At 38.9% G+C, this 72,089-nt stretch overlaps 1 protein-coding gene and 1 non-coding gene across 3 annotated transcripts; both read left to right on the top strand.

Moving 5' to 3' along the window:
• The first annotated feature begins 36,121 nt into the window (after positions 1–36,121).
• Positions 36,122–50,857, top strand: TMCO5A (transmembrane and coiled-coil domains 5A). 2 transcript variants are annotated; one of them, XM_036844774.1, is made up of 12 exons: positions 36,122–36,156; positions 37,115–37,264; positions 37,681–37,804; positions 38,195–38,245; positions 38,971–39,042; positions 42,135–42,191; positions 42,645–42,704; positions 43,133–43,197; positions 44,449–44,506; positions 44,767–44,797; positions 46,369–46,381; positions 50,659–50,857. In XM_036844774.1, the coding sequence occupies exons 1-12, from the start codon at positions 36,122–36,124 to the stop codon at positions 50,855–50,857; spliced, it is 915 nt and encodes a 304-aa protein (XP_036700669.1). The 2 variants fall into 2 exon arrangements, with proteins under 2 accessions (XP_036700669.1, XP_036700670.1); XM_036844775.1 differs by lacking the exon at positions 44,767–44,797 and having other exon boundaries at positions 46,341–46,381.
• On the top strand, positions 47,252–47,359 carry LOC118891572. Its single transcript, XR_005019127.1, has one exon. It is a non-coding gene; the product is annotated as a small nucleolar RNA U13 (small nucleolar RNA).
• Positions 50,858–72,089: the final 21,232 nt, after the last annotated feature.

Here is a 72,089-nt window from a genome sequence, read left to right as displayed (position 1 = left end):
AAAAATCTCAACCAACCTAACCTACCACCTAAAAGAATTAGAAAAGGAAGAACAAAAAAGAAAAAAACTCAAAATAAGCAGAAGGAAGGAAATAATAAAGATCACAGAGGAAATAAATAAAATAGATACAAAAAACATTAGAAAAGATTAACAAAATCAAGAACCAGTTTTTTTAAAAGATTTTAAAAATCGACAAATCTCTAGCCAGGATCACCAAGAAGAAAAGAGAGAGGACCCAAATAAACAAAAGAAGCCATGAAAGAGGAAAAATAATAACCAATATTGCAGAAATACAAAAAATCAGAAGAAAATACTATGAACAGTTAAATCCCAACAAACTGGACAACCTAGAAGAAATGGACAAGTTTCTATAAACATACAGCCTGCCAAAATTAAGTCAAGAAGAAACAGATAATTTGAACAGACCAATCACTAGAAGTGATATAGAATCGGTAATTTTGGGGAAAAAAAAAAAAACTCCCTGCAAACAAAAGTCCAGGATCATATGGCTTTACTAGGGAATTCTACCAAAAATACAAAGAACTTATACCTATCCTTCTCAAACTATTCCAAAAGACTGAAGAGTAGGGAACACTTCCAAAGTCATTCTATGAAGTCACCATCACCCTGATACCAAAACCAGACAAAGACACAACCAAAAAAAGAAAATTACAGGTCAATATCTCTGATAAATATAGATCCAAAAATCCTCAACAAAATATTGGCAAACCGAATCCAATAATACATAAAAAGGATCTTACACCTTGATCAAGTTGGATTTATTCCAGGGTCATAAGGATGGTTCAAATATGCAAATCAATCAATGTGATGTACCACATTAACAAAAGAAAAGACAAAAACCACATGATCATCTCAATAGATGCACAAAAAGCATTTGATAAAATTCATCCAGTCATGATAAAAACTCTCACCAAAGTGGGTATAGAGGAAACATACCTCAACATAAAAAAGGCCATTTATGACAAACCCAAAGCCAACATAATACTCATCTGTGAAAAGCTGAACGCCTTCTAACTAAATTCTGGAACAAAACAAGGATGCCCACTCTCACCACTTCTATTCAACATAGTATTATTGGAAGTCCTAGTCACAGCAATCAGACAAGAAAAAGTAAGAAAAGCTATCCAAATTGGAGGGGAAGAGGTAAAATTGTCATTATTTGCAGATGACATGATACCTTATATAGAAAACCCTAAAGACTCCACACAAAAACTATTAGAACTAATAAGTGAATTCAGCAAGTAGCAGGCTACAAGATTAACATACAGAAATCTGTTGCATTTCTTTACACTGACAATAAAATATGAGAAAGTAAAAACCAAAAAATCCTGTTTAAAATCACATCAAAAAATAAAATAAAATACCTAGGAATAAACCTAAGGAAGTGAAAGAACTATATGCTGAAAACTATAAAACATTGATAAAGAAAGCTGGAGATGATTCAAAGGAATGGAAAGATAGCCCCATGCTCTTGGATTGGAAGAATTAATATTGTTAAAATGGCCACATTACCCAAAGCAATCTACAGATTTAATGCAATCCCTATCAAAATACCCATGATATTTTTCACAGAACTTGAACAAATAATCCTAAAATTTATATGGAAAGACCCAGAATTGCCAAAGTAATCCTGAGGAGAAAGAACAAAGCTAGAGGCATAACCCTCCCAGACGTCAGACAACACCACAAAACTACAGGAATCAAAACAGCATGGTACTGACACAAAGACAGATATATGGATCGATGGAACATAACAGAGAGCCGAGAAATAAACCCACACACCTATGGTCAATTAACCTACGACAAAGGAGCAAGAATATACAATGGAGAAAAGACAGTCTCTTCAGCAAGTGGTGCTGGGAAAGCTGGACAGCCTCACGTAAATCAAGGAATTTAGAACACTCCATCACATCATACACAAAAATAAGCTCAAAATGGTTTAAAGACCTAAATATAAGATATGACACCATAAAACTCCTAGAAGAGAACACAAGTAGAACATTCTCAGACATAAATTATAGTAGTATTTTCTTACATCAGTCTCCCAACGCAAAAGAAATAAAAGCAAAATAAACAAATGGGACCTAATCAAACTTAAAAGATTTTTTGGCAAAGGACATCATAAACAAGACAAAAAGACAACCTACAGAATGGGAGAAAATATTTGCAAATGATGCAACCAACAAGGGGTTAATTTCCAAAATATACAAACAGCTCATACAACTCAATATCAAAAAAAAAAAAACCCCAATTGAAAAATGGGCAGAAGACCTAAATAGACATTTCTCCAAAGAAGACATACAGATGGCCAAGAAGCACGTGAAAAGATGCTCAACATTGTTAAGTATTATGGAAATGCAAATCAAAACCACAATGAGGTATCACCCCACATCAGTTCGAATGGTTGTCATCAAAAGGTCTACAAATAATAAATGCTGAAAGGGTGTGGAGAAAAGGGAACCCTCCTACACTGTTAGTGGGAATATAAATTGGTGCAGCCACTATGGAAAACAGAATGGAGGTTCCTTAAAAAACTAAAAATAGAGTTACCACATGATCCAGCAATACCACTCCTGGAAAAGATGAAAACTCTAGTTCGAAAAGCTAACATGTACCCCAATGTTCACAGCAGCACTATTTACAATAGCCAAGACATGGAAACAACCCCAAATGCCTATCAACAGATTTGAAAAGATGTGATATATGTGATTGAGATATATATATATATATACAATGGAATATTACTTAGCCATAAAAAAGAATGAAATACTGCCATTTGCAGTATTGCAACATGGATAGACCTAGAGAATATCATACTAAGTGAAGTAAGTCAGATAGAGAAAGACAAATACTATATGATGTCACTTATATGTGGAATCTAAAAAATAATACAAATGAAAATGAAACAGACTCACAGACATAGAAAACAAACTTAGGGTTACCAAAGAGGAAAGGGGGGGCATAAATTAAGAGTATGGGATTAACAGATACAAACGACTATACATAAAATCAATAAGCAACAAGGATTTACCATGTAACACAGGGAACTATAATCAATATCTGTAATAACCTATTTTGGAAAATAATCTGAAAATATATATATATGTTATATATATATATATATATACACACACGTGTGTGAGTGTATATATATGTGTGTGTATATATATGTGTGTGTATATATATATATATAACTAAATCACTTCACAGTACACATGAAACTAACACAATATTGTAAGTCAACTATACATCAAAAAAAAGAAGGGCTTCCCTGGTGGCGCAGCGGTTGAGAATCTGCCTGCCAATGCAGGGCACACGGGTTCGAGCCCTGGTCTGGGAAGATCCCACATGCTGTGGAGCAACTAGGCCCATGAGCCACAACCACTGAGCCTGCGCGTCTGGAGCCTGTGCTCCGCAACAAGAGAGGCCGCGATAGTGAGAGGCCCGCACATCGCGATGAAGAGTGGCCCCCGCTTGCCACAACTAGAGAAAGCCCTTGCACAGAAACGAAGACCCAATACAGCCAAAAATAAATAATAAATAAATAATAAATAAATAAATAAATAAATAAATAAAGAAGAAACAAATGGTCCTTACTCGCCCACAGATTTTATACTAGTGTCTCTAAAAATTCTGTTGGGAAAATCTATTTTTTCCATTTAATTGGGGAGACAACTAAAGTGCAGAAAGGTGAGCTTCTCAGATCACTCTGCAACTCAGTCCATTTTTGGACAGAAGCTAAAATTTAAGAATCCTAGTTCACATCCATGCTCTAATCAGTTCATTATTTTGTTTTTAAAGGATTAATGGAAATTCTTATAGTGTCCTTGATCTTACCTCAAGAGATCTCCTAGTTCATCCTGGCCTCTAGGCAGGATTGCCCTTAAAGGCACAACAAAAATAAGGCTAATCCTTGCAATTGTGAACAAAGTTGGTCAGTCATGTTTATACCGGCTCCACAAACCAATCTTCAGGATGTTATTTTCAAGCTTAACAGCCTCATCTTCAGAACTTTATGAGCTGCTATAGCCCTGTAAACCTCAAAACAGTCTAACATTCTCTGTTAAGAAATGGAGGACTTTGAAGGGAAATGAAAGGAAGGAGGGAAGCCTTCCATAATTAAATGTCCAAACAAATCACAACTGAGCAGTTTTGGCAAAGGATCTACAAAGGTAAGTTTTGGGGTGAATATAAATATTAGTCTTTTTTCTGCTATATTGTGTGATTATCAAAACAGCAGCTCCTTTGGATACTAATATATTACTATGCTATAAATACAAAGGGAATAAGATTATGAATCACTAATATTAGGTGCACCTAAATAAATGTGTGTCTTCAGCTTGAAAAGACCAGGTCAGAGCCTAACCAACTGTGTCTTCCACATCGCTTCTAGGTTCAAAAACCATATTTTAATTAGATCTATTCTATGGGAGTCAGAAAACATCCTGACAAATCTAAGTCAAATGCCTGCCCTGATGCAGCTGTAACACCATTCAGAGAGCTCCAAGTGCCCTCTTTTGGCCTATAGAGAGAATTGCAATCCCCTTCTGTTGTCAAAAGAGCCCTTTGTAAAAAAGAATGTGTTTACAACAAAGCATCATTTTACTTATGAGCAAACCACAATGATGACTAGACAAGTGGAAGTTGCCTCTAGTCAAAGCACTTCTGCTTTCAGAAAGCCTCATTAAGTGAGTTTCATTATACTTCCCTCTAAACCCTGGTCGGCAAACACTGCTCATTCTTAACCCTCAGTCGAATACTGGATTTTAATAGCAATTCGTCAGGGAACGCGTGGTTCTCTGTCTTATAAGCTGCCTCTAGGACAGTTTGTGGCCACCAGTTACCTGTCCTCTTCTTCTCTCCATTTAGCATTTATTTCATCCTGTCCTATACTGTAGTTAGCGATTTACAAGATAGCTTGTCAATTCCCTGAGGAAAAGTAAACTTGTCAGTAGCTTTCCTTCTAGGACTTTTGGAACTTGAACACAGCAATAAGGACCCAATGGTATTAGGTGGCCGAAGTGTTTCAAAGGAAAAGGAGATACTTAAAGCTTTAGGGTCCCCTTCCTAGGTCTCTGCCTTTAAAAAATCTACAGAAAATGCAGTATGATGTGAGTTGCAACCCTAAGTCTTCTACCTTGGCAAAGAGATATACAGTTGGTTATACTCAGGTAACAAATTCAAAACCTACCAGGTCAGCATCAAACCTTATAACATATTGTCATAGGAAATTCAGCCTTTGTCTGAAAGATATCCTTGAGCAGATCTTAAGATCCTAAACTAAATATTTTCTCAGGCAACATGCACATCAACTTCACCGTTCTGATTAGTGCTACAGCTGAGTATGGTGGATGTGCATTGGAAACGCTTGCTTGATAAATTACACTGAAAATTTTTAATGTGACATATACATCAGATGTTATATCACATCTTTACTAAATGTGGCTTCTGAAATTCCAAAAGACAACGTTGGCTGTATATTCCATATACAGCCTAAATCAGAGCACGATACAAGTCCATAATGGTCACCTATGTGACCAAATTAAATTTTATCAGCAGTTACCTCAAAAGAGATTTGAAGATGTACCAGGCGCACTTTGATAAGAGAGGGCCATTCTTTGCCGTGAATTGGTTACCGAGCACCTACCAGATCCAGGCGCAGTGGATCTGGTAACCTAACCACTGCCCCAAGGTACCAGGGCACCTTGGCAGCTAGTTGGCTAGAAAAGCAACAGATGCAGCCAAGGACCATGGTCCCCAACCAGGGGGAGTCAGTCCACTTAACTAACTGGCTGAGTGGCCGACATTTACAGAAAGTAGTTGAAACACAAACAACTAGAGACACCCAATATAAATAAACAGAATAAACCCCATTATAGCAAGATGCTAATAGACGGCACACTCAAGTCTACTTGATATCTGCATAGAACAAATACATGAAAAAATAATGAATCTTCTAAATGATTATTTGTTGGAAGGGGTATATTGAAGGTATATCACCCCTGCCTTTCCTTAGTCCAAGAAGGCTTTATAAAGTAACTAAAATAGAAACATTGTTTTCAATTAGAAGCTGTGGTAAAGGATCAAGACTAAAGTGTCAGTGGATTAAAAAATAGTGTAGTATTCAGATATCTTTGCCAGAAATAAATAATTTGACAAGTGAATTTAAAATCTAAACTTTTACCTCTTTTTTTAAACTAATATATGAGGAACTGATGACATATTTGAGGAAATATGACATAGTAATACAACCTAATGGGACAAAAGTAATTAATTAGTGGATATTTTATAAATTTTATAAATTTATTTTTAAAAACCTCAATAGATAAGAAGCAGAGAGATTTGTAAATGGAGAATACTAGTCATTTTTTTTAAATATTTATTTATTTATTTTTGGCTGCATTGGGTCTTAGTTGCTACACGGTGGCTTTCTCTAGCTGTAGCAAGTGGGGGCCACTCTTCACTGTGGTGCGTGGGTCTCTCATTGTGGTGGCCTCTCTTGCTGCGGAGCACAGGCTCTAGGCATGCGGGCTTCAGTAGTTGTGGCGCATGGGCTCAGTAGTGGTGGCTCGCGGGGTCTAGAGCGCAGGCTTAGTGGTTGTGGCACATGGGTTTAGTTGGTCCGAGGCATGTGGGATCTTCCCGGACCAGGGCTCGAACCCATGTCCCCTGCATTGGCAGCTGGTTTCCTAACCACTGCGCCACCAGGGAAGCCCAAGAATACTAGTCTTTAAGGTACTGAGACACTTCCATTTTTAAGTCTTAGCCCTAAAATATATTATTAATAAAAATAACTTTACTGCACAGTTGGTAAAACTTTGATATCTACATATGTCCATATATGTGCACATAAATATAGACCAGTATGTATAAATATGTACACACACACACACACACACACACACACATAATCACAAAACATAGTTGCTTGGGGAAATATTTAAATCAAAAGATTAAACCCATAAATTTCTTTTGCAGAAACTATTTGTTAGCATTTCCCCTGAACACATATTCAGCAAAGAAAATATGGTATTAAATATGATATATTTATTAACATTTCCAATTTTGTTCCAGGTTTATAAATTTTCTGTCTGGGCCAAAGCATTCTGTATTTGATCATCATGCATAACCATTTAGTTAAGCAGAAAAAAAAAGGTTTTGTGAAAAATATGTTTACTCCTACAACTATTTGTCAACAAGTTAAGAGTATCACTGCTGCTGGATCATCCACTGCTTCATGAAAATAGGAGAGGCAAAGGAGGAAGTCAGACCTTATGGTGGTGGTATCTACTATTTATCTATCTATCTATCTATCACTCTAGATCTATTTCAGAACATTATCTAGTCCAGGGTTCATAATTTTTTGTGTGCCATGGGTTCCTTTGACAATCTGGTGAAATCTGTGGATCTTTTCTGAAATAATATTTTTAGATGTGTATAATAAAATACATTTTTATAACAAAGAAAACAATTATATTTAAGTATATTAAAACATTTTAAAATTGAAAATTATAATAAAATATGTGCTTCTTTAACTTATTAAACATCAATATCTAGCAGTAGATTTAATAACTACCATAATTTCAAAGTAGTGATGACTATAAATGACATTTTGAGATATCTGCAACAACTCTAGTATGCTATAATAATATCTCTGGTTGTAAAAATCTCACTCATTCTTCAAGATGAAGCTCAATGTCAATTCCTTGAAGTCTTTTCCACTGAACACTCTCTAGTTAGAATTAATCTGTACTTCTCTACTTTGGCCTTTCAGCATTCTACCATACCACATTATGCTGTCCATTGGGTTGGTTCTGTAAATGACTGGTTAGAGTGACCAGATCTTTATGGCAAGAGATCATAAGCTCTTCATGTTTGATATTCTCCGTAGCATTTACTACCATGCCTAGAATATAACAGGTACTTAATAAATATTTTTATATTATCAGAAATATCTCATCAACAAGAACCAAATCCAATGACTCTGTACCATTCATGGAGTCATGCTGCTTCTGACCAGTAGAAATGCCCAGAATGAAGACATAATTGTCTACTCATTAGATACCAGCTCCGGAAATGACCTCACCAGCCATATACTACTTTGCTGGGTTTTGAAGATGACAAAATTAAAGTCCAGAAAATTTTGCTTATTACTGAGTATCACAGCATAAAAAATAATGTGGATTTCCTAACATCCAGTCCACCAATCTTTTGGCTTCACCCTAACATATATTAAGAAGAGAAGACAATAGGAACTCTGAGTTAAAAGGCCATAATTCTCATCACATTAAATTTAGCTCTGGGGGGGTGTGCTTTTTTGTTTTGTTATGTTTTTAGTAACTACAGACTAAAAATAAATGGAAAAATAAACAAGATGGCAAATAATATATCACAGGAAAAACTGAGACAATTTCAAAACTGAACTCGAAGGTGAAAGACAGTGAACAAGCTGTAAAGAGTTGAGGAAGGCAAAAGAAGCAATGTGCGCGTAGGAGCTGCAGAGAGATGAGTGGAGGGGAGAAGCTGGCACATGTCTCCCTGATGTGTACCATCATCACTTTAGTTCTTCCAGCTCCTCAGACAAAATGCCCTGCGGTCATCTCTAGCTCTCCTTTTTCTCACCTCCTCATGTAGTAGTCAATCAGCACATCCCATTGGCTCTACCTTCAACATACAGCCAGAATTTGACTATTTCTCACCATCTCCACTGTCATCTCTTGTCTAGATTCTTGCAGTATCTACCTAAATGGTCTCCACTCCTGTCTTTGCAATCTATACACAGCATAGCAATCAGGGTAACCCTGACAAAATGTTTGTGAGATCACATCACTTCTCTGCTCAAAGCTCTCCAATGGCTCTCCATTGGCCTGAAGGTAAGAGTCAGTGTACTTACTGTGGCCTACAAGGCCTACATGATCACCCCTCACTCCCCATTAACTCTAACCTCATCTCCACTATCATCCTTACTCACTCAATTCCAGCCACACTGGCTTCCTCTCTAACCTCTCTAACCCAGACCCACGCTGCCTCAAGGCCTCTGAACTTGTTCTTCTGGCAAAAAGAAGAGCCTGGCCACAGACTGGTTCAAAAGCCACATTCTCAGTGAGACCTTCCCTGGCTACCTATCTAAATTGAGCTCCCCATCCCCTCATGATTCATTTGTCCTGCGTGTACTTTTAAAATTCTCTTTAGTTCCTAGCACTGAATTTTACATATTTGTCTTGTTTATAGTCTAATGCCCAAATAAAACGTTAGCTCAATTAGGGCAATTTTTGCCTTTTTTTTTTATCACTAATATATTCCTAGTACCTGGAATGCTGACTGATAGCTAGTTGGTGCTGAATAAATATTTGTTGAATAAACTAATGAATAAACTCACAAATCACACTCTGCTCTTAATAGGCTCTTAACATATTAAGCCTTGCACCTACCTAAAGGAAAACTATACCCACACTCTAAAATCACTTAAAACTAAACAAATTCTCTAAAAGGTAATTAAGGTGTTTTGTTTCAGAGACAAATTAGACAATTTCCTACTGCCTAAAGAACTCCCTACTTGATCACTGGAATTTATTAAGCATACCAAATTCTCAGGTTGCACATTAGAGAAGGGATGTGTGTGTGTGTGCACACGCACAGGCACACAAGAAAAGGGGAAATAGACGTGTTTGGAGAGAGACTAATGTCCTTCAGACCCAAAGACTGGTAAAGGCATAACTGGTGGGCACCAAGTCATTTAGTTACCGAGAAACCAGAATAAAGAGTTATGAAGAGTTTTGCCAAAACTGGAATATGAACTAAAAAAATCTCCAGGAAGGAAAGAAGCTACTATCTGGAACTCAGAAGTTGTCCTTCTGAGCCTCTGGAACTTTGGATATAATTCTCATTCTAAAAATTAGTTCCATCCTGTTTCATAATATTCATTTCAGAAATTCTCTATAAATTTCAGGCATTTTTATGATCCAAACTTAATGAAAGTATGCTAAGAACAGATGGTACCTAGAACCTAGAAAACAATATAGTTTATAAATATTATTATTAACTAATACTGAATAAAACTTTACAGTTCACAAGGCATTTAAATGTATATTTTTGAAGTATATGAACTATATTTCTATATTTTACCTCCCCCCTCAATCTTTATTGCCCACTGTACTTGTATTTTCCCTGATCATGAATTTCATCTGTTTTATCTATTTTAATTTAAATCATATGTGGAACAAGGTAAAAAGAGCAAGTGAGGTAAATATAGTGGGTGTGTAAGTACAAAGTTTCATTATCCATATTTTGCAGGTAAGGAAACTGAAACTCTGAGAGTTTAAGGGAATATGTCCAAGGCCACACACCTCACTAAATTATGGAGCTGAGATGCATACAGAGCTGATCTGACCCATGCTTTGTCTACCAAACCATACTTCTTTTCTGTGATATGCCATCCAAGCTAGCACAATGCTTTGTCCAAAACACTAATCTAGTATAAAATATCACCTTGTATTGTGATTGTTTATACAAGGCTGTCCCTCCAGCTGCAGCATGAACTCTACAAGTTTTCATATGTAAATACGGAATGTCAGATTGGCCTCTCTGCACTTAGACTTTTGACTGGCTCAATGCCTGGCACGGTGGTATTCATCTTGGCTGAGAGCATGGCCTTGTGAGTGCACACACACTCAATCACTTTACCTAGTGCTCTGCCCATTCTCTATTCCTCACCCAACATCCACTCATGTGCACATTCAGCTACTGTCCAAAGGAATTTGTTGGACATAAATTTAGAAATTTGGGGCTATCTTATCATCATGCAGTACTGGCATATAGTGGATATTCAGTAAGAGTAGTTTAATTGCTTAAAATGATGGAAATATTTAAAATCAGGGATCTATGGATTGGAACATGGACATTTATATTATACCCAGTATTTGTGACATTCTGTTCATAATAATGTTCCTAGCAAGATCTGATCTATAATGACATCATGAAACTCATTTTTAAAATCCAGATGCATCAGGATATTTCCCACCACAACCATTTAGGCCAAATGAGTGAAGCTTCAAGAAAACCTCTCAGAGGGCTTAACATGCAACCCCTGGAGTCTGGAGGACACAGAGCCTGGAGGCTGACTCTAGTCTGGAGAGAGTCCAAATGTATGAAGCTTACACGAACTACTGCTTTTTCTGGCCAAGGAGGAGAGAGGGCTATAGTGGGAGCAGCCTGCACTTCAAAGTTTATGGGACAAAAGAGCCATATGTTTCCTCTGAGCCAGAACGAATGCCAAGGAAAGTAGCAGTACTTGAGTTGCCATCAAAGGGTCATGCCCAAGTGGTCGCCCTCCAGAGCCAGGTGACTCTAACAGAAAGAATAGGAACCAGGGTTGACCAGAGGGTGCAACTCCTTTGCCAGGGAACAATGCTATAAGAAACAGATCCCATATTCCACTCAGAGGGCTACAAAGTCATATGACCACTAATACTAATTAACTTTACTCCTTCCCTTCCTCTCCCTCACCTCACTGTGACCTTGAGAAGTGAGTAGGACAAGGTGGAATATATCAATAGAAAGCAAAAATACACCATATATCCTCTTCCCAGTGCAAGCTTCTGAGCCTGTGTCAGGCTGGGAATTATAGGGTGGAGATGGGGAGAGGATCTTTAAACTGAATGAGAGATTGAATATTTGGCATTCCAAATACTGGGCTTCCAAGATGAATACTCTTTTTTTTTTTTTGGCCACACCATGCAGCACATGGGATCTTAGTTCCCCAACCAGGGATCGAACCCAAGCCCCCTGCGGTGGAAGCGTGAAGTCTTAACCACTGGACTGCCAGGGAAGTCCTCCAAGATGAGTACTCTTTCTGTGCATTGTGTTGCTAACTCATAGCAACTTCCTGTTTTCATATATACCTATTATACAGGATATTTATCAGACCACACAGTGTAGAGCATAGGAGCTCTGGCCAAGGAGGCAGAGAGACATGACTTTGGGCAAGTTACGTCACCTCTCTAAGCCTCAGCTTCCTTACACGCAGAAAGTAAATAACAATAGCATTACAGGATCAGGTTGTTGTGAAAGATGTGGTAGTACACATGAAGCAGTAGAAAATTCATGTATATAACCAATATTTATAGACTATCTACTGTATTAGTTTCCCAGGGCTACCGTAACAAAGTACCACAAACTGGGTGGCTTAGAACAAGATCTCACAGTTCTGGGGGCCAGAAGTCCGAAATCAAGGTGTCAACAGGGCCCTACCCTCTGAAAGTGTAAGGGAAGGCTCTGTTCTAGGTCTCTCTCCTAGCCTCTCTTAGGACCTTGACTTGGGCCAGCATAACTCCAGTCTTCACATGACGTTCTCCCTATGTGCAGGTCTGTGCCTAAGCTTCTCCTTTTTACAAGGGCACCAGTCATACTGTATTGAGGCCTACCCTTCTCCCGTACGACCTCATCTTAACTAGTTACATCTGCAACAACCCTATTTCCAAATAAGGTCACATTCTGAGGTACTGGGGATTAGAACTTAAGCATATGAATTTTTAGGGTATGTAATTCAACGCATAACACGTATTTTGTGCCAGACACTCACATTGGAAGTCCAGCAGTGAATAGACAGTACTTGGGGTATTTATGTTCTAGTTGGAGAAAGTCACACAATAAATGTACAAACAAATAAATAAACAAAATAATTTCAGGTAGATGTAAGAGCTCTAAAGAAAGTAAAATAATGGATTAGAGCAACGGTCCTCAAACATTTTGGTTTCAGGACCCTGAAGCTTTTGTGTATGTGCGTTATATATCTGTCAATATTTACCATATAAGAAATTTATTCTATTCTATCCATTGTTCCAAGTTCAAAAATTGATGACATGTATTTAATGCTTCATGTGGAAACACCAAGTTTAATATTTAAAAATACTAAATAAAGTAATGCTCAAAAAAATGTAAAATTTTAATGTCAACATTTATAACTCAAAACACACGATTTTTACACTATCATGGAATGTTGGCTCAAGTGATCACTCAAAAATCATGCCTAGCTGAGCCACATCTAGCCAAATACCTAAACAGTGTGTCCCTTTGGGTATTAATTTATTGCCACTTACCTCTGAATTTGTGGTTCTCAGCCTCACTGCACCTAAGAATCACCTGGGGAACTTAACATTTTTTGATGACTAAATGCCACCCTAAATCATTTTGGTCAGAATGTTTGGACGTGGGTTCTCTGGGTATCAGTGTTAATTTCCTTATGCCACCATAGATAATTATGTATGCTACAGTAGCTACGGAGAATCAAAACCAAACAAACACAAATGCTATACAGGTAATTTTAAGCCAGGATTGAGAACCATTGCTCTATTCTAGATGAATATGAACTCCAGCAGGCATAGATTAGTAAAATCAACCTCTCTCTCAATATTCTGAGAGTCCCCAACCTGACCTTGTTCTACTCTATGGAATCATTTTGATCCAACATGAATATGAACTAGAATATGTACATTATATTAATTCCACCTGTATATAGACAGTCAAGTGATTTCAATGCTGGAAGGAAAAGTTCAGCTCTTGCTGCCTTGGAAAATGCCCAACAATCTGTCCTGCAAAAAGGTTGAAATGTCAAATGACGTTGCTTCCTACAAAACTGAATTAGAGCATGACCTCAAATGTTAATATATTCAGATTTTTCCTCTGCCCTTAGAAGGTCAAATATTCACAACAGTCATAAAATCTAAACTGCCCTATCCTCCCAGGATTTCTGAAGCTGCAGTAACAAATTATAAAATAAAAAGAAATTCCCTACTGAAGGAAAGTTATAGCCTAAGAAAAAGTAAGACTTCATGAAGTTGCAGCTAAACAGAGAAACATGTCAATTCCTTGTTAATATCTAATAGTTATGCCATGCTATACAACTTAACAAAACTCTTCTGTATCTGTCAATTGATTTGATCCTCACAACAGTTGTATTTGGTGACTATTACTCATATTTCCATTTTCTATAAAAGAAAATAGAAATTGCAAATGGTTAAGTGACCCATCCAAACGTAACGGCACAGATAAGACCTAAATTTAGGTCTTATTCAAGAAGGGTCCTTTCAACTGCCTTTCCCTATATAGTGGAATGTGTCAACATTTCTTGAACCTGTTTTCCTGTTAGATGCTACCCAAAATAAAAACTTCCTTCCCAGAATAAGTAAATGCAAAATCTGTTTTTAAATTTTATCAATATATTATACCACTCGTAAGTCAGAAAGGATAAATTCATTCATTAAAATAGCATTTTTCCTCAAAGATTACTGGAGATTTTCTATTCTATATTTTCATTAACAATGGTTAAAACCAACAGTTACACAGGAGGGCCAGTTTGGGGCAGATTCCTTAAATGCTAGATAGAATATTTTTCCAGAACTATTTTTCTCAGTATTATCTCTTGTGTAAGTCATATAAACTGTAATAACGATGAAAAATCTAACCAAACAGACATGAACACAATTATCCCTAGGAGACAATTCTGAGTCAAATGAAAAGGCACAACGGTTAAAGAAGAGCTCTCTAGCATTTCACCTAAAAATCTGATCTGACAAACAATGTAGTAATGGTAACCTACATAAAAGGCAGTACTTTGAGTAATAGTGATGAATTTGAAATCCAGTCAATGTCCCATTTTAAATAACATCTGTGGCTCTTTGTAATCAATAATAATAAAAGAATTCTCTTTAGTTTGTGTTCTTGTTTAGAGGCTGAGGGGGAAATAGCCCTCAGAGTAACAAGATGGCAGGGACACACTCTCCTTTCATATTATTCCCCCCAAATAGCAGCCATTTGTTACAGAATCAAACAGCCAAATGAAGACTGGATGGAATAAGAGACCAAGGGCAACAGAAAAACAGATGCTTTGGCGAGAAGGCAGCCTATAAATGTTGGTTTCCCAGGATTTTGATAGCAGTAGTGTTTTATCTTTATCTCTGCTTGAAAGCAGAGTCTAATTGAATAAAAGAGTTTTTAAAATAGTGGGCCATTAATTAGGCGGCATGGGGTAAAGCACAGATTCAGTAATGTACGAGGCTTCTGGGAGCCACAGACTGCACTCATCGATTCTGTCAGGGCGCCAGAGAAACGAGAGAGCAGAATGTTTTGCCTCTTCTGGAAACCTACCTGATACATTTGGAAGTGGCTTCCCCATGCATTGCCTCTGCCCAAATCATGCCATAATTACTCTGGCACTGTAAGCTGTGAACTTGGCGGGCTCTGAGAGATATCAGATGTTTTTCTCATGCTTGCTGAACCTCTCTTAGACAAATTTTGCATTGTTTTTTGTGTCAGTTTTATCGTGAAACATCGTGTTGCCATCTGGGAAGAAAAACAACATGGTAGAGGAACAGCTGGTAAATGGCAATGGCCAAATAAACATTGGCAAGCACCCGCCATTAGGTGAGATAAGAGGGATGGGTGGCCGCCAACACCGACAATCCCTCACCACTGGAACATTTTTCACTGTTCCCTTCTCTCTTATCTTCATTCAAATTCATGGCAATTTTTCATTCAGATACTCGAGCTCTCCAAGTGTCAGGTGTTGGGCTTTATCTGCTGTCCTGGAGGAACAAGATAGACCTATAAAGTGCCCCACCAATTGAATTTCTCTCCTGGGCAGGACAATGGGCTTCTTGAAGCAACAGGCGAGCTTCTGATACCTTAACAGAAAGGCTCCCCTGAGGAATAAGAGGATACCAAGACTCTTACCAAGCTTTTCAACCAATTTGATGGCCTTTATTTTGGTCACACCCAACAACATCAGTATTTGTGGCTCTCAAACCCTTAAATCTTTTAAAGGCCATATGTATGATAAACCAACAGAAATAATATTATCATGCCTTTGGGAGCAGGGCAGTGAGAGGAAGTAAGTTACACCTGATTTACAAAGTTATACCCCATGCTTTCTTGTTTTTAAGATAAAAATTTTCCATTGCAACATTTCTAAAATTGAGATGCATAGAATAGATGTCTAAAAAAAATCTGACAACCTCCAGACAGCAGAATAAGTTGTTAAGTGCCAATAGTCATCATTGCCTGCACATGTGCAAACTGGTGAACATTTGAAGGTAAACATTCATCCAATCACCTCAGTTGTATTATTTCTATTGTTGTAACCAACATCGCTGAATTTTTAACTTAAATTTGGATTCCAAGTTTTGGCTTAAAGTATCTTCAAAATATTACATTGAAATACAGCATTTTTAATTTGTTCAGTTTGCAGAAATTTGTTTCACACAGGCAATGTGATCAGAGGCAATAGAAATTGCTGAATCACTCAAAATAACTCAAAATTTTTTAAGTTAATAGAGGTTGGAATGATGAGCACATGTGTCTTGGAGACTGACACTCAAGCTAGTACATCAACTGACAAAACCTTTCAACTAACTTTCAGTACACAATTCAATTATATTTACTCACTATATATTATATTCATTAAATTGTATATTCAGTATATTACATTCAATATATTATATATTTATATACTTTATGGTCAAAATATTATATATTCAATATATATTATAGTCAATATATTATATATTCAATATATTATATTCAACATATAATTCAATTAAGGGAAATTTTATATGAAATATAATTGACATGTATTATATATAATTTTCCCTCAATTGAATTATACATTGAATATAATCTATATTGAATATATACTGTTATATATTGAATATATATTATATAAAATTTTTTCATATGTATGAATTTAACCAAAAGCAAAATGGAAATGCAAACAAAACCCTGGAACTCTCGACAAGATTTAACTCTAGGTTCTATAAAGGATGAGGTTACAAGAAAGAAGAGCAGTGTACCACCATGCCATTTATAAAGGCCAGTGACTGAGGACCTTTGAATGCTGGAGTATAAAATGCTTAAATATAAATTTCACTTGTGAGAGTTATGAAAATGGCATGAAGTTGTATGCATCATTAATTATTAAAAAAAATCATACATAAAACCTATGTACAGTTAATGTATTGTTTCTTCTACTACCAAAAAAAGAAAAATTGATGGTGATATAGGAAATATGCTAACTTTCAGAATTGTTGAGAATCACCTAATTCATCCCTTTGTTTTATAAAGTAAGATCCTAAGGTCGCACAGCTCACTTGCAACAGAACTCAAACTAGAATTGTGAACTAAGCAGGTGGACATGAAAGGGAGAATGGGAGAGCGTGAAATGACATGCCTTGACCTAAGGGACAGACCAAATTAGGACCAGCCAGGAACTGTCCTTAAACATTAGAACAAGTTCTCTGGAAAAATTCCTGCTCCTTGAGATCAACTGTCACTTACACTACTACGATTAAACACAAGCAAGAAGAATTGCTGCGAAAATCTAAGCAAAACCAAAGCATAAAGAAAACTTCCTAAAAATCTGTTTAGATTTGTTTCAATATTATTCATGAGAAAAGTCAGTCACTCTGAATGTTTCAATAAGTAATATAATTTATGTGTAGCCACATTCTTTTGTCAATGTGCTACTCATTCTTTTGATATCTGTCAGGTAAGTATATGACAATTGTTAATATCCTGAATTGAGCTCCAATGAAATTAACTGAATGAGTCTCTCCTTTTATTGCTAATTCAGAAATTTTGAGATTTTAATCTATTAGTCCATAATCCTTAATCCATAAACTCAATAAAATTTTTGCCTACAGACCACTCATTTATAAGAAATTTTATACTAGAACAGCAGGGAAATACTTTTTAAAGTAAACCCATCATTGGAAAAAAGAAACTGCAAGCACTTCTTCCTTTCTTAAGCATCTACTGTGTATATAACACTTAATGGACTCTGTAGTAATGTCAGGAAGGGTCATTCTTGGCCCTATTTTACAGATGAAGAAACTGAAGCCTACAAAGGGTAAATAACTTGCCCAAGGTCAAGCAGCTTGAAAATCTAGAAAATCTGTCTCTAAGAACTATGACCTTAACTGCTACACTATGATGCAAGGTGTTCAATAATTAAATACTAAACTAGTAGCATATAACTGATATTGTGACTTAGAAGTCAGTTAAAGTAGTTCAGCAGGCTGGAAAATAAATAGGGCCTTGAAGGATAAATAAGCCTGGTAAAGGGAGATTTTGTCAGAGTCAGCAAATAAACAAATAAAACTAAATAACAACTATTGGACAACAAGAAAGGGAAACTCAGGAGGAAATAGTTGGAATTTTGTAGAAGGCCCACAGGAGAAGAAACTGAAATTGGAATTACATGTTGGCCAAGGCAGTGCAAATCAATCTGTAAACGATGGATGTTCCTTTGGAAGGCTTCCAGGGAGACACGGGAGTATAGACAGGAAGTAGCCCCCTCTTGATGAGTAAGTCAGTGCCTTCCTGAGAAGGGTAATAGCCTCACCTTTCAGTAGGGCCCAGATGACAGAATGCAAGAAAGCGACAGAGCTAATATGATCATTGCATTATAAATTAGAGCATTTAACCACATGGATATTTTTCACCCCAGAAGACAGGATCTTGTCACTTAACAGTATCAGTGAAGAAAGAAGCATATCCCTGGCCACAGAGAAGCACCGAGAGCTGCTGTATCTCTGCCTTGTTGAGAGTAAGATGGGTTGGGCACAGCTACAAGTTCATCTTCTGACCTACCTATCAACAACAGAATTTCATAGAAATAGAATAAAATGTAATTATTAAGTACCCCAAACTCCGAGAGGGGTATGCAAGTTAAAGCTCAGGCTTTGACGAGCCCAGATTTGTGATGTCTAAGGTAGAAAAATCTTGTAACATCAACATTAGCAAAAGGGGCACACTGAGTTTAAAAAACTAAGTAAAGTATCCTATCACAAGTAGAAACAAACAAACAACAAAACAAAAACCAACCTCTACGTTGCACACTTACAATCAAAGCCAGGCCTAGGGTGAGGGGTGGGAGAAGTACTGGGAGAACCGGGGAGTCCTTGCCACAAAGTGGGCATAGGTGGGAACCCTAAAGGCTGTAGAATCTGTTTAAATATGTAAGGCAATTTATTCCAACCTCTAAATGGACTGCTTGGAACAATGTCAAGTACTTTAGGTCCTCAGAGTGGGAGCCTCACCTCTGGGGAAGCAAATGCAAGGAACTAAGAACTACTGGACCTGACAATGAACTCCTTAAAGAATGGGATAATATTTTATTTATATTAGAATTTCCAGTACCAAGCACAATGCCCAGAAAATATTAAGAGTTTAATAAACATTTGATGGCTAAACAGAGGCATGATGTCCCTTCTAAGAGTCCGTGAACTGTAGATGATACAGAGTAAGCCTCACCCTGAGATAAAATGTACATCGCTTAGGTGATGTTATCTGAGAAGGGCAGAGGGTACCTTCTTTCACTGAACATCTTTGACAGCCCTCATGTTAGGCTCAAATGTGACCATTAGAGGGTCATTTCTCAGTGTTAGGCATTGCCCTCTCTCCTGGAAGAATGGCCCTGGGAGCAGCAAGCTCATGAAATACAGTACTAACATCGAACTGATGTCACTCTCCAAAGCACAAGTGGCATGAATAGCCTGATTTGGAGATATTAAAAGCAAATGAGGGGCTTCCCTGGTGGCGCAGTGGTTGGGAATCTGCCTGCCAATGCAGGGGACATCGGTTCGAGCCCTGGTCTGGGAAGATCCCACATGCCGCGGAGCAGCTGGGCCCGTGAGCCACAACTACTGAGCCTGCGCGTCTGGAGCCTGTGCTCCGCAACAAGAGAGGCCGCGACAGTGAGAGGCCCGCGCACCGCGATGAAGAGTGGCCCCCACTTGCCGCAACTAGAGAAAGCCCTCGCACAGAAACGGGGACCCAACACAGCCATAAATAAATAAATAAATAAATTTATAAAAAAAAAAAAAAAAAAAAAAAAAAAAGCAAATGAGGACAAAAAAAATGAATTTTCAAAAAGAAACCGCCCACTTAATTTGCTTTGAGCTCCAAATAGAGAAGACCACATCTTTTGTAACACAGAGACACCGCCATATTTTACAGCGGTAGCAATATTTGGATTCGCTGGTGCTATGTCCTCCCTTTCTTACTCTCCTCTTCCTTTTTAAATTTTTTTAATTTTTTATTTATTTTTTTTAGCATCTTTATTGGAGTATAATTGCTTTACAATGGTGTATTAGTTTCTGCTTTATAACAAAGTGAATCAGTTATACATATATACATATATATACATATATCCCCATATCCCCTCCCTCGTGTCTCCCTCCCACCCTCCCTATCCCACTGCTCTAGGTGGACACAAAGCACCCAGCTGATCTCCCTGTGCTATGCGGCTGCTTCCCACTATCTATCTATTTTACATTTGGTAGTGTATATATGTCCATGCCACTCTCTCACTTCGTCCCAGCTTACCCTTCCCCCTCCCCGTATCCTCAAGTCCATTCTCTATGTTTGCATCTTTATTCCTGTCTTGCCCCTAGATTCTTCAGAACCTTTTTTTTTTTTTTTAAGATTCCATATATATGTGTTAGCATATGGTATTTGTTTTTCTCTTCCTGACTTACTTCACTCTGTATGAGACTCTAGGTCCATCCACCTCACTACAAATAACTCAATTTTGTTTCTTTTTATGGCTGAGTAATATTCCATTGTATATATGTGTCACATCTTCTTTATCCATTCATCTGTCGATGGACACTCAGGTTGTTTCCCTTAACCTCAGCTCCAGGACAGTCCAGGTACATAGGCTGCCTCTTCTGGGTAAAAATAGGCTCTGTTATTGTAGGTAAACCTCCTGGCTCCAGGTCTTTCTTTCCCCTCTCATTCAAGCTACCTGCCATTTATTTGCCCCACCAAATATCAAAGCATATTACATAGCTACAATAACTAAAATACTGTGGGCTTGGCATAAGACAGAAAAAAAGTCAATAACTGGCTTAGAAATAGAAAGCAGTGTTTATTAAAATTTATATATTGTAAATGTGATAACTCAAATCAGTTTCAGCAATATTATTAAAATATTAAGTTATCTATTTGGCTTTTAAATCTATTTAATTCTAGTCTATTTTAAAGATAAATGCAAAAATATAAACCATAAAAAATTGAAAACAAGTAATTTTATTGACTTTTCGGCTCTTTAAGCTTTAAGGTTAGATATTATAGAAAAGGTTAAATTTAACAACATATACTTTGTTTTCATATCAGAATACACCTTGAACAAATTTAAAAATATAATAGACATCTGATTTTTTTGGTAGCAGAACCTTAATTTCCCTTTGGGCAAACAGTGCTCCCACTTGGTCTATTTGGGTCTGTCTCCAATCCCTCCAAAAACGGATGAGCAAGGTAAATATGGCCAATACCACATTTTATATCCCTGGATATGGACTGTTTCAGGAATGGGCACAAGGCCATGTCCACCCTGTGAGACTCACTTCAAGAGACTGTACTACAATGGCTGGGAGAGAGAATCTTCCTTCACTGTGGTGACTGAGAGGGCTGAATCTCTACATGGTCATTTCACCACCAAGAGAAAAGATCAGTCTGAATTAGGTCAACCCAGAGGAAATCTCAGCGGAGAGATGGACAGATTCTGAGTCTGGATGATGCTATTAAGTCCCTGAACTGGGCTCTACCCAAAGGCAGTTCTCTGGAGCCTTCAGTGAGCCAGTAAACACCCATTTTTATTAAGCTAGTTTGATGTGGCTTTCTGTCTCTTATAACCAAAAAGCATTAAAACTCAAAACAAGGAACTTTCATCAAATCTTTAACCGTGGTCATTTTTAAGTCTTTTGTCATTTACAGACAGTTCTGGGTGTACTCTGATGATTTTGCAAATATGTTCCTATAAAAGGGTTTCATCTTCAAGAAATTCATGGAAAAGACTCTGACAAGTACAGGTTTCTGGTAACTGACTGTACTGCTGAACTGAATGAATAAGCATTTTCAGAACTCTAATGAAAAACTGATGAACTCATAAAAGTGCTAACAAAAGATCAAGATGAAAAAAAAAATTAATTACATGGGACTGAGTGAACTGATGAGGATGAGTATAATTTTTGTGACTTTCTGTCTGAATTAAAAAAAAAAAAAATCCCACAAGGACTCAGAGGCAAAGAATATACAAATCAATTTTCACTGCAAAGTAAAGGAGCTGTTACAGTGGAGGATTACTGGACTGAATGTCAATATTATGACATAGTATGAGTGTGTTTCATGTTTGGTAATTGCAATCATTGTTGCTTTTGTTGTGGTCATCCATGTACAATGATTAGTGTCAGTCTATTTATCTCTTGTAAAAATAAAATACAGTGTGTGTGTGTGAAAAATAAAAAAAAAAATCAGCAAGAAAAAAAAAAAAAAACTCAAAACAAGGGGGGAAGAAAAATACAATATACATTTCATAAAGGTGGTAATTTTCTGGCTATATAAATTACTCATGTAAATTGTTAAGCATTTAACCTCATCAAGAAATGAGCAATTTAATAAGAGGATAAAATGGCTAATAAAAATGAAAAATTTTAAATACACCATATTAATAATCAAAGAGATATAATTAATAATATTTTAGATGTCATTTTTCACCTATAAAGTTGTGATAATCATCAAAAATGGAAACAAAGATGAGATAAGACAAGTACTCTCAAGCACTGCTTGTGGGAAGATAAGTCTATACAGATATTTTTGTTGGTTCAAAACCTCGGGAGCTTCCCAGGTGAAATTTAAAACTGGCCCCCATACAATGAGGGTAAGGAGAGACAGAAGAAAAAGGCAGATCACTTCAGACTGGTAGGTTGTAGCCTTAACAAGCAAGGGAACTTACATTCAAGGTTTGTCTTGAGTGACCTCTAGATGAGTAGATTTCTGTACCTGCCCACCAGAATCTTAAAAGTTTATATGGATGCCTTAATGGGGTTCAGTCATATATTCAATCCAGATGGTCTCAACAACACATTACTATCTCAAGGCTACGTCCTTGAATCAGCTCCAGCTGTGGGAACAATAGGCAGAATGCACATTCCAAGGACAGGGGTGGGGTAAGAAGCCTCTGATTGCCTGGGTCCAGCTTGAGGGTCAACAGGCAGTCACGTCCTCTCTGTGACCTCCTCCAACAACTTTTTAAAGAACTACTGGATAATATATTATATTATATTATATACAAGAGAGAGAAAGACTTAAAGGCTCCAACACTTTGTTATAATAATTCCACATTATTATAATCATCATCCTAAAGAATAATATGAAATAGAGATAAAACAATATGTATAAGAAACCTCAAAAATCATGTCATTAAAAATAAAATTTACAAAGTTTTAAAAGCATAGTAAAATACTTTCATTATATCCTTACATCAAAAAGGTAGTAAACAAACTTGTGTTTATAATGTGATTGTGACTGGAAAATTATGTAGGCAGAGGAAAAAATAGAAAAAACTAAACCAATGTTTATAGTGACTATCACTGGGTAGTTGGGTAATATTTATTTTCTTCACCCTACTTTTCTGAATTTTCCTAATTGCCTATAATAAGTGTAATCTTGGTAGTCAAAGGAATTTTTTTTTAAAGTTACTTGCTCCTCTGTCCCATTTTCTCAGAAGTATACGGACTCTTGGAGGGTGCAGGATATCACAGACTCAAAGCGTACTCTAATTGGAAGAGATTTCAGAGATGATGTGGATCAACGTTTCCTCTATTTGAAGACCTGCAGTGAGAATGGGAGGGGCAAGGCACAGAGTTCATCCATAGTCAAGAAGGCTCATAGCTGTAAATGATGGAGAGTTCCTCCTTATATTAACTGAGCATCTTATTCTGAACTTATGTTGACTCACATCTTGGTAACTTCAAATCATTAATCTTAGTTTTACGCTCTGGGGCAATGAAAATCATGTCATGGGAGGATCATGGCTTTATCATCAGGTAGATCAAAGTTTGAATCTTGGCTACCATTGTACTAGTATTATCATCTTGGGCAACAACTCTGAACCTCTATTTCCTCAACTGTAAAACCGAGATAATGATAGCCATCTCTTAGACAAGCAAAAATGATCCTATGTGTAAAACACCTAACATAAGTATACACAGAAGACACTTATCGAATGTTAATTCTCTATTCTCTTATCCTGAGGGTTAAGCACGTGCCTAGAATACAAGAATTCAAAAATATTTCTTGAATGAATTTCTTCTCAAACAGCGGTGAATCCACCTATGAAAACAATAATGCACCCTAGTTTCCCCATGATATCTTTGAGAATGCAATAAGAGAATGTGAGATGTTCTATGGAATTTAGGATACATTATATTTCAGCTTTACTCTGAATTCCTAGTCTAACAAAAGGGAAAAGATATTTGAATAGTCCAGCTAATGTTTCTCTTTAATCCATGTTACTCTCAGTGAACACCCTCCTCTCATAACTGCTCATAAACCATCTACAGAATAGCTTAGTCAAGAATTATGCTTACAATGACATCAAAATTATTAGGCTATAGTTTTCAAAATCCTTTTCCTTTTTTTTTTTAACTGACTTTTTCGCATTTTCTCTGTAAACTTTCAGTAAACTTTCAAGAAAAAAACTGAAACAACAACAACAAAAAACAACTACTCTTAGTGATGACCAAAATGTAATCAGAAATCATATTCATTGGTTCTTTGCATCCTGGGATGTAATGTATCAGGGTCTGAAGATCTGCACTTACTTAAAGCACATTGGTACTCTCTGTTTCCCTCTAACTCCCTATAATTTGATTCTATCTTCATATTTTCAGTTCTGCTCTTTCCAGGAAGGAGATCAGGGACTCAGAACAGAAGCACAATGTGATTTCTGTTTTTTTTTCTATTAACTGTGACTATTATACCAGGTGCCCCTGAAAGGAGTCTCATCCCTCTGGACTCCTTTTAGGATTTCTGGCAAGCTTTTCCCTCTCTGGGCCAGCAAATTTCCCCAAACGGTTCATAGCAGTTTCTACCCATTCATCTTTGGTTATCTGACTGATTTTATTCTTTTAGGATAGGAACAGCAACAGTGATTTTATTTAATAGTCTCCCCTTTTCTTTTTCCTCTGGATTGAAGCAGGATATCAAGTGGAAATTTTCCAATTTCCCCAGTACGGCATCTAAGATCAAAGGTGAACGCTAACATACCGTAAGACCCCCATATTCTAATAAATGGGAGCTTACTAATAGGCATCAGTTTAGAACAAGCCTTACTACTAATCATTACCATCTCTCCCTGGGCAATGTGAGAAGAGAACTTAGAGGGCAGTGAGGAGGGCAGCTGTTTAAAGAGACACTATTCCATGAAGGAGAAAGAAAATAGGTTACCTTGTTACCAAAAACCAAGGGAAGAGGGCTCAAAGGGAATTCATGTTAAGAATAGGGGGTGAAAGAGAAAAACAAATACCATATGCTAACACATATATATGGAATCTAAAAAAAAAAAAAAAAATGGTCATGAAGAACCTAGGGGCAAGACGGGAATAAAGACGCAGACTTACTAGAGAATGGACTTGAGGATACGGGGAGGGGGAAGGGTAAGCTGGGACAAAGTGAGAGAGTGGCATGGACATATATACACTACCAAATGTAAAACAGATAACTAGTGGGAAGCAGCCGCATAGCACAGGGAGATCAGCTCGGTGCTTTGTGACCACCTAGAGGGGTTGGATAGGGAGGGTGGAAGGGAGGGAGACGCAAGAGGGAAGAGATATGGGGATATATGTATATGTATAACTGATTCACTTTGTTATAAAGCAGACACTAATACACCACTGTAAAGCAATTATGCTCCAATAAAGATGTTAAAAAATAAAAATAAAAAAAAAGAATAGGGGGTGACTACAGGAAAGGAATATGGGCAAGTTCACTTTCCAGTTGGCAATCTGTTTAGCTAGCACACCTGAGTTACCTGAGCCAAGGAAAAGAGAATTAGAGAGCATAGTGAGGCTGGGAGGAGAGGTAGCCAAGAAGTTATTAGCCTCATTATTTGGCATGTCATGGACGGATGATTTTCCTAAGAGTCAACAGATGAGGAGAAAATCTGCTAAACACTGTCCTTCCAGACCACCAAGAGGGCTGATCACGAAGAAAGGGGATCTCAGTTTGGAGGTGATCACCTTTTGGAGGGCCTAAGGGAGTAGAAAAGGTAAAGCCAGATTTCTCACATCAGGAAATATGCATTAAGAAGGGAAGGACTTTGGAGACACTCAGAAGAACTCACATACAAGAGGACCAGCAACTACGTGCCAGCCACACAGAAGGCATTAACGATTACCTTGAGCCAAACCAATGAGGACAGCTAGCCAAGCAAAGAACTCAACCTCACCATGGGCAGTGAAGGAGGTGTCTGCCCTGTCCCTCTTCTTCTACACCGCATGAACATGATAGAAGCTAGAGGAGGGAGGAAGGTGAAGTCAATTCTTTGTAGAATGAGAGGGAAAGAGCTCTGAATTTAATTTAAAACTTGAAACAACAACACAAGACTATTCTAATAATTAAAAGTGACTGGAGGGATTTCCCTGGTGACGCAGTGGTTGGGAGTCCACCTGCCAATGCAGGGGACACGGGTTCAATCTCTGGTCCGGGAAGATCCCACATGCCGCGGAGCAGCTAAGCCCATGTGCCACAACTAAAGATCCTGCATAAAGAAACTAAAACATGACTCAATGAAGATCCCGTGTGCTGCAACTAAGACCCTGTGCAGCCTAAATAAATAAATAAATATTAAAAAAAAAAAAAGTGACTGGAACATTCTGCAATCTAGCCAACATATTATTAAGGTACCTGTTATTAATTGCCTACAGTGAGGTAGTATGGTACTTAACGGTACCACAGTACAATGAAAAAGAGCAGTAATTGGAAGCTTAAACCCAAATGCACTGAAACTCTTCAACAAATATATTTAGTTATATCTTCCCATGCTCTCATCTTCTTTTAGAATGAGGACAGCAGACTGTCATTATTTGATGTTCTCTCCCTTCTTCTCCCTTGTCTGGATTATACTGTGGTTGTACACTCAGGATACTTATGCCTTTTGGTATCCCTTACAGCAGCACAGTAAAAATGACTCGGAAAAATAATCTGATATGAGAGTCCTCAAAGGGTCCCTATTCTACCTCTGCAATGCAAGAGTTCAGATATGCCAGTGGGCTTATGTGTGGACTACACAGGATGATTACAGGGCCTTTACCAATGAGAAATGACCTCATGGAGTAGAGACAGTTACATACACATTCAGCAAAAGGGCCTTGGAACTCCATGGCAGTGTGAAATACGGAGGGAATTCATCTCAATAGGAGATTCGAGATGCCTATTTCAGTAGAGGGCCAGTGGTTAATTTTATAGGTCACCACAGGCAACATCATTTGTAATATCTCCCAACCCATTTCCATAATAACTCACACCAAATTCCACTAGAAGAGGTGATATAGGAAGTCAAAGGGGTGATGAGAATTATTAAAGTAAAAAGAATTTGAAAATCAACAGGCACACTAAGAAAATAAAACTCAAAATCAGATTACTGTACAAAAAAGTCGTAGCTGGTGAAAAGAGAATTCTTCCCCACATCATCAGAGCAACACTTACAGCCCTATAGGGTGACATTAATTTCAAGAGTTGTATCACCGTAAGGCAATGACAAGTCCTGTGGCCTGAATGAAAGTTCGCCCACCTTACCAGGAATGCCAGCCTAGGAAACAGAGCACAGATTGGCACACACACAAAAAAACATGTTAATAAACAGTTGTTAAAATGAGAATAAATGATGTAATACGAGGACTTTTAGGGATACAAGAGAATGTGAACTACTCTGAAGACCCTGACAAGAAAAGGGATTTCACAGATTACACTGACAGGGATTTGAAAAAAAGAATACTTTCATCATACTTCCCTTTATTCTTTATTAATCTTATCATTTTGGTTATACTGAATCCCCAGGTTAACCGTGGTCTGGAAGATTTAATAACTTAAAATGAAGATGAGAATCAATGGTTGAAAACTTAGCATTTGTATTTTAAATGGGCCTTTCAATATCTTAGGCCAAAGTCATATGTAACATAGGAATGTCAGGCACCACTATGGGGAGAAGAGGAGCCTTTTGAGGACAGACTTCAAATTTATAAAATTCTTAACAATATTGGCAGCCTAGTACTATACATTGATATGCTATTCTACAAAGCTGATATTTCTGACCAGTGTTATCAAGGGAAATGTTTTGGGTTTTCTTCTGTTTTTTACAGTCACTGGTGATGAATTTGAGCTGATCCAATACATGGCTCACACCTCCTTGTGACCACTGAGTAAAGGAAATTGTATCCTCATGATGCTCATATTGTTCTGCTTTTTTTTTTTGTCTTACATGAAATTTCCTATAGCCAATGAACAAAACAAATTGGCAAGTTCTGTATCAGAATAAAGCAGCTGAATATTTCATATCCAACTATTTGTTATGAAGCCCTGAAGTGATATTGGAAACCTAAAGTGATTACTTCTCCATTTTGAATGTTTTGCTTGGAAAAAAAAAAGAGGAAAGTGAATCTGCTGCTATAGGACTAATTCAAAGTTGAAACTTACAACATTCAAAACTCAGCATTACTTATTAGTTAGGAATTCAAAATATCTCTGAGTCATGGTACTTTTTGGAAACTGAAGAAGGAATTGGACTGGCATGCCTTATCTAGCTTGACTAGAGACAACACAACTGCAAAGCAAATAACGTGCACTTTCACCCCCAATGACCTGGGAAATAAGCACAAACAAAATATTCAAGGGCTTAAAATTCAGCTGTGGGAAATTACTGCAGCTAAATAGAGAAAACAGCTGATCCCAGGGGAAGCAAGTAGATGGCAATGTGGGATGCAATTAAGAGCAGTGGCAAAGTCATTCACCATGACTATTTGCTTAATCCAGTCACTCTGAGCAAAGGTAGCTACAACGAGGAACTGTTCTCTCTACTCAGTACCTGGGGAATCCAGGGGTTTCCAGCACAAAGACCCATCAGTTGAAGGGCAATGTGACAGAGGATTCAGGGAGATTGGCTGGCTAATGGATGGGGGAATAAATTCTCCCAGAACGCTCCCTGTTCAAACCATTGGAAATGGAGTCGCCCTTCAGATCATCTGTATGCCTGTTTCTTTTTTCCATTTTCAATTTATAATAACAATAACGACCTAGACATAGGACGTTTCCTGGGCTTTAATGACTGTCTGAGGTTAATGGCCCTCAACTACACCTCAGGCCATCAACCCCTCCCAGCTGGTCATTAATCTCCGGGAAATATCCTGTTCCTGGGTCATTATTGTTCCAATATCAACTATACCTTAAAAGCTTTATGGATTCTGCAAATACACATCTCTTGCCAATAGAAATTATAAAACCTGTTTAGAATTCTGAAATTATCTTGAGTTTGACCTCTCAGAGATGTCTTGTTCAAAACTAAAATTGGCTTAAGAAAACATTCAATTTTATCTTTGTTTGTTTATTCATATTTTCTCAGGAAAGAGGCCTATTGAATATTACAAGGACCCAAACAAAAAGCAATGAATATTGGGAGAAAAAGATCAACTTTAATGGGGAGCAACCTCTCTCCTGAACAGTAGCATAACTCAGCCTTTGAAAACACTATGTTATTTGTGAAAATAGTTCCCCAAAATGATTTTACGTGTTTAAATATCACCAGACTACACCCCATACATAGAATTTTCAAAATATATCCTATTTCTAAAATCTCATTTTTACTTTCCACAAGAAACACTTAATTTATACATTAAAATTATTACTACAAGGATTCTACCCATGGCAGAATGTTCCATATGAGGAGGGACTGCTGAGACATGAGTGAAATACAGCTTCTGGAAAATGCAGCTTTTAAGATTCCAATTCAGCAGCAAAGAGGAGGATGGCTCCCCAGGAAGTGTTTGAGTTGTAGAGAGTTGGTATAAACAAAGGAGAGGGACAGGGCAGGTGTTTAAAACCAAGGAAATCCAACAAATGGTAATAGGGGCATGTCCCTGTAAACAGACAGACCAAGGAAACTCGGGGACTTCGGCAGGCACTACCTTGAAGAGATGAGGAAGCCCTGGATGGGCTCCAGCTTCGAGGAAGAAATTAGGGTCAGAGACCTACGCATGAGGTTCTGATAAAAACATCCTCCACCTGCAGAATTAGCCAGAACTGCGTTCCCAGGTAGGCTTGTAACAGAGTTCCAGACCCTGAAACTGAGGAACAAAATAGGACACTCGTCACAGCAATGGGGCATGAGCTCAGGTGCCAGGCTGGGGGCACAGTCAGAGAAAACAGGAGGGCAGGCTAACTGGGTTCTATCTGCGTTAGAGTCCCATGATCAGAGGGAGTGGTCCTGGAGCCTGACTCAGAGCTGAATCTTGTAGCTGTCAGGCCATGGAGCAGAAAAATCAAACAGATCACACACAGCTATCCATTCCAATATACCATTTTGAAATTTTTTCAATAAACCTTTTCTGTGAAATGCCACTTGAAGATTTTACTCTAAGTCATATAAATGTGAAAACTGCAAGGTATCAGGACACAAAGTGGGAAGTAAAAGAAAACAATGTCCTAGAATTTTCAAAATTAACTCTTCATCAGAGGGAAGTAAATCATTTAACTGATAGAAAATGAAATAATATATTATTGTTTCCCTACTTGACTGCTATTATAATACTTTATGTAGGCACCAAAGTTGACATACTAATTGCTACTGGAATATTTTAATAGTGAAATCAGGAAAGCATAAGACAAAAAATTAATTTAAAACAGACTTCGAGATAAAGACTTGAGTGTAAATAGTTTATTTGGAGAACTTCTCAGATGATTCTTAAACCCCTTGTCTACTTTTAGAATTAAAGTTGAAATAAGATTGGAGGCATTTCTTCAGAGGGCTGTGCTGTGAGTCTGTACCCACAATGGGGGAGGGTGGGAGTGCCACCCCTCCCTAACCTAGTGAGATGCGCGTTCCTAAGGGAAGGGTGGGAGAGCTGCTTCTCCCTTTCCTTAAGATAAGTGAGGCAGACTAATGACCCCTAAATATGTCCATGTTGTAATCCCCAGTGAATATGTTACTTTACATGGCAAGGGGTCTTTGCAGATGTGATTAAGGATCTTGAAATAGGGAGATTATCCTGGGTTATTTAGATGGACCGGAGGTAATCATTAGGGTCCTTATAAGAGAAGGGAAGGAGGATGAGAGTGAGAGAAGGCACCATGATGACAGAAGCAAAGGTCAGAGTCTGAGAGAGATGTGGAGATTCTCTACTCCTGGCTGTGAAGGTGAAGGAAGGGGACACAAGTCTAGGAATATAGGTGGCTTCTAGAAGCTGGAAAAGGCAAGGAAACAGATTTGTTCCTAGAGCCTCCAAAAGGAATGCAGGTCTGCCAACACCTTGATTTTATCCAGTGAGAGCCATGGAAGACTTCTGACCTCCAGAACTGTACAGTAACAAATTTGTGTTATTGTAATATTTTTCAGGTATAACCTGAAGAACTGTGTTTCCAGTATAGGACAGAAAGAACACAAAGTTAGAAAAATTGAGAAGGGAGTATAAAACTACACCAAATTTCAGTGTAAATTTTTTATGAAAGTGTGCATGCACAGGCACTAGTTATCCTTTTTAGGAATCCTCCATTTAATGATCACTCTGTGATTGCAAATTTTTAATTAAAGCTAGAGAAGCAAATTTAAAATAAAATAAAGGGTGATTAAAGACCAAGCATTGGTTATCTCAGAAGAAATGACCTCATTGAAAACAAAAATTACGTCACTAAAATGTGGGTTACACTGAATCAGTACTCCATAATACCAGCTCCGTATTATAGCTGAGGAAACTCCCTCTTCCTATTGCACTTTCCCAGGCTTACTGCAGAATGAACTAGAAAATGTTGAGGGATGCGGTCACAGGTATGGGAGTTCTTTTTAATCTTTTTAATCCCAGCAAGACATTTAATCTCTCTTGTCCTGTTTTCCTATCTGTAAAATATAAAGCAGTTGACTCATATGCTAATGAACAGACATTCAAAAATGGTAAAAATATAAGTGTATATTTTTAACATTATATTTTGGTTATACTTGAAAAATATAATAACTACACAAATATGTTCTTTGAATTGCTTTCAACTGGGAGGAAGGTGGGGAAACAATCTGAATGTTCATAAATTTGGTCACAGTAAAACAATTGTTGAGTATCTCATATTGGCTGAGTTGTGTTACCCCGAAACTCATATGTGGAAATCCTAATTCCTAGTACCTGAGAATGTGACTTTGTTTAGAGACAGGGTCTTTAAAGAGGTAATTAATTTGAAGTTAGGTCATTAGGGTGGGTCCTAATCCTATATGAATGGTGTCCTCATAAGAAGAAGCGATGAGGACACAGACACACAGAGGAATGACCATGTGAGGACACAGAGAGAACACAGCCATCTGCAAGCCAAGGAGAGAGGCCTCAGGAGGAACCAACTCTGCCAACACCTTGATCAGGACACAACCTCCAGAACTGTGAGAAAATAAACTTCTCTTGTTTAAGCCACCCAGTCTTGTTTAGTACTTCGTTATGGCAGCCCTAGAAAACACAGGCATTCTCCTGGCCCTCAAGAGGAGACAGATACGTAAACAGAGAAATAGTTTGGTGAGAAGGATATGGTGAAGCAAATTTTGCATATTATCAACTCAGCAGAATTTATGCAGCGATCAAAATGATAATTATAGAGAGTATGTAACAACCTGAAATAATGTTTGTAAAAAACATTAAGTGAAAAGGCAAAACACAGCAACATAGCTATTCTACGATTACTATAAAAGATGGTTTATTAATAGACAAAAAATAGAAGAAAACTTGGAAAAACAGAGTTTTTTGCTGAGGTGAATCCTTGATGAACTTTCATTTTTTAGTTCTTTATTGCTGTTATAATAGCAATGATGCAATAAATTTTTAAATATTTAATTTTACTGATACATTCTCCCTTTTTTTCTTTTTTCCTTCACATTTTGGTTTATTTCAAGTTTCTGCTTTTGAGAATGTTATTCTTGAAAGGGAATTCAAAAAGATTTTATGAGCCTAAAGATGGTACAGAACACAGAGATGTACAATATACATTTTTTTAAATTCGTGTTTATGTTTTCTTCAGATAAGTACCCAGAAGTGGAATTGCTACATCATATGATAGTTCTATTTTTAAGTTTCTGAAGAACCTCCATACCATTTTCCATAGTGGCTGCACCAATTTACATTCCCACCAACAGTGCACTAGGATTCCCTTTTCTCCACATCCTCACCGACACTTGTTATTTCTTGTATTTTTGTTAAGAGCCATTCTGACAGGTGTGAGGTGGTATCTCACTGTGGTTTTGATTTGCATTTCCCTGATGATTAGTGATGTTGCGCATCTTTTCATGTGCCTTTTGACCATCTGTATGCCTTCTTTGGAAAAATGTTTATTCAGATCTTCTGCCCATTTTTTTAATTGGATTGTCTGGGGGTTTTTAGTATTGAGTTGTGTATGTTCTTTGTATATTTTGAATATTAGCCCCTTTAGCAGAAATAACCACTAAAAATAAGTAAGGACTTAAGGAAAATGGCACACTTGATTCTGTATTCGAAAAATAATGATCTAAAATGAGAGTATAGAGCCTTGCCTGGCTATAAGCCTCAAGATCAAGCTCATTTATAAAAATATCCAAAGAAGAATTTGCCAAAGTAAAAGTGAGGACAAATGAGGTGAGCAGAAGATATAGCTCTCCATCCCTTGAGGCAGCCGGAAGGGCCAGGGCCCAGGCAGCTCCATTCAGGGCTCACACACCTGGCCAGGCCCCTTACAGCAGAAAGGTGAGGCACAGCACACAGAGCCTGAGTGCCCAGCCTGGAAAAGAGCACGTATTTTCCCAACAGACTTCCCCACAGAGGCCACTGCGTTCCTGACAGCAATGCAGCAAAATCTGACGTGTCTCTCAGTAACTCTTTTGTGTGGGGCAGGGCACAGCACGGAAAAGTTAACACGGTGAAAACAGCTGCCCTAAAGCTGAACCGGATGTTAATCAAACCTCCTAAAGAGCAGGAACGCTTATATCGAGGACCTTAATTCGCCCCCTAGGCCCTGTTTTTACCTTGATTTAGCAGTTCTCACTATAGCAATCTGTTGTCCTCATCCCACACAGGCGCCAAGCTTGGGATTCTGCTGCTCCTACAGGCTTGCCTTTGGTAGCCCCTCAAGGAGAAAAGCTCCCCAGGAAGGAGATAGAGCTTTATTTTTATCCCAGTTAAAGTCCCTATCCAATCCATTAATAGCTACAATAACCTTGGTCCAGGGCATTTCCTGGAGAATCTATAACCAGCTGGGGTTAATGAACTCTCCCTACCATTAATTCCTGGGAGAGGCCATTGGCCTGAATGGTTACTTAATTACTCTTCTGTGTACAGCTTCATAAAGCAATGAAATGCCTTCTTTCAGGAAGAAGGGAGATGGTAATGGGGGTCATCAGAGGCCATTAATTTTACAAATAGTTTGTTAGAAACTACAGTATGTTAAGAAGTCACTCTGGCCCACAAATCAACTCAATGCGGTCCTTATTAAGTTGAGATCCAAACCTTCCCAGGTTTCCATGATTCACACACATAAAGTTACAAGTGGTGCAGAATCTGGTCAAAATGTACATACTCAGGTATGCAGAAACATATTCTTTATATTCTGCAAATGATCTTATCTTCCCCTCTAGCTCTGATTCCTTAAGTTGGCAGAAAAGACTCAATGGGGCCAATTCAAGACACCATAGACTTTTCCCAGTTAAAAATCTTTCAGGTAATTTCTCAGTCTTAGGGAGATTCTCCCTCTCCAGAGCGCTCCTCTTTCCCAGGATATTGGCAGGTGCAGGGAAAAACTACATACCCTTAAGAAGGGTTGAAGGAGGAGCTTTGGGTCTTCATGGCTCCTCTTGCTGCTCCTGGGTCTGCTGGCCTTTCAGGCTGTATGCTGGCCCATGCTGCTTGTGCTATCCCTCCCCCCAACACACACACACACGCCCTAGAATGTAAACCCCATGAGGGCAGGTGTCTTGGCTGTTTTGTTTACTCTGTCTCCCTAATGCTTAGAACAGTGCCTGGCATACATAGGAGCTCCTTCAATGTTTCAGTGTTTGTCCAATGAATGAGTAGTTAGCTGGCTACACGATGGGATTAGACTGCTGGCCTTAGGAATCAGACTTTCCATATTAGTCACACTTTGAAGCAAGGGAGCTCAATCTGCCAGAGAAATAAAAGACAGGGGCTACCCCTTCATACTGCCCAGAAATCAGATCCATTAAACTACTGCTGCCAAAGGGAAGACGTGACCATGAAACACACACAACCATCTAGGGTCTGAAGTCTCCACAGATGATGAGAAACCATTGCCACCCACCCCACTGTGACATGCTGCCCCCCATGTCAATAGCAGAGTCATGACACCTCAGAAGGTTCTGAGATTCTATTGGACAGTTCCACTGGGGAAAGATTAGACTCTTCAGAAGCTAATTGCCTAGAGCAGAATCAGGAAGACTATACACATCAGAAGAGAGGTGGAGTTTATGGAAGTAATGGATTTAAAGAGGAAACCAAAGGGGCAGAGCAAGACAAATTTACTTCTGCTTGGTTTTTCTGAGCCCTGTTTAATACTAAGATCTTAATATCTGGAGATTCTTATAAGAGGCCAGGCTAGAGAGCAGAGAGATTACTTTTCAGAGAAGTTATACAGCTACACCCACACCCATGCCCATGGGCCCTTTAGGAAAGCTAGTGGCCCTAGAGTAGAAAGGGACTTGAGAACAACTGATAACCTCTATTGATTCTTATTGCTGTGTATAAATTCCAAAGGGTTTTGTGTTGGTGAACTATCTCTGAATATACCTGATAGTAGGATATATACTGAAATTTCCAGCATTATCCCTGTATCCTCACTGTATCCTTACTGAGGCATAATCAGAACATGAGCAGAAAACCAAAAGGCTGAATTTTGTCATGGCCAAAATATGAAGTTGGAGGGAAGAAACCAGTTAATTTTGTTTCTATATTTGGGGGCTCTTGGCTAGTTACTCTACTTCACAAATAGACCCATTTCCCCAACTTATTAGGTACATCTCTGCTGATATTTTAGGGAATCTACAATGGAAGAACACAAGGAAGATCAACTAGATCATGAGTAAGTAATCATGATTTATGCAAAGCCACATCCAAGGACCAAGGTATGAAGCAGGTCTGCTGTTGATGTCTTCCTTCATCTTCTAGTCTCCCTCTCTCTCTCCATCTACTATTTATCCCTCCCCCATTGCACTCCACCTCAAGCCCTTCATGCCCTCCTGAAGTGACAGCTATTATAAAGTCTTCTTTTCCAAAATCATCCCTCATCCTTACTCAAAAGTCTACCTCACTAACTTATTTATGGTTAATCATTTGAAAAGCAAACTAATTAACTGATACAAGAAAAAGAAAAGTTTATTGAGAGCTTCCATGTGCCAGGTACCCTTTCTAGATTACTCTAGTGTTACCCTTATTTTATTCAAATTTACTTCAAAAAGATTTTTGCATTCTTGAAAGTGAATGCCTGGATCATATCTGTGTGCTCAATGAAGTGACTCTCATGATAGATACTCAAGCTTTGTAGCAGGCACTGTAAGAGAAGTTTTGAGATGGGAGGAGGAAGGGAAAGACTGAAGCCCTACCTGCTGGTGGAAATCTCTTGTGGCTCTGCATAAAGCTGGGCTCAATCTTAAGGAATGTGCCAGCTACCTGGATAAAAGTACTCAATAAAAGTGTATTGCATGAGCAGATTTTGTGAACAATTTGTCTGAGAAACCAATGCAGGAGACTATTTAAGGAAGCAAGACTTCTGGAACCAGAGTGGAGGTGCACTAGTATATTGAGCCCTTTGGCTGAGAAAGCCTGAGAAAAACCTCTCTTGCTGACCAAGTTGAGAATTATTGAAACAAATTGTAGAGCATGATTAAGAAATATAATTTCCTAAGAATGAAAAAGGAAAGATGTGCTTACAGAAACAGCCAGGTTAATGAATTACATGCCTTCTAGATATCCCCTTTAGTCCAAAGATTACTGATCTTAAGATAACTGGCCCTTGTTCAATTTGGGGACTGAGTCTACAGGTCAGAGAAAGTGGAAATCTTAAGACTGGCCCAGTCAAAGAGGAACATTAACAGTTTGAATACGGACCTTGAAAGGGATATGCAGAGAATTGATGAAGCAAATCAGGACCTTCTTCTCAAAATCCACAAGAAAGAAGATGAGATTCAGAGGTGAGTGTTGGGGTTCCATGAGGGAAGTTCTCCATCCAGAGGATGGGGTGGAAGAAAAGAGACAACACTAAATTTTCCTGTTTGTTCTAGAGACCTAAATCTTGTACAGAAAAGTTTCTTCTTCATTCTTTGGCACTTCTCTGTGGCTCAAACCCTGAAATACAGCAAGTTTTAAAGAGATTCCTTAAAAAATTGGGTGATATTTACCTGAGTTGAAAGAACATTGGGGTGTTTGACTTGGGAATCAGAGGAATCTTACTTTTCCTGCCTTGAAAGTGATTCTGAGTCTAAGGATCCAGGAAAGAATGGTTTCCAACTTGAGATTCGTCTTTATTGTCACTGAGGTACCCCTGAAACTGATATTTGTGTTGTATCAGTTCTGCCAGATCCTCACAGTGTGTGCTTGCATCATCTAGGCTGGAAAATGAGATCACTCAGACCAGAGACCTGGCAGAGGATGAGGAGTGGGAGAAGGAGAACTGCACCACCATGGAAAGGGAAAGAGCCTTGCAGGAGCTAGAAGAAGAAACAGCCAGACTGGTAAGCAAGAAGCTGGGAAGAGCTATATGATAGGTTTTCTTCATCATCCTGTCTCTCATCAACTATCAGATAAGCTAGTCTCTCCTTTTTACATACAACTCAAAAGTCATGGCAGGATGTGTCCATGCATGGAAAGGGATGTGTGGAGGGGGGTAGGGTTTCTTTGGTAATACTTAGTATTGGGAAGCCCTGCGTGTGGGCATCTCTATCCCTGGTAAATTGGTGTGTATGTATTGAGATCAAACCACAGGTTCCTTACCTGACCTTATGCAATAAGGTAGAGTTCCTGCAGGAAATCATCACTGGAGTGAAATGGAGAACAATCAACTAAATAAAGACAGATGATGGTATGCAGATGCACACTTACACTCTGCTTCTTTCTCTCAACAGGAAAGGAAGAACGAGACTCTGGTCCACAGTATAGCAGAACTTGAAAGAAAGGTGGGATGGGGCTCTTGTGTTCCCCAGTGTTCCCACAGCATCCCCAGGCACCAAAGAGGCAAGGGAGCAAAAGTGATCATAGGGGATCCCACATGTCAGAGAGGCCTGTGCTGGGGTGGATACTACTCTCCTGAGGCTGAGCTTCATGACCTAAATAAATGCCATGGATCTTCCCTGCAAGTATCAGATGGAGGGAGTGAGTGGGTTATTCAGGGTATTCAGTGATCCCATAGGTTCCTTCATTCTATTACAAAAGAAGGTATTCCAGTAGACACTCTGTTAAAGTGATTGGCTGGCAACTTTGTAGTGAGAGTTAATTTTACTTTCAACAAAGACTTAAAAATACTTAATTCCTAGGGATTCCCTCTTCCTTGTCTAGGCATTCCCTCTACCTCAACTCCTGCTCAGAATACAGTGGGCTTCCTATGATACCCTACTTTCTGACCCATACCTGAATAACCCAGCATGGATTAGGGGTTCAGAAAAGTACCCCTGCCTTGAGCAGGCTCTAGCTTTGGTGGCCAAGACTAGTTAGAAGAAGTTAGAGGTAGAATAAAGATGTTTCCAAGAGCACCAAGTATCCACCAAAGGACCACCTCCTGGCAGCTTTTATCAAGACCAAATTACCAGGCCACACACACACCAGAGAATGTCTTTGTTTTCTTTATTTTTTTTTATTTGATGTATTTTTTATTTGCAATGTATTTTTTTATTTTAAACTGTAGCTTACAAGGAAATCTCAAAAGGCAACTAAGTGTGAACAAGGCAATCTAAAGGGAACCCCAGAAGAGTCAAAGGTAAATGGAAAAGCAATCTTGAATGGGTTTGGACTATATGAACAGGAAACAAGCTTTCAAGTGGAAACAACTGTCAAAGTTGGGATAAATTCTTTGTAGTTTTACCCATGTCAGGCATAAGCCTGGGCCACTGAGTGCTGACATTTCCTCTGCTTTTAGTAAGGAATCTTACTCTGAAGCCATATATTTTGTTCTTTCTTCCACGAGGAAGAGCAGAACACAAATGCATATATAACACTGGAGGCAGTTGAAGTCCCTAATTTAAATCCTGTCCCCAGTACTTAGTGTGGTATATGAAGGGCAATTTAATCAGTCCCTCCCAGCCTCCGTTTGAAAATTGAGTGAAATTGCGTATATAAAGTATTCTTTCCATTTTTTGGAGAGCTAAAACCTGAAGTCACATAATTTTAAAGTGACTATTTAAGAGTCTGGCTAAGGCATATGTATGAATTCACAGAGGCAGAGCTAGGATCTATAAATCTACTGCATACTAGGCAACTTACACATCCTGTCATGGAATCCAATCAAGAAAAGAAATCATTAAATTGGTCATTCAAGTATCTAGTGAGTTCTGCATGCTAAGTGCATCAGACAGTGCTTAGCATTTCTCTAATTGTGTTCCAGAGCTAAGAACCTGGACACAACCACAACACATCCGATCAAAGATGCAAGAAGAATTAGAGACTTACTTTTTTTATTTAGAGAACAGGTAAAATTCTAACTTGATACTTTCTGTAGAATTACATCTTTATCCTTGCCTTATCTAATTTTTATTTAGCTTATTAAGCCCACACTTAAGCCCAGACTGTGTATATGAAGCCTATGAAGATATGGACACACTGAAAATAGAAATATAAAATGAAAGAATAGAGAATCACTCCCCTATCTTCTCTTGGTCAAATTAGTGTTGATTGCCACAAAAAAAAAAGAAGAAGAAGAAGAAGTTGTTTAAAGCCACCAAGTAAGCTTGCTTAGTCACGCACATCCAGGAAATTTACCTGGAAAGAAAGAAATCTGGATCCTGTGTGTACATCAGGAAGAAAGTGAAGTTAAGACTAGAAAGGATTATGAAGCCCCATGACTATCCTTACCATATAACTGCAGCAGTCAGAGATTGATTTTCTTCCTTCTCCTGCCCAAAACAAGTTTTCCTGACAGTAAGGCCACCAGAATCTAGTGGGGACACTTTAATGCTGGCTATATTAGATGAGCTGAGCTGACAGACTATAAATAGAGAGTTCCAGGTGTTGTCAGAATAATGGCCATTATTTTCCTAGCAGCAACCAGCCCAGCCCTAAAGAGTTCTGGAGTATTATTAACCCTCTGAATCACTCCCTTTTGCCCACCTGTTTTGTAGAATTCTTAGGTGATATCTCTAATTATATGAAATATACAGCATCTCCTTTGCTTCTGTTCCTCTTGCATGCTGGTGATTAGTTCAGTAGTTTAATGGGATGCCTGCTTCAACTCCTTGTGACTCAGGCCACTGTCTTGAAAATACAGCCTTTAGCACATTTTTGTTCCTGGCCCTGGATGTAACTGACTGGAGGGGAAAGGAACTGTTAGAGGCGTCCAGATGTAAAATAATGATCCCTAGATGAAAGTGGGAACAACAGAGCTGAAAGCGAAGGAAGGGAAAATACAGTTATATCTGCTCTTCCTACAGAATATAACCCAAATGCATCCATTCTTCCCTATCTACTACTACTAATAGTACTACCCTCTTGCAAGCCACCATAACCCTCACCTGGATGCTGAAGTAGCCTCCTAACAAGTCTTCCTGCTTCAACTCTTACTCCTAAACAATCTCACTTCCCACATATTGAAAAGTCTCTTCTTTAAAAACACAGGTCAGATTGTGTCTTTACCACTTGAAGCTCTCTCCTGGCTTTTCACTACAATTAGAATAAAGAACCAAATTTTGGGGACTTCCCTGGTAGTGCACTGGTTAAGAATCGCCTGCCAATGCAGGGGACACGGTATCGAGCCCTGGTCCGGGAAGATCCCACATGCCACGGAGCAGCTAAGCCCGTGCGCCGCAATTACCGAGCCTGTGCTCTAGAGCCTGCAAGCCACAGCTACTGAAGCCCACGTGCCTAGAGCCCGTGCTCCACAGCAAGAGAAGCCACTGCAATGAGAAGCCCGTGCACCACAACAAAGAATAGACCCCGCTCGCCACAACTAGAGAAAGCCCACGCGCAGCAACAAAAACCCAACGCGGCCATAAATAAATAAATAAATGAACCAAATTTTTTTAGAAGTTATAATGCCCCACATATGTAATCTCATCAGTGGCTACCTTTCCCCACCTTACCAGTATCCCCTGTGCTTCAGCCACATAACTTCTTCATACATACCAAAGTTCACAGTCTTGGCCCTTGTTGTAACCTCTGCATGGGACATATTTCCTCCAGATCTCCATTTGACTAATATTTATCTTTCAGATTTCAGCTCAAGTATCATCAGAGAGGCCTTCACCGACCATCTATATTAGCTCTTATGCCATCACTCACTCTCACTCTCAGCACATTACTCTGCTTTTATTTCCTTCACAGCACTTACCATTATCATGTTGACTCATTTGTTATGTCCCCCTACTAGAATGTCAGCTCTGTGAGGCAGAAAGCCTATCAATTCTGTTCACCATTGTATCCTCAGTACTCCCCCTGCCCTTTCCCTGTCACTCCAGTATAGTGGCCAATATAGAATAGGCTTTCATCAAATATTTGAGGAAGGAAGAGAGGAAAGAATAAATACAGGGAGAAAGAAAGGAGTGAGCCATGAATATATAAAAGCAAAAGTGACACTGAATTTTTCAAGGGTGATGTTTTTCTAAGAGAAATAGCTGAGGAAGAAGGAAGCTAAGAATTGAAGTTTAAGGGCAAAGGAAGCACTGATGAATACTCAAGTGGTCAAGAGTGCAGGCTCACCAGGCAGCTGCAAAGGACAGTTTGACTGCCCTCCGTCAAAAAGATATCTGAAATGGTGCCCAATGCACTTCAACCACCTGTGAGATAACCTTTGCTATAGCATTTCAGAATGGAATCCTGTTTTGGCCTTGCTGAGTTACCAGCCTCCTTCCCTGTCTATAGGTTAAGTTACAACAGCTGGAAGCCTCCTGTGCAGACCAAGAGAAGGAGCTGGCCAAGGTAACCACAGTAACTTCAATGTTACTCCTCCCAAAGGAAGGGATACTCGATTCTTGGTCAGACGATCTGATGCATTCCTCAAATGATTGAGTTATAATAAGGTTCTAGATCCCAAACCATTATGGGATCAGGAGGGTATGAAGGAAAGGAAGATGACTATAGTCTCCTAATTTACCTTCTATTTAATATTTTTTATGGAATACATTTCATAATCTATATCTTCCACAAATTAGCATCTATTCTTCTCCCAACTGTGCCCAAATAATCCCCATGGGACTATAAAACACAGCTTGTTTACCCGCAAAAACATTAGTTTATATGTACAAAAAAAAATATTTAGAACAATTAGAAAACCACATTTAGGGTCTGGTACACAGGAGGAAACAAGTGTACTATTGTTCTTATAGCAATTCACTGAGAAAATTTAAGACTAATAAATTTTAGTCTCCCCAGGTAATAGAAGACTATGCACTTGTGGCCCAGCTCTGTGAAGATCAGGCCCTCTGCATAAAGGTACAGCCTCTCAGTAAAGGGACAGCAAAGGGTTTGTTCAGGTATAGGGTGAAATGGAACCAGGTTTTTCAGAGCATACTGTCTGGAACAATTTTAACTCTTCAAAGTGTCATTCCAGAGGGATTTTAGGGTCTCTGACACTCCACCACCAATATCATTCTGTTACTTCCCTGGTCTCCCAGCCTCTGTGCCCTTAACTTAATAATGAACACTTTTCCTGTTTATAATCCCAATTACCCCCAGGGACCTGTCCAATGGTGAAATATAGTGAGAGATCAGTAGTGGTGGGGTGGAAGCTAGGAAGGAGAAAAAGTGGCAGTGGGAATACCAAACATTTATGTTACAGTGTAATAATGCATGTTTATTATGATTAGGAAAAGCACAGGGCTTTAATTAGTAACCGTGCTTTCTTTTATTTCTCTTTGAAGAAGTACCAGGAAACTTTGAAGAAAATAGAAGAAGAACTAGAGACTCGGTTCCTAGAGAGAGAAGTGTAAGCTTTGGCAAACAAAGGAACATCCTGGTTTTAGTGGTAACTCCATCTCAGCCTGGGTCAGAGCAAACATCTCTTTAATTCCAGTTTGGAATTGTGAGGCCCCCAACACCACATATCTTTCCCCTCTGTAGTGATCAGGTCGACCCCCACTGAACCACACCAACTTTAAAACGCAGGTCCTTCTCCCATCCTTCAAAGACTGTAGAAATACATCTCCCTTCATAGCTTTATCATGTTACCAATTATTTGCGTTTATATTAAGGGTAGGAACAGGTGCTTTAAAAAGGGTTAGTGGTCAGGCACCTTGATAAGTAGAACATTCATATTAAACATAAATAAAAGCTTCCTTCCCCCCAAAAATACCCCTTGAGTTTGTCAAAAGAGTTTAAATGATGAGAAACTAAACCAAAAACCTCACTTCCATTTCTTGACCCTCTTTAGATGTTAAATCTTAATTCAGTCAAGAAGTATCTCTATATATTAAATATTTTGGAATCTTGGGGTGAAGAGAAAGAGACCCAAACTGCATAAAGCCTCTAAATAGGCAGGTACACACCGTGGCCTTGTGTCCAAGACACCAGGACTTGGAGGTCCTTGCCCCTAAAGGATACCTTCAAGTCTCCCAAAATCCTTCCTGAGTACTAGGTATGGCTTGACTGCTAAGCTAAGTTTCTAGAACAAGGCTATTCAACAGATATTTCTATACTATCTATTAAGTATCCACTTAGCCACTTACTGAGTACTTGAAGAACAGGTAGTATGACTGAGGAACTTATTTTTTATTTTAATTAATTTAAATTTAATAGCTACAAGTAGCAACTGGCTACAATAGAATTAGAATATAAAACTGTTTTTTTTTTTTTTAATTTTATTTATTTATTTATTTATTTATTTATTATGGCTGTGTTGGGTCTTCATTTCTGTGCGAGGGCTTTCTCTAGTTGCGGCAAGTGGGGGCCACTCTTCATCGCGGTGCGCGGGCCTCTCACTGCCGCGGCCTCTCCTGTCGCGGAGCACAGGCTCCAGACGCGCAGGCTCCGTAATTGTGGCTCATGGGCTTAGTTGCTCCGCAGCATGTGGGATCTTCCTAGACCAGGGCTCGAACCCATGTCCCCTGCATTGGCAGGCAGACTCTCAACCACTGCGCCACCAGGGAAGCCCTATAAAACTGTTTTTAAACAACCATCATATAGTATGAATCTTTGAGTGCACTTTATCCAATCCCTATCTTGGTTCTTTTCCCCCTAGGTCAAAAGTCATAAGCATGAACTCAGCATGCAAAGAGCGTAACGGCCAAAATAACAAGGTAAGCACCTACTCCATCTTCAGCTTCTTCAGTGTCATTGCCTTTCAAAGGAGTTTCCAAAATCACTATAAGCCACCAAACATCTAGCAATCTTCCCATGTGAATTTTCCAAGAACAGTACCAGATATAATTCCAAGGCATTTCAACCCTAAACAAACAAAGAGGATGCTAAGGAACAACTGTCTTCCCTCTTACAGCTGTGCAAGTGATGTGTTTCTCAAAGAAACCAGCCCAAGACCAAAGAGAGTTTAGAATAGAAGCGAGAAGGAACATTAACTGAGGGTGCACTCTGTGGAGAGAAGGCCAATACATGACACATACACCACTCCTCTATCTCCCGTAATCACAGCACTCTTTCCTGATGATCCCAGCATGCTCCAGAATCTTTTACTGCACAGAACACCAAGGGCATCTATCACCATCTAATCAGAGTTGGCCTATGAGTTAAAACATAGGAAGCAGTTGCTTCTTTATGATACAGCTTCAGTGTCTATTCATCTTTAACATCATGTGTCACCAGCACATATGCAAAGGTCTGAAGGAAACAGATGTGGATGTAGAGCACCAGGCCTCTTGGCCTGCTTGGTGTCTTGTGGAAGCAAGTACATAGATAAAGTTTATTGGACTTTAATTGTAATTTATATTTCCTTTAGAGCCAAGGTTGACATTCAGCAGAAATTTTATGTTGTTGAGATATATGGTCTTTATAATCTCAGAAAAGAGAAGTCATCTCTTCCTTAAAAGCAAATATCAACATTTGACTATTACCCTTGAGGTCCTCCAGATGTCTGAATATATGTTAGACCATGTCCACAGTGACTATAGTTCCCACTGTCCTGAACAGGTTATTCTGGTCCCAAGCTTATGTATTCCACTCAGCAAGCAAAACTCCTGAAATTAACTGAAGTCCACCTCTCTAGAACCAAGCTTGGCATGCTACCTGATGTGTCCCACCATCTATTCCCGGTGCCTTATTAAAGTATTCCTTCTGACCACCTATCAGAGAAACAACAGGACTGTCTTCATCAAGATTATCAGAGTCCATGTGATGGTTCAACGACCTATGATGTTTGAGCAATCTCTTTAGAGAGGCTGCCTGAGCAGCTGACCAGCTAGCATGCCACTTAATCTCACTCAAGCTATAGAATCAAATTTGTAACCCAGAAAGCTGCTTTCTAATTCCAATTCTGCAAGCCTCATTTCCACAGTTTTAAAGTGTGATCATAATCCCTCTTCCTTTTTATCTCACAAGGAAGTTAAAAGGAAAATGAAGTAACTGAGAAAATATTTTGGAAGAGGGATGTTACAGAAATCCAGGATATATTCTCATCTTTACACTTTTATAGCTTTCAAAATTTATCTCTTGGAATATGTTTGTGTGGTTTTTATAGCCTGTAAACTTCTCTAAGGGTCACTGGCTAAGTAGAAGGTAAGGGTATAGTTGAGAGAGCCCAGAATGTGAACTGAGAGGACCTGGGTTCCAGGCCTGGTCCTGCCACTTACAAGCTGTATGACCCTACCCTTCTAAGTCTTCATTTATTCCTATCAATATATAAAAAGGTAATGCAGTTTTATATACATATATATATATATATATATATATATATATATATACACACACACATACATATATATACACACACACACATATATATACACACACACATATGTATGTACATATATTTGGCTTTGAAAATTTCATCTGCTTATGTATATGAAAAAATTTGTAAAATTTTACTTAAAATAACATTTAATTAATGGCTCAGTACTACTTGGCAGTGATAACAGCCTCCAGAAATTGTTTATTTATCACTGTCCTTTCTTCTTCTCCCAGGATAACTCTCTCCAAAAGAAGAAAACAGTGTTCTGTAAAACGTAAGTAAATCCCTTTGAGTAAACTTCCCAGAAAACTGGGAGTTCTACTTAGCCATACTAGCAGATAGCAAAGTCTAGACAAGGAGAACATTGTATACACACACACACGCACACACACAGTCAAGTCAACAAATTTGTTTTATCAATGACTACATTTCTCAGTTCACTGTTATGACTTCCTTGTCCAAAGGCGATGACTAATCTCAGCTTTCCAGTATTAGAAGCCAGTGGCCTAGCAGTAATCAGAAACAGGAATCCTATCACCTAGAAGAGATGTGACAAGTCTCATACTTACCCCCTTTTCCCTTCAACACTTTCAACTAGTTTGATGTGTCTGGTTTCCCAGTAACATCAGTTGATCAGAAATGGGGACTCCAACAAAAAAATTAAAAATTTAAAAATTAAAATTAAAAACAGAAAAACAAAAGAAATTTTAAAAAATAAAAAGAATAAACAAGGAGGGTTATAAAAAAGAAAGAAGGAACTTCTGCAATATACGATAACACTGAGGCACCTTGAGGACATTATGCTAAGTGAAATAAGCTAGTCACAGAAAGACAAATACTGCATGATTCCACTTATATGAGGTATCTAAAACAGTCAAGTTCATGAATCAAAGTGTGGAATGATGGCTGCCAGGGGGTGGGGGGAGGGGGACATGGGAAGTTACTAATCCATCGGCATAAAGCTTTGGTTAAACAAGATGACTAAGTTCTAGAGATCTGCTGTATAACATTGCACCTGTAGTCAACGATAATGTGTTGCACACTTAAAAATTTGTTAGGAAGGTAAATCTCATGTTAAGTGTCCTCACCACAGTAAAATAAATTTTTTTAAAAACTTAAAAAAAAAAAAAAAAGAAATGGGGAGGTCCTTCTGTGGTTCGTAAGCATGAAGATTGGGTTTTTACACTATTGTGTGAGATGTGCCTCCCTCAAACTTTATCACAATGTCAGCACATTACCCCCTAATGTGAAAAATAAAAATAGGGAGAGAATTTCTAAATGCAAGTATACCACTGCCTTACAGCAGATAAAAGAGAGAGAAAATGATTGGGAAAAGGAGACAGCACCTAACAGTATTCAGCACATAATAATTGCTCAAAAATCTTGTTAAACCAAATAAGAACTCAAGATTCAAACAAATGAGTGGATATTAGTCCTTAGGGAATCATTGTGACAGCAAAGTAAAATTGGTATTGAAGCCCCTGCATTTTTAAGAAAAGGTCAAATTATGTTCAGTATAGTATGTTTAAGAAGGCATAGAGAAACATACATTTAAAGTGGTATGAAATGTGATTTAGAAAAAGTCCAATCAAAATGGTTAACATAAAATTATTGGTGCTTAAAGGTCAGCTCCAACTGTCTGGAAAATTTGCTTAAGAGGGATACTCCTTCATACCAGATAAGTGAAGAATTATATATTTCAATATCCTTAAATACATGTTCCCAGAACAACTAGCAGAATTTTCCCTAGAACTCCTAGGCCACCTTCGCCTATAATTCAACACCAGTACCCAGCATGGAATTGCCCATGTTCCTGTGATAAGAACGATCTGCCATAGAGTTAGTAGCCTAAAGAAACATAAGCCCAGCAAGTCTAGCTCATCACATCAACCTACAAATGTCTTTCCTCTTGCTCTGATCCAGCATCCTTGGAGCACTGGTATACTGTGCGCTGATAAGAAATTAGAAAGCTAGGTTATTCCTAAGATTGTCCCTGGGCATGTCATCCCAGACCCTTCTCATGAATACTGTATCCAGCTTCAAGGAGAGTGGTGGGAAGAGGCTTTTAAAAGGCTTTTGATTCTAATTTTGAGCAAGATCCTGTATTAGAATGGATCCTGGCTCTTGTCACCAAGATTAACTCTACAGGAAAACTTAAGAAAACTGGAGGGGAAGGGGCTGTTTTTGACTGGTGAGTGGAGGTGGGCCATGAATTTGTCCTGAGGCAGAATGCAGCCCAGCACGACCAGATAAGGGTAATATAGCAAAGGAAACAGTGGAGGTTTGCTCATGGAAATCATATTAAAACCACAAGGGCACAATAATTTATCAGTTAAATAAGAAATCAAGACTACCATAAGGAAATTTACAGAAATTTATTAGGAAATATTAAAGGTAATATAAGTGAAAGAAGAGAAATACCATGATCATGGATAGGAAGCCTTAATATCATAAACATATCAATGGCCTCCAAATAATTAATATAATCAGTTCAATTCCAATCAAACTCCCCAAAAGATTTTTCATGGAATTGAATAAAATGATACTAAAATATATTGTATATGGGAGAGTAAATGGGTCAAAAATAACCTGGGCAATTTTAAAGAAGAGAAAGGAATGAGAAACATGCCCTTTGAGATATCAAGACTTACTGGGAAGCTACAGTAATTATGATAGTGTAGTATTACTACAGGAATAGGAAAATCAACCAATGGAAAAGAACATGTGCTCAGATACAGTGCTCATATAGAACCTTGATATATGACAGTGATTATATGTCAGAGGGGAAAGAAAGGATTGACAGCTCAGTAAATATGGTGGGGAAAAAATGGTTATCCAGATGAGAAAGAAATAAGATTGAATTACTACTATACAGTATAACAAAAAAGCAAACCCAGATGTGTTCAAGACTTAAATACCAATTAAAAAAAAAAAACCTACAAAACTCAGTATTAGTTATCTATTGCCACATAACAAATTACCCCAAAATTTAGTGGCTACAAACAACAAACATTTATCAACTCACACTTTCTGTGCATCGTAAATCTGTGAGCCACTTAGCTGGGTGGTTCTAGCTCATGGTCTGTTACGAGGTTGCCGTTAAGATGTTGGCTGAAATTACAGTCATTAGAAGGCTGGGCTGAGGCTAAAGGATCTATGTCCGAAGGAGCTTACTCACACAGCTGATTGCTGGCAGGAGGTCTCAGTTCTTCATCAGATGGACCTCTCCACCAGGCTACTTGTGTGTCCTTATAACCTGACAGCTGGCTTTCTCCTGAGAGTAAGGAGGAAGCCACAGTGCTTTTAGTACATAGTCTAGGAAATCACACACTGTCATTTCCATGACATGTTATTCTTTAGAAGCAATTCATTAAGTCTATTCCACACTCCAATGGAGAAGAATCTCTCTAAGGGAGGAATACCAAAGAATTTGTGGACATATTTTTAAACTACCATAAACTCAACACAAAATAGTATCTTTTAGGCCTTGGGGTAGGGAATGATTTTTCAAACAAGATACAAAAAGAAGTGATTCTAATTAAAGGAAATGTTGATAAATTAGACTTTATTAAAAATAACTTTAGGGACTTCCCTGGTGGCACAGTGGTTAAGAATCTGCCTGCCAATGCAGTGGACACGGGTTCGATCCCTGGTCCAGGAAGATACCACATGCCGCAGAGCAACTAAGCCTGTGCACCACAACTACTGAGCCTGCGCTCTAGAGCCTGCGAGCCACAACTACTGAAGCCCATGAGCCTAGAGCCTGTGCTCCTCAAAGAGAGAAGCCACCACAATGAGAAGCCCGTGCACCTCAACGAAGAGTAGCCCACACTCGCTGCAACTAGCAAAAGCCTGGGCACAGCAACGAAGACCCAGTGCAGCCAAAAATAAATAAATAAAATGCACATTAAAAAATAAATAAATTTTGTTCTTTAACACCTTAGAGCAAGTGAAAATTATAAAGTAGAGGGCAGATATTCAAAATACACACAATGGAAAAGGATTAATATCAAGAACATATAAAGAATTCCTACAAATTAATAAGAAAAGTCCAAACAACATAGTAGATAAGTGGGCAAGAGGAAACACAAAAGATGAATAAACCTATGAACAGATGTTCAGCACCATCGTTCATCAAGGAAATGCAAGCCAAGACCATAATGAGATATTACTTTATACCCATCTGATTGGCAAAAGTTTAAAAATCTGATAACATCAAATGCTGGAGAGGATGTGGATCCACAGAAACATAAACCCTGCTGGTGGAGTATAAGTTGGTGCAACTACTTTGGAAAACAATTTTCCAAAATAAAAATAAAAAACAACACAAGATAATTTCAGATAGTGATAAATGCTGAAAGAAAATTAAACATGGTGATGGGAGAGAGAGTAGCTGGCAGGCCAGCATATGGGAAGAGGCTACCTTTATAAGGGGTTGTTAAGAGTAGAGACATTTGAATATCAAGGAGTCAGACATGCATTTAGATTATGACTATTTTGTTCCAGGTTTTCTAACCTCTAGTTAACAGTTTTTTGGCTTTCTCTTTCCAGGATTTTTCAATATTTCTTTTTCACCACCCTGTTTTTCATCAGACTGCTGGGCTACTTGTTGTTCCACATAAGTTTTATAAATCCAGATCTCTTTGTCAATATACTGCCCAAGATACTGAGCAGGAACATCTTGTGGAAGCTAAGATGCTTTCTCTTTCCATCTCTCATGCTTGAGACAGAGGACATGTTACCCCACTGACCCCCAAGAAATATCCTGGAGCAAAAGAAGGCAAGTGGTATCTGAGTCCGTAGACTAAGAGATGGTGGAACTTGTGGAGGAAAGAGGTTTTCTTCAGTTATTTCCTTGAGGTTTGCCTACTTGATTACCATCCCTCCTCACATAGTCTTTCCAAGATTAACCTTGCCCAGTAAAGAGCTCTGTCAATGGATTTCTGTGGCTATATGGATAAGCTAAATAGTACCAATAGTAAACAAAGTAGACTATTTTTGGAATAATATCATAAATGCTGAGCAAAATTAGAGTTGATCAATTCTTCTAGTGAATCTTAAAAATCTAAGACACAGGATCCCTGCAAAGCAGAAGATTGTTCATTACTTACATTAGAATTCTTTGGTTGTAAGTTGCCTTAGTTTAAGCTAATTTATAAATTTATAGCACACAAAAAAGTATTGCCTCATGGAACTAAAAATCTGGGGCTTCAGGCATGGCTGGATCCAGAAGCCTCAACGTAATGTCATTGGAGTTTCATCTCTCTCTTCTCATCTCATTGGATGGGCATTTTCCTTTTAGTGGGAAGATGCTGCCAACAGCCTAAGACTCATACTACCAGATTAGCATCCTTAGCAGAATGAAAGAGTCTTTTCTAATAGCTCCAGCAGGAAATTTCAGATAAACTGACTTAGCTGTGGTCAACTGTCTACCCCGTCCCACAATCAATGTGGCCAAAGGGATGGGAATACTCTGATTAGTCAAGCATGAATCCATGAACCATACGTCCAAACTCTTGTAAGGGGCAGGAGAGGTAAGGGGACAAGAAAGAGATAAGGGAGTCAGCCCCATGTAAACTATATGGAATGTGTTTCCCAAAGGAAAGGGGGCACTCAATTCCCAGAGAAGGGGAAAGGGATACTGGACTGGCAAAAGCTGACGTTCACTTAATCACTAGTTTTAGCCTTACGTATAAATATCCGACCTCGGCAATTAAAACTCAAAGCTGTAGCTCACTTCATATGTCTTCTTACCAGTAAAAACTATAGCTTCTCAAGATCATAAATCAAGATAAACTACTGCAAAGAGCTCAATATAAATATGTAAAGAACCAGGTTTCTAGGGCTAAAGTAAGCAAAGATTCTAAAGTAAATAGCACATGACATATAAACTGCTTCACAAACTTGGGGTAACCTAAATATGGTCAAACCTCCTATTTTTCCAATTAATTGCTGAACCATCCATGTGCCTTATTAACAGGATATACTCAAACTACCTCTTGAACTTTCCCACCCTCCTAAATGATCAGGACCCTTAACAGCTCTGAAGTCCAAGAGCACAAAGGGGTCATTCTGGCTTCCACACTAGCAGGGAATTAACTTTAACTCTTTGGTTCACTGTCATTTCTTCTTGGGGCCACATGATGTCACTGTTGAAAACTGGTCCTACACAGGTTGATTAAATAATTAATTATCCAAATTGAGACATATCTGATAATAGGAAAGGACACTATTAATAATTATGTCAGCACAAGAGAAACTAGACAGGGCTGTTTCACCAAACCAGGATGTATTGCCATATATATATATATATAAAATCCAAGATCTTGTTGACATGGTGTATTTTGCTGAGGCTGCTACGTCTCATTCTTCAGTGTTAAGGGTGCCCATACTTAGAACCCTAGTGCCACAGCTGAAGCTGCACCTCTCCTTCCTTTCACATACCCAGATGTATGTTCCAAGGTCAGGTTCCTAGAGGATTAAGATTGACTCCAGTTTCTCCCACCATCACCCTTGCCTCCACAGGAAGCCCTGCAGTCTGGGAAGTCAGCCTACTCTCAGGAAACCCACCCTCTGGAGGTCAAGGGGTTGGTCTGAAGACTCAACCCTCAAAACACAAGGGCTCAATGATACCCTACAAGGGAGGCTCCGAGGTGCACACCTTCCCTTCCAGGCACTTCCCAGTGCCTGGGAACTTTTCTGAACTTCTGCCCCTTGAGAAGAGAAACATTCTACCACACACACTAAGATGTCTCAGCAGACCCAGAAACAGTTTGCCATGACACTCACCCAGCCCCTTTATAACAGACATAATGTTCATGATCATGAATTCCATTTATTAAGCACTTTTATCATGTGCCATACACTGTACTACATAGTTCATGTGCATTATTGTATTAAATACAACCTTCCAAGGTAGATACTCTACCCAGTTTACAAATAAGCCAGTTCTGAGAGCAAATAAAACAACCAAAGTTCTGAGTTGAAAGAACCAGAATCTGTGCCTGTGTCTGGCTCAAAACCTTGGCCTCTATAACCTCTAATGTTTCTAATATTAATAGCAGACATTGACCAGACAGCTGGCCAGGGAGAGGCTGAGGCATAGTCCAGAGTGGTGGGATATTTACCCACCTGTGAAGGGGGAAATCCCAGCCATGGCTACATTTATAGAATTAGGGAGACTCTCAGACAAATCACAGATTCATAGAATTGGCAAGGAATTTAGAAATTACTCATTCAGACCCAGGGAGGCCCTTTTCCCCAAATCACGTAACTAGTTAGTGACAGAACCAGGATAAGAACTTGATCTCTTGAGTATTTTTCAGTGTCCCTTCTGGGAAACTAGCATTTCCCAGCTCTTTACAGTCAGGCAATAATATAATGAAGATATTGCTGCAATTGTTATTTAAAACCAAAATCAACTGCACCCTCCTGTCTTCTAATGTAAAGGCATAATTCTTAGCTCTGGGGAAATAAACCTCCATATTTCTCTCCCTGCCCCTAACAGGGGAAGAGGAGAGAAGAAAGGGTGACACTTGGCATGCATGAACCTTTTTCTAGCAGAGTACATTAATAAATCTTGAGTTATGCAAAGTGTGAGCTGTGGGGGAGTGATAAGTGCTAAAACTGAAATGCTCTTCATAATAATGAAATACAGGGAATTTTTATCATATCTGAGAGGAGAAGAAGCAGGAGAGAAAGCTAAACAAAATGATGAGACACTGAAATCCAAGTTGGTAGAAATGGACAAGGGACTTTCAGAAGACAAGGAAAGCTGATATTCAATTTCAGATTATTTTCAAATAAGTGGTGCTGCAATATATGCTCTTACACACTTACTTAACTGGCCAGTAAAATCTACCAGATATAGTTGTATATATTTGCCTCTACAAGTTGCCTTTTATTGACTCTTACAAGTGAATTCCAGGAGAAAAGAAGCTGTTACCTCTCAAGTTTGAGTCAATGCTGAATCAGATATAAAGAAACAGCCATTAAGTTATACAACAGAGAAATAACTAGGAGAAAAGATTTGCAGAAATCCTTAGAAAAAGAACAAAAAAACAGTACATGGAATATGGAGGATGGCAGAAAAGGCAATTTTAGCTAGTATCAAAGCGTGGGGTGGCTCCTGGTGACATCTACAATAGAGTGTAGCAGAATCTTCTACACCTCTTCTTTCCTATTGGTTCTCTCCAAAGAGATCGATGTCAAGGAGATTTTCCCCTATGTTTTCTTCTAAGAGTTTTATGATTTCAAGCCTTACATTTAAATCTTTTGAGTTGATCCATTTTGAGTTGATTTTTGTGTATTGTGTAAGGTAAGGGTCCAATTTCACTCTTTTGCCTATGGATATCCAGTTTTCCCAACACCATTTATTAAAGAGACTATCCTTTCCCCACTGTGCATTCTTGGCATCTTTGTCAAAAATTACTTGACCATATATGTGTGGATTTAATTCTGGGCTCTCTATTCTGTTCCACTGATCTGTGTGTCTGTTTTCATATCAATATCGTACTGTTTTGATTACTACAGCTTAATAATACAGTTTGAACCCAGGAAGTGTGATGCCAGCTTTGTTGTTCTTACTCAAGATTGTTTGAGCTTATTTGGTGTCATGTGATTCCATATGAATTTAGGAATATTTTTTCTGTTTCTGTGAAACTTGCCATTGGAATTTTGATAGAGATTGCATTGAATCTATAGATTGCTTTGGGTAGTAATTTTTCCAATCTACAAACATGAGATGTATTTCCATTTATTTGTGTCTTCTTCAATTTCTTTCATCACTGTTTAATAGTTTTCAGTGTACAGATCTTTTACCTCCTTGGTTAATTTTATTCTTAAGTATTTTATTCTTTTTGATGCTATTGTAAATGGAATCATTTTCTTAATTTCTTTTTCAGATAATTTACTGTTAGTACACAGAAACACAACCGATTTTTGCACGTTGATTTTGTATCCTGCAATTTTACTGAATGTGTTTATTAGTTTTTATAGCTTTGTGGTGAAGTCTTTAGGGTTTTCTATCTATAAAAGACCACGTCATCTGCAAAGAGATAATTTTTTTACTTCTACCTTTCCAATCTGGATGCCTTTTATTTCTTTTTCTTGCCTAGTTGCTCTGGCTAGGACTCCCAGGGCTATGTTGAATAGAAGTGGTGAGAGTGGGCACACTTGTCCTGTTCTTGATCTTAGAGGAACAGCTTCTAGCTCTTCATCATTGAGTATAATGTTAGCTATAGGCTTGTCATATTGGCCTGTATTATGTTGAGGTACAATTCTTCCATTCCTAATTTGTTAAGAGTTATCATGAAAGGATGTTGGATTTTGTTAAATGCATTTTCTGCATCAGTTAAGATGATCATATGGTTTTTGTCCTCATTTTGCTAATGCAGTATATCACATTTATTGATTTGCGTATGTTGAAACATCCTTGCATCCCAGGAATAAATCACACTTGATCAAGGTGTATGATTTTTTTAATGTGCTGTTGAATTTGATTTGCTATATTTTTGTCAAGGATTTTTGTATCTATGTTCATCAGGAATACTGGCCTGTAATTTTCTTTTCTTGTAGATTCCTTTTCTTGCTTTGGTATCAGGGTAATGCTGGCCTTGTAAAATGAGTTGGAAATGTACCCTCCTTTTCCATTTTTTGGAAGAGCTCAAGATGGATTTGTATTAATTATTCTTTCTTTTTTTTTTTTTATAAATTTATTTATTTATTTATTTTTGGCTGTGTTGGGTCTTCGTTTCTGTGCGAGGGCTTTCTCTAGTTGTGGCAAGCGGGGGCCACTCTTCATCACAGTGCGCGGGCCTCTCACTGTCGCGGCCTCTCCCGTTGCGGAGCACAGGCTCCAGACGCGCAGGCTCAGTAGTTGTGGCTCACGGGCCTAGCCGCTCCGCGGCATGTGGGATCTTCCCGGACCGGGGCACGAACCCGTGTTCCCTGCATTGGCAGGCGGATTCCTAACCACTGCGCCACCAGGGAAGCCCTGTATTAATTATTCTTTAAATGCCTGGTAAAATTCACCAGTGAAGCCATCAAATACTGAACTGTTCTTTGTTGGGAGAGTTTTGATTACTGATTCAATCCCCTTAACTTTTTATTGGTCTGTCCAGAGTTTCTATTTCTTCTTAATGTAGTCTTGGTAGGTTGTAGGTTTCTAGAAATTTATCCATTTCTTCTAGGTTATTTTATTTGTTGGCATCTAATTATTCATAGTAGTCTCTCATGATCTTTTGCGTCAGTGGTATCAGTTGTAATGTCCTCTTTTTCACTTATGATTTATTGCATCTTCTCTCTTCTTGGTCTAGCTAAAGGTTTGTCAATTTTGTTCATCTTTTGAAAAAACAACTCTTAGTTTTGTTGATCTTTTCTATTATCTTTCTACTCTCTTATTTATTTTTTCTCTGATCTTTGTTATTTCCTTCCTTCTACAAACTTTGTGCTTAATTTGTTCTTTTTTTTAACATATTTATTTATTTATTTTTGGCTGCGTTGGATCTGTGCTGCGTGCGGGCTTTCTTTAGTTGCAGCGAGCGGGGCCACTCTTCGTTGCAGTGTGCAGGCTTCTCATTGCCGTGGCTTCTCGTTGCAGAGCACTGGCTCTAGGTGCGCAGGCTTCAGTAGTTGTGGCACGTAGGCTCAGTAGCTGTGGCTCGTGGGCTCTAGAGCGTGGGCTCAGTAGTTGTGGCCCACAGGCTTACTTGCTCCACAGCACGTGGGATCTTTCCAGACCAGGGCTCGAACCCGTGTCCCCTTCCTTGGCAGGTGGATTCCCAACCACTGCGCCACCAGGGAAGCCCTAATTTGTTCTTTTTTTCCTTCTTTTTTCTTTCATTTTTGGTCTTAAGACACCAAAAGCACAGACAATAAAAGCAAAAATATGCAAGTGGGACTACATCAAACTTAAAAGTTTCTGCACAGCCAAGGAAACAATCAACATAATGAAAAAGCAACCTACAGAATGGAAAAATTTTTTGCAAATCATATATCTGATAAGGGGTTAATACCTAAAATATATAAGGAACACTTACAATTCAACAGCAAAAACCCAAATAACCCAATTTAAAAACGGGCAAAGAATCTGAATAGAAATTTCTCCACAGAAGGAGTAAAGGGGATAATTAAAGGCAATAGTGATTTGTGGGTGGCAAGGACTGTTCTATACATTTCTCTATCACTTTAGTAGCTCATCGAAGAGAGGAATGTTAGCACATCTTGATTTGTTCTTGACTCCCCCAAATTTCCACAATCACAGCTCTCTGTTTTAAGTGCTGGTAAAACTTTTTCTCTTTTGGGGTTAGGAGACTACAGAAAGAGTAAGACTGGAAGGGTGGCCTATTAGGAGTTAAATAGTGCTAGTTCTTTATAAGCAACAGTTTTCCCTACCTCCACCTATTAGAGCCCCATCCCAACACACACACCCCAGTCAATTTGGAAATGAAGAACCAACCTCTCAAGGAGAAGTAGGCTTGCCCCTCTCCAGGGATCTTGGTGCCAGCCACACAGGAAAGGCCACTATGGAGGTACCAATCCTTCTCCTCTCTTTGCTAGCCGCTCCCCTCCGTGGGATTTAAAGCCACAGTCAGTAGAACTGCTCTATATTCTTCTCTCCTCTTCATTCTACCAAAAGAGTCAGGAGAGAAGCTCCACTTCACATTCCCACCCCACAGGAGGCAAACCACGTGGCTTGGTAAAATTCTTTTGCACCCTACCACCAGATCTTATGTCTCTTCCTTTCCTCTGATTCAGTCAGAAAGTTCCCTCAGAACAGGTCCTGACATTTATTACAGAGTCCAAATTGGTAATATCCACTTTAGAGCCCAGTGGCTAATCCCAAACTAGGTGTCTAATTTACACTCTGCCTGATACAAAGCTGCTCCGTGAATCTGCCACTGTCATCTCCCTGCATGCCGTTCAGTCATTTTGTAGAAGCACAAGATCCTTGAGAGCCCAGCACTGTATGACACTGCTGCAAAAAATATTTCTATCACTATGCTGCTCTGCGATGACTCAGAAAAGATGAAACAGGCGAGAAGATACCAAAATCACGTTGCCAGAGGCACACTGCCGGCCTGTTATGCAAGCCAAAGAAAAGTCTGTATCCACTTTCTCCACACGGTGGTGCTAGCCTCAAAGAATTACCCAAAAAGGAAATAAAAGTGTTCCACTTCCCTCTCAATGATAAAGCTGTATACTGTGCTCAAAACATCACTCACCGAAGGGTGATTAATTTACATTAATTCTGCAAATAAGCATGTAAAATAAATGAGTTTCTCCTCATCCTCATCCCCACCCTACTTCCCAGGGGGAATAAAAGGAACCAAATCACGGGGGTTTTTTTGTGGGTTTTTTTTTTCCAACTCACTGATTCAATCTTTACCGACCCTGGGGCAAAAGAATGACTCATGCTGGGCTGTTGGATGTGTACAATCCTGGCACAGAATCTTATTATTCCTGAGTGGGAGCTGGGGTAGCCTGGGGGGAGCTGGTCAGCTAGCCATCTATAAGGTTCGTCATTGGGTTCTTGTAAGTGCTGCTGGCAGTCTAAGAAGGTAGGAACAGCAGACATTTCACTGGTGTCAATGAATAAAACAAGGTGGGTTCAATGTGGGTGCCTTCCAGGCCAATGGGCAGAGAAAAACAGAAAGTCTGGTTTTGGCTTCTAAACCCAAAAATATGCCCTCCACCTGTCGTAATGACCAAGTCTCACCAGCCACCTCTTCTATTTGTGGAATGTAACTTTTTCACTTAAATGTTTTCCAAGCTCAGGGGGATCTCATTAAGCATGCTAAATAGTGCTTAGGCAACGCAGATGATGCCAGATGGAACCAATTACCAGATATATAAACAAACAACTTTTAAAAACTTAGTGCCTGTCAACACCAAAAGCACCCTCAACTTTAGAAAGGGAGAACTGACAAAAGTTGGTTAATGGTACTCTGTCAGTCAGCCCATACCTGACGCTGATATTGATAACAGTGACAATCATGAGCACAATGATGCAGGTCCAAACTGTTTTCAGACCTGGCCCTAGACACTGGCAGCTTCCTAATACCTGTGATTTGGGAGATAACACAAAGTACCACTTACCATTATGCCTAAATATCCCCCTCTGGCCTACCATGGACTTTTGACCCTTTTACATGTTTAAAATCCTCAACTTTAGACAAGAGCTGCAAGAATATTGTCCCTATAATTTCATTCATAAAATATACATCTTAACAGAGAAGAAAGGAAACACCCTAGCAAAAATGCCCATTAGAGTGAATGAGGTCATTAGATTGCCTGATTTACCCTGGAAATAGCAAGGAGCTGGATCCTGAGAACATGCCATATGAGACAAGGGTTGACAAAAGCCAAAGAGTTCAGCAGTCACAGGTTCCAGGGTCCAATGACTTGGAGTACAAGTAAGAATGAATCTGGAATGAGTCTGGAAGGATTTTCCCATTTATCACAGATCAGACATAGCAAAGTGATGGCTCACAGGCTCAATCAAATTCAGAGTTGCATTTCATTTGGCTCAAACAGTGTTTTTTTTTTTTTTTAATTTGAATTTATTGTAAATTCTAGAGATACCATCTAAAATTCTAGATTTTGGACTTTAAAAAGGAAAAGTTTTGTCACCACTGGACAGAATTCTCATGGGACAATAATTTCTCAAAGCTGAGAAGTAACAGCTGAGTCAACAGTACATGGCCATTTGTTCACCATAGCCTCCATTACCCCAATTGTATTGTACCTGGTGTACTTCACTCATCTGTGCCATCACATGCCCCTTTAAGTCCTAACTGACCTTGATTCCTGAGGGCCACACAGAAGAGAAAAATCCTTAAAAGATGATGATGCCTATAGTGAAGGGAGGTCCCAAAAGACAAAAATTTTCTGGAAAGAACAGCGTCATTCATACCTGACAGAACTAAAGGAAACATCTAGAGAAAAGTTAATATAGCACAGCTTATACTGGGCTAAGTAGAAAGCACAGAGTTTCCGGGACTCAGCGCAGTGTGAGGAGGAGAGACAAATGAAAAACCATATGATGAGAAAGTGTTCCTGAATCTCAGCATTTGATTTATGAGGAGGCAAACCACAGACTTACCAACGAGTCATATGAACTTTAGAAATAGCCAAAGGCTCCCTGTGTGGCAAGGATGCAGCCTATGTGCTCACTTTCCCACAGCTCATGGATGAGGAGTGATGGAACTGAGCTGCAATAAAGGAGGTTTGGCTTAGGCTGAACATCAGGAACAAATCATGCTCTAGAATTATATAGACATTAAACTCTGAGATAACTGCACAGAATTATAAATAATTTGTGCTTAAGCAATCTGTGCCCGAGTCTTAATTTATAAAGGTGACTGAGTGATGATACAAAAAAGTCAGTATCACTGAAAAAGAGTTTACTGTTACAAGTCCCCAGAAATGAGAGGCACATGGGGAAGCACCAGAGTCAATCAGGAGGCAGAAGCAAAAGGGACAAGAAAGCATGGCCTAGAGTCTTGATTATGTTTTCCATGGAAAAGGCAAAGCAGGGAAGAGAAAACAGTTTAAAATTGGCTAGCTTGAATAATATTGGCAGCCTCTACAGAGGTGGTCTCTAGTTGTCTAGTACCCGGCCCTAGGTGATTAGGGCAGGAGAATTATTGGGTTTATGTGAGATTTAGATAAAGGAGGTAGTTGGGGGTATGGACTCGGAACTGGTTGGTAAGTTTATGATTTTTGCACACCTGTGAAAGCTGGACCACGGGGGAGATGTAACCAGCTCTGACCATTAGTTTAGCCTGGTGATTAATGGATGCCAAATAGTCAAACACAGAATCTAAGAGAAATCAGATCATTAGGGAATTTAAGAACTCTTCAGTCCAGTCCCTCCATTCTATAAATGAGGAAATTGATACTTAAAGATGTGATGTCATCTGTCCAAAATCCAATGAAGCTTGTTAACAGCACTGCACAGAATAGGACTCTCATGCAGGACTCACAGCTCTGACCTATCTGCTACATTGTATTGACTTATGCTGAAAAGCACATTGACGTCTGCAATTCCCTTTATCGTGTCTTGAGAATCGAAAGCGGGGAATGGCAAACTTTTTCTGTAAAGGATCGGATAATAAATGTCTTAGGCTTGTGGGTCATATAGTCTCTGTCACAACTACTCAAACTCTGCGATTGTAGCAGTAAAGCAGCTGCAGCTTAGTGACATAAACAAATGGCTGTGTCTGTGTTCCAATAAAACTTTATGGCCATTGAAATTGTAATTTCATATTAATTTTCATTATTGTCATGAAATATTATTTAAAAATTGTTTTCAACCATTTAAAAATGTAATAACTATTCTTAGCTTGCAGGCTGTACAAAAACAGGCAGCAGGCTGAGTTTTGCCCGTAAGCCAGTTTACTAACCCTTGGGCTAGATAATTTGCACACTTGCTGTGAAATCTCAGATAACTGAACCAGATGACAGTTCATCACTCTAGGTCTTAGTTTCTCTACTGATAAAATGAGGTAACTAGACTCTCAGGTCCCTTGCAGACCTGTGACCTTGAGGCATTTGCCAAGGGTACTCAAAGACAAAAACGGGCTGTGAAAGGGAATCTGTGGGCTCTTTCACGGGATACTATAACGCCATACTTCTCTCAGATATCTCCAGCAGCCAAATTCAGGAATGATATTGCAAAAAACATTAGATACACAAAATTTTAGAGTAAAAAAAGATTGTGGAATGGCAAGTTTAGGGAATAGGACTAAATAAATTTCTCTACTCTAGAACCTCTCAAACCTAACATGCATAGGACTATCCAGAGGCGGGGGCTTCCAAAAGCAGGCTTTCAGATAAGGACTTGGGTACAGGTAGTTTATGTCAGAGACAGAAATAGGAAACACAATGAGACAGGGAAAAATGAGATAGGGAAATGGGAAGCATCATGTAGTTCATGTTAATGAACAAGTTGCTGCTCTGAGAAACTAGAGCTCAATTCTGCTGGAAAGTCTCCACGAAACTATGGTGTGGCTTCAGAATTATTTCGAAGAGGGTGGGGTGGTTTCAGAATTTATCAAGTCCAACTTCCCAAAGACTGAGGGCTGTCCTGAGGGCATGAACACTCCCATGGCTTCTGGGTAGCACCTGGAGTGAGCCCAGAGAAGCTCCCAGAGTGCTGAAGAAAGCCCTCGGGCAAAGAAGAGAGCTGGGTTAAGGTAGGAAGCTATCAGCATGTCAGAAACATATACCATGGCTATATTCAGAGAGGTGTTGAAGAGATAAGGTGTGGCTGTCAACACACTGGCTACAGAGGTAAGGGGGGGGGGCGGGGGGGGGGAAGGAATCAACATTTCCTAACCTCATTTGCCCTCAAAACACTTTTCCATAATTTGACTCCAGAACTCTTTTTTTCATGAAGCATCTGTCCTTAGAGAGATACCAGTTGAAGGTAAATAGAATAGTGCCAGCGACTGGGTAATCTCGGTAAAATTAGAAGATCTCTTCAGGCTCTATTTTCTAAAAATTGATATGACAGAGCATACACTAAATATCAATAAGCCTCTATCATCTCTGGGGCAGAATCTAGGCCAATACGTTTCACACAGTGCCAGGTATGAGGTCAACTCCAACACAGAAAAAAATAAATAAATAAAATAGCAAAGAACAATTCACCTCCAAATGAGGCTGCCATCTGAAGTGATGCATGTCGGAGGAGGGACAGAATGTTCAAAGTGTAGTTGGAACCATGACAAGGCATCACCATCTGCCATCTGAGTCCCATCTCCCTAGTCTTTAACCATCTGCACACCTGCTCAGGCATGTCACATTGGGGAAAGGACGGCCCTGCCATCATTAACGCAGTGGCAATAAAAACAAAAGCTGGAGAAATAGCTCCAAGGCCTCTGACAGCATTACTTCCTTAAATTTGGAATCTGCTTCCAAGAAGAAATCTATAGAAAAGAGATTCATAAGTCTAAAGTTTAAATCTACGCAGAGTTGAAATATCTGTGTGATCTGAATTTTTAGACTAACAGGTCATACACAGAAAATCAGCAAATTGTTAAAGACATAACATAGCAAATGCTAAATAAAACATAATCTGGAATACATTACACATTCTCATTTTGAACTTTGATCAACACAAGAATCACCTCTCTCTACCTTCATTCAGATTTCATCTCTAGATGCACTTTTCCCAGGAAAGCTAAAATAAATCCGTCTAAAACTAGTTATGGAGAAGTGCCTCTAAGCGCTCAAAGCAATCAGTTCTTCACAGTTTGACTGTTCCAGCTCCTTAGAGTCCGCACACCAGCGACTGGGTTTATGTAAATGTGGCACATCAAAAGAGGGGTAGACCTCATCCAGGATCCATTCTCTAAGGAATGCTATTTACTTGGTCTATCTTCTCTAGGCAACAGGATTTTGATTCTAAATGTTAGATAAGGTCCTCCCAGTTCAAGTGTCTTTCCTTAAAAATAACTGAAAATTCCAAAATAACTAAAAAAATAACTAACATTGTTTTAATTTCGTAATTAAAAAGACACCACAGGACTTCCCTGGTGGTGCAGTGGTTAAAAATCCATCTGCCAACGCAGGGGACATGGGTTCGAGCCCTGGTCCGGGAGGATCCCACATGCTGCAGAGCAACTAAGCCTGTGTGCCACAACTACTGAGCCTGCGCTCTAGAGCCCGTGAGCCACAACTACTGAGCCCACGCACCACAATGAAGAGTAGCCCCGGCTCACTGCAACTAGGGAAAGCCCACACACAACAACGAAGGCACAACACAGCCAAAAATAAATAAATAAATATATTTATTAAAAAAAAAAAAGATACCACCAAACACACCATTAATAAGAACTCACTGAATATATTCTATGCCATGAAATGGATATACCCTTTTCTAATTACTTAGGTTAAGCATATGAACCTATGGGGAGGAAATACCAAATAGCAGTTAGACGAGCTCTGAGGTCAGACTGCATGGGTTCACTCTAGCTTCATCACTTACTAGCTGTGTGACCTGAGGCAAGTCATGGAAATTCTCTGAGAGTCAGTTTCTTTGTATATAAATGAGTAGCAATAATCCATATAGATGAAAATACATATAAAATGTTTACCACAGTATCTAGAGCATAATAAGAGTTTTAAAATGTTAGCTATTTGTGGTACGCTGAAAAATGGTCCCCCAAAAGAAATCTACATACAAAAACCTGGAACCTGTAAATATTACCTTATGTGGAACAAGCATCTTCACAGATGTCATTAAGTTAAGGATCTTGAGATGGGTAGCTCATCTAGATTATCTGAGTGGGCCCCCAAATGCAACCACAGGTATCCTTATAAGAAGGAGGCAGAGGGTGATTTCACACACACGTACACACACACATGCACACATTGAGGAAAAGCTAATATGAAGACTGAGCAGAGAGATTTAAAGGTGCTAGCCTTGAATACTGGAGTGATGTGGTCACAAGGCAAAGAATGTCAGCTGACACCAGAAGCCAGAAGAGGCAAGCATTCTCCCCTAGAGCCTCCAGAGAGAGTGCAGCCCTGCCAACACCTTGATTTCAGCCCAGTGATAAAGATTTTGGACTCCTGACCTCCAGAATTATGAGAGAACAAATTTCAGTTGTTATAAGGCCACCAAATTGGTGGTAACTTGTTAGAGCAGCCATAGGAAAGTAACACTTGTTATATATTTATATTGATTCCCTATTGCTACATAACAAAACTTAGTGGCTGATTTATTTATTAAATAACATTTACTAAATAATATATTAATAACAAATTAATAATAAATAACATTTAATAAATATTTATTACCTCACAGTTTCTGTGAATGTGGAATATGGGTACAGCTTAGCTAGGTATCTCTGCTTCAGTCTCTCACGAAGCTATAATCAAGGTGTGAGCTGTGGTATCATCTTAAGGCTTGAATGAAAAAAAATCCAAGCAGGATTCAGTCCTTAACAAGGTACTAGACTGAGGGCCTCAGATTCTCACTGAATGATGGTCAGAGGCTGCCCTCAGTTCTTTGTCACATGTGCCTCTCCATAATGCAACTCACAACACGCAGCTGACTTCATCACACTGAGCAAGAGAAAGATCAACAGGGAGGGAGATGGAAGTCGAACATCCTTGTTAACCTAATCTCAGAAGTGATATCCCATCACTTTTGCTGCATCGTCTTTGTTAAAAGTAATTCACTAGGTCTAAGATCATTCACTACCCAGAATGATTACTGCACATGGTAAATACACCCACGTGCCAGGAAGGTGACAACTCCAATTGCATGAGGACAGAAGCTCCTGTGCTGAGGACCCTTCTAGACCTTGCCTTGGGTACCTCTTTATCTGGCTGTTCTGGCTGTTCATTTGTATGCATTATAATGTCCTCTGTAATAAACACTGGTAACGGTAAAGTGCTTTCCTGAGTTCTGTGAGCCATTCTATCAAATTATTGAACCTGAGGAGAGGGCCATGGGAACCCCCAATTTATAGTCAGCTTGTCTAAAGTACAGGTAGCTCAGACTTGAGACTGGCATCTGAAGTGGGGGCAGTCTCATGGGTCTGAGCCTTTATCCTGTGGGGTCTATGCTAACTCTGGGTAGTGTCAGAATTGAACTAAATTGTGGGACACCCAGTTGGTATCCACAGAAAACTGGAGAATTGCTTGGTGTGGAAAACCCACACATTTGGTGACAGAAGTGTTGTGGGTAAAAACAGCCCATTACTGGCTGTAACAAATTACCACAAACTTAGTGGTTTAAAATAACACAAATGTATTCACTTACAGTTCTGGAGGTCAGAAGTCTAAAATGAGTCTTCTGGGCTGCATTCCTTCTGTGGGCTCTATGGAAGAATCCATTCTTTTTTCTAGCTTCTAGAGATGTGCTACATTCCTTGGCTCCTGGCCTCCTCCTCTATTTTCTTTTTTTTTTTTTTTAATAGATCTTTATGGGAGTATAATTGCTTCACAATACTGCGTTAGTTTCTGTTGCACAAGGAAGTGAATCAGCCATATGCATACATATGTCCCCATATCCCCTCCCTCTTGAGCCTCCCTCTCATCCTCCCTATCCCACCCCTCTAGGTCATCACAAAGCACCAAGCCGATCTCCCTGTGCTATGCAGCTGCTTCCCACTAGCTAACTATTTTACATTCAGTAGTATATATATGTCGATGCTACTCTCACTTTGCCCCAGCTTCCCCCTCCCACCTCCTGTCCTCAAGTCCATTCTCTATGTCGACATCTTTATTCCTGCCCTGCAACTAGGTTCATCAGTACCTTTTTTTTTTTTTTAGATTTCATATATATGCATTAGCATACAGTATTTGTTTTTCTCTTTCTGACTTACTTCACTCTGTATGACAGACTCTAGGTCCATCCACCTCACTACAAATAACTCAATTTCGTTTCTTTTTATGGCTGAGTAATATTCCATTGTATATATGTGCCACATCTTCTTTATCCATTCATCTGTTTATGGACATTTAGGTTGGTTCCATGCCCTGGCTATCAGTATTATCTTCTCCCTGACTTTGCTCTTGTCCTCACATTTTCTGTCTGATTTGTCCTTCCTGCCTCCCTTTTACAAGAACCCTTGTGATTACACTGGACCCACAAGGATAATCCAGAATACCTCCCTACCTAAGTATCCTTAATTTAATCAGATCCGCAAAGTCTCTTGCCATGAAAAGTAATATATTCACAAGTTCTAGAGATTAAGGTAGAGATCTTTGGGAGGCCATTATTTTTTGTATCATACAATCCTTCCTAAAATTAAAGTCTCTTGAATATTACCTAGTTTTTGCTTCATGTGTACTTTCTTATATAAAAGGATCTCAAAACCTACCTAACCAGTTTCCAAGATGCCAAAATGAGCCACCAGATACCCTTGGTTTCTCTTCAGCTCCCCTAATTTTAATCTACTTTCACCTCCTTGTAATTCCTTTTTATTAAATAACAGATGATACTTTAGCTTTTGAATTTACTAGGCCTAATGACACAAGTTTCCTCACAGACCATTAATAACTCTACCAACCTCTCTACATTAACTTGAACTGTCTTCCAAGATTTAGAGAGATTTCTGGATTAATGAACAGTTGGAAATGGCCATTTGGCACACATAACACACATATGAAGTCCTACCCCACAAGCCTAAAGTTGCTTACTTTATTTCCCTCTTTGTTCCAAGTACTCTTTACTGTCATTCTGCTTCTCAGTATATGTATGGCAGTAGAGAAAGTGGAATACATAATTAATTCTAGGGCATTGAAAGATTCTCAGGGCAAAGACAGCTTTCAACCAGAATGCAGAGTATCAAAATGGAATTAGGAAACAACAGTGAGATACCACTACATATGTATTAGATGGTCAGAATCCAAAACACTGACACACTGAACGCTGGTGAGGATGTGGAGCAACAAGTACTCTCATTCATTGTTGGTGGAAATACAAAATGGTACAGTCATTCCAGAAGACAGTTTGGCAGTTTCTTACAAAATTAAACATACTCCTATCAGATTATATGATGATCTACCTAGAAAACCCAAAGCACTAATTAGGATAGGTTAAGCTGCTGTAACAAACACCAAAATTTTAGTTACTTAAAGGATAATAAATTTATTTATAGTTCAGAGGAAGTGCTGCAGGTCAACATGCAGCTCTCCATGATGTAATACAGGAACTTAGGATACTTTCACCCTAGGGCTCCAACATTCCCTGGGGACTTACTAGTTATATGCATGGCAATGCTTGCAACATACATAAAAAGCGTTGGTTTCCAAAACATACAAAGAGTGGCTACAAATCAATAAAGCCTTTCCGATAGCTAAACGAAACCTCCTTGGAAAACAATTCGGAAATCACCTATTTCTCTAAAGTAATTTGGAGGTACACCCTCCACCTTAAGAATCTTACCAAATATTTTCCCATCAAAATAGTTGCTTTCAAGGGCTTTGGCAAGGGTTGGGGCAAAAATCACTCTAAGACATAGTTGATAGAAGTATAAATTAATTACATTAGTCACATTTAAAATGCACCTGGCCTTAAACACAGCTATAACACATTTAGGAGTCTATTCTACAGAAATATTAACCCAAGGATATAAAAAAAATCATTGCTGGATTGACTGAAACCCTCTGCTTGAAACACATTCTTTCCAGGTACCTGCTGCCTCTATCCCCTCACCTCCTTCTGTTCTTTGCTCAGACCTCATCTTCTCAGGAAAGTTTCCCTATACCATCTTATTTAAAGTTGCAACACCCTTATGCCCCTTTCCTACTTTATTTTCTTTGTAGCACGTACCTTCATCTGACATTGTATATAATTTACTTTTTTTAATGGACAGACTCACCCGATTAGTACGTAAACTCCATTTTTGCTGTTGTTCATTGCTGTATTTCCAGTGACAAAACAATTCTTGGTGCCTCAATAAGAATGTGTTAAGTGAATGGATGAATTTCAACATTGTTTGTAATAGTGAAAAGAAAAAATTAGAAACAATCTTAATGCTCTTTAAATAAATAATGGTAACACAATTGTTAAAAAAAATTATGCTCTCTTAAAATATGTTGTATATCGAGAGAAGAGATATGGGAACATATGTATATGTATATGTATAACTGATTCACTTTGTTTTAAAGCAGAAACTAACACACCATTGTAAAGCAATTATACTTCAATAAAGATGTTAAAAAAAAATATGTTGTATATCTATGTATACCAACTAATAAACATATCCATGACATGTTTAGGATAAAAGAAAGCAATTATTGAACAATATATGAAAACTTCTGGAAGAATATACCATCCATTTACAATGTTTACCTCTGGAGAATGAAACTAGAGAGGAGGAAGAAGGGTGAAGGGAGGTGTCCCTGTCTTTTACCAGGTGCTGAGTTTCACTCAGGCCAAAAGACCTGAGGAACATCATTCTACCTTGACTTGAACCTAGTGCCACCCTTAGACCCATGCAAAATGGGTCCCCACCCTTAGTCCCTGCACTGTGCCTGTCATTTAAATGGCCCCTCTCTAACAACCATCATTGGGGCTGTGCCCCTTTTTAAAGGGCAAGGAGTTCGTGGGGACATGCCAGTCTGGTGCCTATACCTCCCGATCTAGGCAAGAGTCTAGGTACCCAGAACCTTTGAATTCCCTGCTAATAGCCCTGAGCTCATTTCCAGGGCCTGCCTGGACTTTGTACCAGGACATATCTCCTAAACAAGAACTGGGCCAATAATGTCCTCCCCACTGGGCCAGAATGGCAGGCAAAAGCAGGTGTCAGGATTTAGTGGACAAAGCTCAGATGTGTGGGCTGGGGATTCCCCAGGACACTACCTGGTGTACAGAAAAGCCAGGACTGAGAAGACAAGGGGGAGAACAAGGCTTGGGGCCTCAATTCGTCCTTTTGCTCCATGTCCCACAAATGTCAGGAGTGGCCGGTCTGAACTTAACCATATCAACCGTCTCTACCAGAGCCCAAGTGTTTCAAATGCTGGAAATTCTTTCCAATCTCAGGTTGGCCTAACTGTGCTTCCCCATCCTTTGGGTTGGGCTTTACTGAAACAGAAACCAACTGCTTTCTGAAGGCTACAGTCCACTGACCAGGACACAAACAACACATGTCACCCTGTCTCAGACAATACCAGGGCCTAATGGCTCTGCCAGTCTAAAAGCTGTTTGATGGCAGAAATCCAGTCAGCATCTTGGGGCCAGTTAATTCACCCATGCCTGTCACTGACTGTCATCCTTCACCACTACCCAAAATGCAAGCCCCTCCAATCACATGTCCTTTCTTCTATGCTCACCGCCATTCAGTTCTGTGTCTCTGTCCCCAATATTCACCTATCATCCTCCCAATACTGACATAGCCATTAGCCCTTCTCATGTTATTCTCTGGGATTCCCATTCTTTGTAAACTATCCCTGATTATCCACCTTTCTCCCAAACACTCCCTCTACCTGCCTGTTTCCACCTCCTAATCCTAGGTTGCTCATTTTCTCACTATCCATATGATGAGGGGAGGGACACACATCACATTTTTCTTGCTCTACATTGCTGCCTTCACATAACTACCCCTCCTCCTTCATATAAAAACACTTCTATTGAGGATTATATCATCTGTCTACAGCCCCCACTGTTTCCCTTGTCACTGTTATTATTGACTTTATAGTGACTACTCACATTTAATACAGATTAGAGCACCTGGATCATACTTATTACCTTCCATTCTTCTCTAGTGCTGTCATCATTCTAGGTCCTAGGTGAATCTGATGTCCATGTGTACAAGGTATCTAGCATCATGGTTCCTTGACTCTCCACTCTATCGCAGCAATTTACTCTTATTCCAAATCCAGTCCTTTGCCATTTGCTAAATCTATTCCACCTCTTAAACTAAAATCCTGATATCCACCCCAAACTGCATCTCCCCACATTCTCTTACTCTTTATTTTCTGTATCCTTATTTTAAACCTTATCAATACCTCTAAAATTTTAATTCTACATTTCCCCCAGTCTGCCTGCCCCTTTCTATTGAGTGGACTGTGTTACTCTCCTACTTAAAATTCTTCAGAGGCTCTTTGTAAGTTTTAGAAATTTCAAATTCCTTAAACAATGTATTTTACAATTTGGCCTTGACTGACCACTCCAGCCTTATTCACCGCCCAACACACACCCTGCACTCCAGTTTTACTGGCCTAGTTTCAGTTCCATTTGTCTATCCACCTAGAATGCCCCTCTCTACTATCGCCTCTCAGCTAACCCAATTTTAAAAACAGTTTAATTTTTTAAACTAAACTTTTGACTTTAAGATAATTGTGGATTCACATGCAGTTGTAAGACATAATACAGATATAACCCATGTACCCTTTACCCACTTTCCCCCAATGCTAACATCTTGCAAAACTATAGTACAATATCAGAACCAAGATACTGGGTTGGCCAGAAAGTTTGTTCAGGTTTTCTGTAACATCGTACGAAAAACCCGAACAAACTTTTTGGCCAACCCAATATTAATGTTGATACAATCAAGATAGAGAAGCGTTCTACCACCACAAGGATCCCTCAAAATGCCCTATGATAGTCACACTCACTTCCCTCCCACTCCTATACTCTTCTTAACCCCTTGCAATCACTAACCTGTTCTCCCTTTTTATAATTTTGTCATTTCAAGAATGCTGTATAAATGATATCACAAGGTATGTAACCTTTTGAGATTGGCTTATTTCACTCAGCACAATGCTCTGGAGAATCATCCGTGTTCTTGCGTGTATCAGTAGTTCATTCCTTTATTGCTGAATAGTATTACATGTAGTGGATATACCTGTTCATCCATCAGCCCATTTGTTCAATCACTGACCCATTAAAACCATCTGGGTTGTTTAAAGTCTTTTTTTTTTTCTATTATGAATAAAGCTGCTATTAACATTTATGTAAAGGTTTTTGTGTGAACATAAGTTTTCATTTCTTTGGGATAAATATCCAGGATTGTAACTGCTGGATCATATGGTTGTTGCATGTTTAATTTGTTTTTGTTTTTTAAGAAACTGCCAAAATATTTTCCAGAGTGGCTATGACATTTCACATTACCACCAGCAATGTATGAGTTATCCAGCTTCTCTGCATCCTCGCCAGCATTTAGTGGTGTTATTTTTTTTTATTTTAGCCATTCTGACAGATGTAAGTGATACTTTATTGTGGTTATAATTTGCATTTCCCTAATGGCTAATGATGCTGAACATCTTTTCATGTGTTTACTTACCTGAATATCCTCTTTAGTAAAATGTCTCTTCATGGATTTTTTTCCCATTTTTTTTTAAACTATTGAGTTTTAAGATATATATTCCAGATATTAGTCCTCTGTCAGATACGTGGTTTGCAAATACTTTCTCCCAGCCTATAACTTGCCTATTCGTTGTATTAACTGAGTCTCTCATGGAGAAAAAGGTTTTAATTTTGATTAATCCCAATTTATCAAACTTTCCTTTTATGG

The sequence above is a fragment of the Balaenoptera musculus genome, chromosome 2 (genome assembly GCF_009873245.2).
Source record: "Balaenoptera musculus isolate JJ_BM4_2016_0621 chromosome 2, mBalMus1.pri.v3, whole genome shotgun sequence".
Taxonomy (NCBI): domain Eukaryota; kingdom Metazoa; phylum Chordata; class Mammalia; order Artiodactyla; family Balaenopteridae; genus Balaenoptera; species Balaenoptera musculus.
The sequence above is the reverse complement of the archived record's forward strand: the minus strand, read 5'-3'. Positions and strand labels throughout refer to the sequence as shown.

What these genes read in the sequence shown, in the direction of transcription:
- TMCO5A (XM_036844774.1), top strand. Translation starts at nt 36,122, where the DNA reads ATGGAAGAACACAAGGAAGATCAACTAGATCATGA. An exon ending in GAAGATCAACTAGATCATGA is followed by an intron (nt 36,157 to 37,114) that starts GTAAGTAATCAT and finishes CTGAGTCTACAG; the next exon opens with GTCAGAGAAAGTGGAAATCT. An exon ending in CGGTTCCTAGAGAGAGAAGT is followed by an intron (nt 43,198 to 44,448) that starts GTAAGCTTTGGC and finishes TTTTCCCCCTAG; the next exon opens with GTCAAAAGTCATAAGCATGA.